Source organism: Coenobita brevimanus, chromosome 29 (assembly GCF_032717465.1).
Source record: "Coenobita brevimanus isolate Jiangsu-jjx chromosome 29, ASM3271746v2, whole genome shotgun sequence".
Taxonomy (NCBI): domain Eukaryota; kingdom Metazoa; phylum Arthropoda; class Malacostraca; order Decapoda; family Coenobitidae; genus Coenobita; species Coenobita brevimanus.
The window spans coordinates 13,101,832-13,173,920 of record NC_136982.1 but is presented as its reverse complement, the minus strand read 5'-3'; positions in this window follow the sequence as shown (position 1 = coordinate 13,173,920).

Genomic DNA, 72,089 nt, shown 5'->3' with positions numbered 1-72,089 from the left:
CTATATATATATATATATATATATATATATATATATATATATATATATATATATATATATATATATATATATATATATATATATATATATTATAGAACGACTGGTGCAAAACTGTGACCTGTAGAGAACAGGCAAACATACATAAAGACAGACAGACAAACATTCGGAACTGACCATAATGTTTGCCGAATCTTCCCATTCCGGCAAACAACAAACATAGGTGAATACATAACGCCCTCCATCTTCGTTGGCGGAGGTAATAATGAGTGTACAAGTTCATCTAAATTGGGCAATGTTCTTTGTTCCTTTCAACTCTCACCCCCAGAAACAAAATGGTCTGCCTGAAGCAGACAACTACAAATACCATGAAAATAATATGTCCGCTAAGCACACCTTCAGATCGCCAAGGAGTAACAGGAATATACTAAAAAGAACATCATTACATGAAAATGCATGAGAGACTCTATCCTACACCTTCCCGTTGTACTAGTTTGCTTAGTGCAGCATAACTATCCATGTATTGTCAACGCCCAGTGATCCCATGGCGCTACGCAAAAGGCGGTCAAACATCCGACCACATTTCACATTCACAGAAGACTTTCACTCATACAGTCACTGTCCATATTAACCTAGGCTGGACACCCATCCAACCACTATCCACATTCACAGATTCCTATCACTCGTCCAGGCACTCATGCGTAACGCATGCGTAACATCTGGGATCGAGGGGAAAGACGGAGGAAGAAGAGAACAAAAAGGAAACGATAAAGGAGATGGAGGGACAGGTAAATGGATGCAGCCGTAAATGGCGGAGAGTGGGAAAAGTGGGAGGGAGAAAGCAAGTACACATGAGAAAGTCGGTCATGGAAGATGGTGAGAAGTGGATGGAGGGATACGGAGAGGAAATGGAGGGAGAGGGAAATGAATCGAGGAACATTGAAAAGCAATGGAAGAAATGAGAAGTCGGTGGAGAGAAACTGATAATGGATTGATGCGGGGGAAATGGACTACTGGGAGGACTTGCAGAGAATGAATGGACAGGGAAAATTACAAATAATTCAAAGGGAAGCAAACACTTTCAGATGTTATGCTCTTTCGAAGACAATGACTAGGGTACATTTACTGAGTCCAAGATAAACATATTAGAGGAAGAAGGCTCCATCCCCTATCCTTTCATCCGACACCGGGCAGGAAAAAGTATGAAGAACAGGTTTACAGTAAATAATAACTGTTATGGAAATTTTATATGAATGGATGAATCCCAGGAAAGGAAGAGAAGGAATGATAAATACTGAAACGAAAAAAACGAGGATGAGATTGAATAGTGCTAACAAGGAAAGAAGGACAATGCTTTTAAAAATCTTAATGTTGCTTCATTTGTCTCAGGTGCCTTTTCATACACTGGCAGATTTTCCCCCATGGACTTGCTTTTCTCCTTGGAGCTGTTATCACGGATGGATCCATTTTCATCAAGAATCTCTTATTTCTACTGGTCTGCTTTCCTCACAGACTGACTTTTCCCATCAGTCTAATTTCCACATAGACATTTTCGCCACTTACTTATTTTTCCTTGGATCTCTTTCGCCAAAATCCTAATTTTCCAAATAAACCTTAATTCCACCACGGACCAATTTTCCCAATTGAAATATTGTCCTTCATGGACCTATGTTTCTCCTAGGATCAATATTCTCCACTGACCTACTTTCTCCCTTCGTTCTATGTTCTTGTTGGACCTGTTTCGCCCATGGATCTATTTTCCACCAAAGGGAAAACGGCAAAACCACGCTTGGACCTACTTTCCCAACGCTTGGACCTACTTTCCCAATGAACCTGTTTTACCCATTGGACCTATGTTCCAACTTCGGGCCATTCCTCATGTGACAAAATCCCAATGGACCTATTTTCCCACATGGACCTATTCTTACCTTCGACCTAAATGTGCCAAGGACCAAATCTCATGGACATATTTTTCCAATACCGACCCAACCATCACACTTACCCACACCACTCACCCACATGCCTACATACCTACCCACCCCTCCTGCCTACCTACACACCCTACTCCCTGCCCTGCCCATCCACTCACATCCACCCTACGTACCCACACACAGCCTACCTCACCTGCCTGCTCACCCACCCACACCCAACCGTCTCATCAACCCATCCACACAGCTTGCTTATCTCATCCAATCCACCCACCCACCCACCCATTCATCCATCCACCTACCTACCCACGCCACCCAGCCCACCAATTCACCCACTCCATCCCTCCCACTCACCCACTCACACCACTCCGCCCACTCACCCACACCATTCTGCCTACCCATCCCCTAACACCACCCCCACCACACATCCACCACCCTCGCTTTCCCTTCATCCTTCGTACCCCTTTCCCTCTCTTCTTTTTTCCCAGGTCCTCATCCCCCCCTCTCTTTCTTTCCATCACTTCTTTCTTTCTTTTCTCAAATTTTCCCTTCTTACCTTTTCCTTCTCCTCCTTTCTGTTTCCAGCATTTCCCTCCCTCCACCGACTTCTTTCTTACCGCTCCCTCACTCTCATTTTAGTCCTCTTCTCTTCTCCATCTATCTTCTCCCTCTCCTTCTTTCCATCATTCCTTCGTCCTTTATCCCTGTCTCTCCTTCCTTCTTTTTCCCTTCCCTTCCAGTTTCCTTACTACCTCTTTCCTCGTACCACCATAGCACATAACCCTATTTTCCCCTCTACTCCCACCTCATAACATATATTAATACCTTTCTCTCTCTCTCTCTCTCTCTCTCTCTCTCTCTCTCTCTCTCTCTCTCTCTCTCTCTCTCTCTCTCTCTCTCTCTCGTATCGCTGTATGCATTTTCCTCTAAACCTGTCATCCCCTCTCCTGCCCTCAACATTTCCGCTCAGCTTATGGCACCGATCTGAGTGGATGAAAGTGAGACGGTGAGGAGAGACTCGAAGGCCACGTCAAAATGGTTGAAGAAGTCGTAGGAGAGACCTTAAAACACGGTCATGCCGACAAAATCCCGGCATGTGGCACTGCGGTGGCGCAATTTTCAAACTGATTCTAATTACAGTTTTACTCATTTTTGGATAGACATCATGCAGTGAGAGAAATAATGAAGCCTGCGTCTAACTCCTGCTACTCGAGGAGTTTCACTATGGCGAAATATATATATATATATATATATATATATATATATATATATATATATATATATATATATATATATATATATATATATATATATATATATATATATATTGGCAGAAGCGATGATATACAAAATTCGTCAGAGGAGAAGGAGTTTAGATCCTCCTCCCTTGATTTCAACCGCCTTGAAGCACATGACGTTCTTTTTCATATATTCTTCTTTCATAATGTTCTGTTTAGTGCAGGAGAGTCCTCCGATTGTGAATGGGTTAAGAATGGGCTCATCTAACCCCTCCCCCCTCCATTAAAGCAAAACCTAACTAAAAAAAAAAGGGGGGGGGGTCTGTAGATAGCAAGAAGAGAATAAGAAACACAACGCCAAACTGAACGTATTAATCGTTAATCGTTAGGACGTAGGCTATACATTATTTTATTTTTGCAACCTCAGACGAATTAATTCAAGTTGGGGAGAAATCAGGACGTGAAGAGGTTAGAGAAGACTATCTCTAACCTCGTAACAATAGGAGATCTCTCCATGGCTTTACAAATTGCCTGAGAGTAGCAAAATTACTAAATATGGCGTCACTGGGCTGCAAAATATAAGTTCACAATCTAAGCAGGTTTTTATTAAAAATAGTCTAGGTATAACAAGGCGATCTAACTCTTCAGGGAGACATTTACTGAACTCAAGTATTAAACTTAGCCTAACAACCCGTGCACCACTCGTTTTTCTTGTTTAATATCGTATGGGAGCAGCCTTGTGAATATAGAGACGCCATCGTTGTGAAGGGGTTATTGAAACACTGACAATAAAATAAAACAAATTTCACCGTTGAAAAACAATTACACGTTTTTATCCTTGTATTGTTAAGACCAGGCAGTTTTTTTTTTTTATCTTATTGGAGACATCTCGTGACGAAAGAATAATAACCAGAACCTTTTCAAAATGATACCGCCTTGGTTTTTATATTGATCACCATAAAATTATCTGATTATGTATTGATTAGTTTATTTTTGCTAAATTCATGCAATTTTATGCAATATAAGATTGACATCCTATACGAAAGACATTGATGAAGGTCATTCATACCTCCTATAGATTTTAGGTCACTGCTATGCTGAATCTACTCTGTGTGTGTGTGTGTGTGTGTGTGTGTGTGTGTGTGTGTGTGTGTGTGTGTGTGTGTGTGTGTGTGTGTGTGTAGCCAAATGTGGAAAAAGGATGGCAGGATGTTTGGTATTCATGTAGGACAATTTCAAAATGATGATTGAAAATTCCTGAACGGGTGTTTTGGACCTTGATAATTGTCCCCATTAGTGTTAAAATAAGTAGACTTGTAATGGTAGACGAGGAATTTCCCTGGAATTTCATGGATCTGAGAGAGAGAGAGAGAGAGAGAGCACTTCGTCGACAGTGAGTGATGGGCACTCCCACACACCACAAAAGTAGTTGTAGTAGTAGTAGTTAGACTTTAGACAAAAGTTTTTGTGAACTTTATAACCTACTGCACTGATGTCTATGGTTTTTTACCTGAAAAAGATAAATATTACATTTTCTTTTCAGATAAAGGAAAACTCTGTCTCAAAGCCGATGAAATTTTAGTGTCTGAACATCACAAAAATCGTCTGTTCATAACAGATGCGTTAGTAATTTTGGATATATCTTCCTCAACACTCTAACTAGGATATTATAAATGGTACCACTGAAAAGCCCATAAAATTTTCTGTCAGGTGGTGTAACGATTTTGTGTGTGTATATATATATATATATATATATATATATATATATATATATATATATATATATATATATATATATATATATATATGATTATTATTATGACAGGAATTTGTGTAAATTTGGCAGGGTTGCTGAAAAAAATAGGTTCATATATATATATATATATATATAACCTAGGACTTTATAAATGGCACCACTGCAAAGTCTATAAAATTTTCTTTCAGAAAGTGGAAAGATTTATACATAAATATGCATATTAATGCTATTATTATAAAATGATAACAGGACTATGTGTAAATTTGGCATATTTTATCTCCATAATGTAACTATCGGACACCCAAACTTCCTGGACAATAAGGCAGGCATTGCCTTCGTCTGAGAAGAAACAGTATGTCACAAATTTCACACACACAAAAACATATATTCTGAACAGGTCTAAGTAATAGTAAAAGTTGTTGATGTTGTAACCCCAGGTTCATCTAAATGAGTACCCAGTAGAAAGAATGCTGAAACTGTCCCCATCTTGTGGCTCATCATCTGCCTTTCAGGGGACAGGAAGCGAGATGAGGGGCGTATGTATAACCAAGCAGCGGATTCAGCCCAGCTACGTCAGTGCTAACGCGAGACGGTACCACCACAAAAATAGTAATTGACAAACGATAAATGAAAGAAGACATAAGGAAATGAAAGGAAAACCTGCAAGAGAAATAAGAAGACATGGCTGAAAATGAGGGAAGGAAGATTAAGAAGAGACGAGACAGAATGAATGAAAGATAGAAGAGAGGGGGAAAAAATGGGAGGGAGAGAATGAATGAGAGAAGGAAGTAGGACACAGAATAAGTAGATAAAAGAAGCCAAAGACTAGGAAGAGAGAAAGAAAAGGAGAAAGAAAATACTAGAAAAAACAGAAAGAGAGGATACAGAAGACCGAGAGGATGGACAAGGCGGGGAAGTAATAAAGGGAGGGGTAAAGACTGGCGACGTAAGTAACACTAAAGAGGTTCATGGGGAAAACAAAGAAGTTAAAATTGTGTGGAGGAGAATGAAACTGGAAGAAGATAATGGATATGTATAAATATGAGAAGTGGGAAATGAAGATATATAAAATTAATAAAACAAAAGTGGCTAATTGAAAACATAAGTACCATAATGTGTAAATATGGGTAGTAGCAGGAATGTGGAAGGAGGAAAATATAAAGACTACTCATACTGAAGGGGTTAATGGACCCTTCAGTTCGGATGTTTTCTCCTAAGCTGAATTAAATTCTCTGGAGACAGCAAAATAAAAATTACTTCCCTGGGATAAAGGGATAACCGCCCCAAAGCAAAAGCTACAAAAATATAAAATAAAAGGTCTATACAATTCTCTCCCACCTGCAGTCCATTAACAAAGGAAAATTGGGTTACTGGTGGAAATTTAATGGAAAAGACGAAAACGGTTAAGAAACATAATGTAATCTGAACTCTTTGAGTTTACTCTTGCTAAGACCAGAAGGTTTTATATCTCTCAAGGAAAGCCTCTCGTTTTGATGACGTTAATAAAGGTAATATATAACCCAAGAAGTTCGAAATGCCCCTTACCACTTAAATATAATATTTGTCTGGTAACAGTAATATCAAAATATATATAGACGTCACTTCATCGAAAGCGTTAGAAGGATGTCCAGTTTGTAAGAGCAAATTAATCCAATGTGTATATCTCCACTGCATTTCAAACATCATCTAAGAGAGTGAAAAAAAAATAAAAAGTTTTACTTCACTACGCACTTTTCATAGCAGACCTGGGAAACTTCATGAGGGACACGTAGTTAGCAAGTACTGTAGGTGTACGCATTATGTCAATCACAATTTTTTTGCTTAATGTGAAGAAGTGCTTAGAGGAAATGAAGGATAAGGGGAGGGGGCTAGGCATGGGGAGATGGATAAAAGGGAGGAAGATGAAAGAGAATGGAGGGTGAAGGTTACTCGTAGGATGCAGATGGGAGAGAGAAGTGAGGCATAAGGGAGGTGAGGAGGAGGAGGAGGAGGAGGAGGCAGGAAGATGAGTGACAAGGAAGGAGGAAAAGCTGATAGGTGAAAGGTGAGTAGGGAGAAGAGAAAAGGGGGAAGGAGGGAGTGAGACAGAAGAGAGGAAAGGAGGGAGAGGGGCAGAGGAGAAAAATGAATGGAACCTGAAGACGGAGGATGGAAAGAGGTATACTCGAAGGACAGAGTGTGGACGAAAGGAAAGAGGAGATGAGGATGGGGCGGCGACAGGAGAGGATGGAAGGAAGACGAAAATGACCGTAGGAAGTGGAAACCAATGGGAACCCCAAAAAAGAAAACGGAAAAAAAAAACGGACACCGGCTGAAGGAAAGAAAAGAAGTGACGAGGGAGGGACTATGAGGACAGAGGTTGAAGGAAAGAAAAGAGCGACGAGGGAAACAAGGAAGATAGAGGAAGGAGGGAGGAGGGGGAGATAGCAGAAAGAAGAAGGGAGAGGATGGAGTGAAGAAAGGAAGAGGAGGGAGGGAGGAAGAGATTAGATGAGAAGGCACGAACATAAGAATTGAGATGTAAAGAAGGAGATACAACGAAAAAAAGAGGAAAGACGGAAGGTGTGAGTGCAGGGTGAGAGAAGGAGAGAGTAGGGACGGCAAGGAAAGACGGGAGATGAGAGAGGTAAGAAAGAGAGAGGAGGAAGGAACAAAGAGAATGAAGAAAGGAGGGGGGACGTGGAGAGAAGTGGAAGAGGAAAAGAGTGTGATGTGTGAGGAAGCCTCAAGGACAGGAGTAAAATAAGAGGAAAGTAGCGGAGAAGGGAAGAGAAGTAGATAGGAGAGGAGAGACATGTGAAGAATGAGATAGGTGCAAGAAAGAAAAATGTGTAAGAGACGTATGATACGGCGAGAAACGAGAGTAGAAAAAACGAGATTAATGTTTAGAAAGAAAATCACGGTATAGCAGAAAAATAAGGCAGAATGGACAAAGTATACGATGTAAGAACCTACAAGAGGAAGGCAATAGTGGAAGGAGAATAAGAGGACAGGAGAGAGAAAAAACGAAATAAACAGTAGTAAATCAGCAGCTTCTTTACATGTTGTGCATTTATCCTCAAATGATGACGCACTTTTGATTGCAATCGTACGACAGTTTCATTCGGTTTGTAAAGAGATCGTGTAATGAAGGGCTTCTCTCTACGTATCTATTGCCAGTCACCTTAATCCTGTAAGGAGTGGCTACAAATAAATCGCCTCCATGTCGCCCTGTCCGACGCCATTTCCCTGCTCTGCTCCCAGCTCATCCCCTGCCCACTATCATATACCTCTCCTCTCCATCCTTCCATCTCATCCTTGACCTCCCTCTCCCTCCCCCCCCCTCCACCTCACTCACACTCTCCTCGTCAGTCTCATGCCCTCCATCCTTTCCATGTGACTCCACATGATCCTCTCAAATAACTCATTTCCACTACTTTCACTCTTGACTTGTGCCTCTCCAACAAGGTCCAAGCTTCACTTCTTTACATTAGAATCAGTATCCCAATACTGTCATGCAGCAACTTTTTTGCTTCCATGCTCAATTCCTTGTTTCGTATCACTGCTTTCAAAGAACCAGCAACCTTTCCTCCTTTCTGTACCCTTCCAAGCACTTCACTCTCTAATCTTCCATCTTTACTCATCACACTACCCAAGTACTGAAATGCATTCACATTTTCCATTTCCTCTACATCCAACCTCACTGTATATTCACTGGCTCCATTTCTCTCGAAGATCATAACTTTAATCTTCCCTACATCATTCACCCACTTAGTGTAGTGATACTTTGTTTTAAGGTAGTCCTACACTGAGTGGAATGCCAAATTATTTCCTGTAAACAAGGAACAACACTGGGTGGTAACCTTATAACCAAACAACATGTGTTCTCTTCGTGACAAGTGGGTTGGCGGAGGGTTAGTGGCCCTCCCCGGAAAACAACTAACCTGTAATACGAACAATAAGTGAAGGGGTTACTGGAATTATATTTAACCCTTTTCGTTTGAAAAGTGCTTCCTAAACAAAGTAAGATCGTCTGCAAGGAACAAGTATAATACAGAACAAGATGCAGCACTCGGAAAATGAAACACTCGCACATTAAAAATATTTTAAGGCCGAATATTTCACTTTTCCCTGTAACCTTGTCCTTCGACCTCAAAACTGACTTACTTTATATGTGTCTGACCTTCATACCTTCTACTCTGATTTATCCATCTCGAAGAAGAAAATTGATTTTATGTTTCCCTTAGATCCTAACCTCTAAGCTGTAAATTTCAAAATCGAATGTTTTCATTCGTGACTAAGTCTCATTACCTCTACTAAGCTTGGGAAATATCTAATAAAGCTGTCTGAAATGCACGGCGCTACATTTGACCTTTATCCGGTGACTTGTTGTTCTAAAAAATTTATCCTTTTAGATGTGCTTTATTGTGAACCCTTCCACAAGTTTGGTTAATCCTGGATGAATGGAATGGAATGGAATATGAAGTTTAGGCCAAAGGCCAAGCGCTGGGACCTGATAGGTCATTCAGCGCTTTGATGAGTGAGATATGAAAGACGATAGTTTAAAAGAATGAGTATAAAAATTGAGAAAACTACTACACAATAATCATGCAACTAAAATCGTAGGTAAAATGAAAACAGATGTAGTCAGCAAGCCCTAAAACATAACTATGACAACACTAATCACAGCTTGCAGTATAGCCCTGTCTTCTTTAAAAATGCCATAAGGCTAGAAACATTTGTCCTATTACCTAAAACAACTGATGGGGATCCCCTGTTTGTTAAAAATTTCGCCCGAGAGCGGGCATAGGTCGGACAGTCCAATAAGATGTGCATGGAAGTTATTGTGACTTGACAGATGTTACACTGGGGTGGGACCCCTCAGTCCAAAAGGAACCCGTGAGTCAAACGCGTATGGCCAATTCGCAGCCTTGTCAACCTCGTCTCAAAACCCCGACAAGCCTGAGAAGAGGATGACCAGGGATAAACCGATGACCGAATCTCTTTATACTTCGAGTTATTGGCCAGGGAGGGGGAAGCCCATCTTGCCTGCTACTCAGACCAAACATAGTGACGGATAACGGTCTTCAGATCAGAATAGGGAACCTTATTATACCCAACAGAAGGAAGAGAACATGCTGATTTTGCCTCTTTATCAGCAAATTCGTTCCAATAGAGATTAACATGTGACGGTATCCAGCAGAACGAAACAAATTTATACTTTGTAGCCAGGCGCCAAAGCCAAGACTGAATCTTCCTTATTATAGGGTGGAATGTGTTAAACTGCTTAATGGCAGTCAAGCTTCCATAGGAGTCTGAATATATTGTAAATGTCTTTCCCAGCATTGAGTAAGCCTCTTCAAGAGCCTTCTCAATAGCAGTTAGTTCAGCAGTGAGAACAGACACATTATTAGAAAGCCGTCCAAGACGTACACCCCCTTCATGGACGACAGCACAGCCTACACCAAGGGGTGACTTTGAGCCATCAGTATACAACTTTACTGAGTCTCTGTGGAGAAGGTCATGGTGCAAAAACTTCGATTTAGTTTCTTCATTCGAACATATTTTTCTACATATGGTTTTGGGACACACATTAGGTTCCGGAATGAGCCAAGGAGGGAGACTGCTGTAGCTTACTGGTTCAATTTTTTGCTCCCTCAGTGATGCATCACCCACAGGAAGCATGCGAATCTGGAATGGTATAGAGGCTCTAGGACCACAGAACTTAGACGGGTCACACTGCAACAGAAAATCAACACAAGGATTGGTGTAATGATTGCTCTTAATTCGCGCAATGTAGCGAAGCCCTAACTCATGCCTGCGTAAGTCCAGAGGAAGCTGGTCTGTATCTACATATAAACTCTCCACAGGGGAAGTGCAGTAGGCACCTGAGCACAGTCGTAGTCCCGTATTGTGGAGCACATCAAGCTCATGAATTTTGGTCTTACATGCAGAGGAATGAATCTGGCATGTGTGGTCAATCTGTGACCGGCACAAAGAGTTACAGAGCCTGAGAAGGGAGTTCCTATCAGCACCCCAATCAAAACCAGAGACCACCCTAAGGATATTTAATGATTTCTTGACTTTAAGCTTCAGATAATCACTGTGCTGTGACCAGGAGAGACGTGAGTCAAAGATCATACCCAGAAACTTAACCTCCTTCTCAAAAGGGATGATGTCGTTGTTTAACTTTAAGTGTGGGACAACTTCCTGGCATGTGCTTCTAGTGAAGCGGACTGCAACAGTCTTGGAAGATGAAAAGCAAAAACCATTATCATCAGCCCAACGACAAATAGTATATATGGACTTCTGCAGGTGATGACTAATCTCATAGCCAGACACAAATTGCCAAATCATCAGCATACAGGGAGCCCAACACAGGGCGGGAAATCTGATCGAGAACTCCATTGATAGCCACAGCGAAACAGGTGACACTAAGAATGCTGCCTTGGGGAACACCCTCCTCTTGCCTATAAGGGCTGGATACAACATTTCCGATACGAACCTTAATGTAACGTTCCGACAAGAAGGAACGGATAAAGCGAAACATATTTCCCTCTATGCCATATCGAGACAGCTGAAGAAGGATACTAGTGTGCCTGGTTGTGTCATATGCCTTCTCGAGGTCAAAGAACACCCCAATAGTCTGACAATGGTTGGCAAAGCTTTGCTGGATTTTATTTGAGAAGATCAGGAGGGGGTCTAATGTCGAACGGTTCTTCCGAAACCCAAACTGGTAAGGAGAAAGCAGCTTTTCGGATTCTAAGTACCACACTAACCTTGCATTAACTAGCTTTTCCATCATCTTACAAACACAGCTGGTCAATGCGATAGGCCTATAGGTGGTGGCCAAAAGGGGATTTTTGTTTGGCTTGCTGATGGGAATGATGAGGGAAACTCTCCAACTGGCAGGAAAAATGCCCGTTTCCCAAATTATGTTAATGATCTTTAGGAGGAACTTCGTAGCCATAACAGGGAAATTTGTGAGCATTGAATAGAGGATGTTGTCCTCACCTGGAGATGTAGAGGTAGTCGATGACAGAACGTCTTCTAGTTCCCGGAGTGTGAACGGAGCATTATAGGCAGCATTGCAAGAAGATGGAGAAGGTGGAGGCATGTCAGGAATACCATTCCCTGATATTCGAGAGGGCTTGGAGACATCAGCAAAATGCTTCCCTAAGGTCTCCGCAACCTCAGCAGGATCAGTGATGAGGTTGTCACCTATTTCCAATGTCGGGTTGGGAGATGGGATAAATTTGCCTGAAAGCTTTCTAATTTTCCTCCATATAACCTTAGAGGGAGTCTTGGAATTAATGCCGTTGATGTAAGATATCCAGGAGTCCCGCTTGGCCTTTCGAAAGTAGCAACGCTGCTTTGCCATGGCACGTTGGTAAATTTGGCGCGAGGCAGCTGAGGCTCTGGTCTTGTAACGACGATAGCATTCCCTCGTAATTTTCCTTAGTATGGGACAGGTTTTGCTCCACCAAGGGACCGCAGGTCGACGCGGTTTACCTTTCGACATAGGGATGGCCACACGGGCACTGGCCATAATCACAGCAACAAAGTAATCATAGGCTTCCAAGTGACTACAGAAGGACTCGAAAGGCCTTGCCAGAAGTATACCGTTTTTGTCATTCAACCAATCAGCCTCCCGCTCCCTCCACCTAGGAGAGGAATGAGCAGGAACACTTTTCACACACTTTAGATGGATTGGGTAATGGTCGCTTCCATTCAGAAAGGGATTTACTGACCAACGAAAATCCATTAGGATGGAGGGAGAACACAAGCTCAGGTCAATAGTGGAGGAGGCTCCACTACAGACATTGTGGTAAGTCATAGAGCCATCATTGTAAAATGAGATATTATATGATTGGAGTATGTCATCTATAATCCTCCCACCAGCATCCAAAATTGTCCCACCCCATAGCAGATTATGGGCATTAAAGTCTCCAAGAAGGAGAAAGGGGACAGGAAGCTGACGGATTAAGTCTTCAATGTCATGTTCACTGAAACCACCACCTGGTGGAAGATACAAGGAGCACACTGTGAGCGAATATTCCAATACATCCGTAACAGCAACAGCTTGAAGAGTTGTCTGCAACTGAACAGAAGAGTGCTGCAAGGACCTGTGAACAATTATTCCTGTACCCCCATGTGCACGATTTCCTGGAGGGAGACCCGTGAAAGGCATAATTCAATCCAGGATTGTAAACCTCAGAGCCCAACATGGTCTCCTGGAGACAAACGATACCTGGATCAAATTCATGCATCAGAACTTTTAGTTGCTCAGACCTCGAGCAAAGACCCTTGCAATTCCACTGCAAGATGTCAGAATGGAAAATTACCCGCTAACATCGGAAGCCCCAACTTTTCCTTTACGCGGTTGGGAAGATGAAGGCACACATTTGGTATCAGTGTGCAATGGCAGACGACGGCTCCTCACGGACTTGTCAACAACGGATTTGGTGACTGGGATCTTAGAAGTTACGGACGAAACTTCCACTGGAGGAACTTGAAGATGACTATTTAGTGCGGGGTATTGGGGGAGTCCAAGAATTGTACTTCCCGGTGCCAACTTTACTTGGTACATCAACAGTTTTGCGGGAATGTGGGGACCCTGACAAGCCTCCAGAGAGGAGACCAGCACTCGTGCTGAAGTACCTGGTGCAGTAGCTGGGACTCGCACACGGGACTCCAAAGAAAAGGTAGGCCTAGCAGCGTTTAATTTATTCTCTCAATTAGGGGCACATTTCATATATGAATTGGGTGTCTTCTGCTGATGGCCATCTGATACTCCCAGAGGAATCTTGCTTGGTGGAACGTCCGTTGAGTCAAGAGACTCAGTAGACCCTCGGGGACGTTTCTGGTGTGACTGAGATGGAAAACTTGGAGATTGCTTAGTCGGAGAACGTATATGTGTGATTGTCTTTGTAGACTCTGAGGACTCAACAGAGGGGACAGCTGATGATTCAGCAGAGACAATTGACAGGCTAGGACGAATCCCTGTTGAGTCAAGTGTTTCACATGAACGTCCAAGGTGCCTCTGATGCGATTTAAATATTTTAGGTGTTCTTGTTGGAGAATTCATGGGGGCATGGACTTCTACGGCATGAATTTTTGTAGTTAATGTTTCCGGTCTTTTAGATGAGGATGCTGTGGAGGGCCTATCTGACACGGTTGACAAAACGGAAAACTTATTCCGGACAGGAATATAAGAAGCAATCGGAAGAGAGCGGGAAGAAACTTTTGTTGGTTGAGGAAGGTGAGAAGGTGCTGAAGCCGAACCAGATGTGGAGTTGGAAGAATTAGGGCAGAGGGAGGAGGCATGTGTTTTAGCCCCACCATCCTTCTCTTGTCTAAACGGAAGTTCCCATCTGGCACTACCCAGGCTAATGAACTGTGAGTTAGCCAACTAAAGAATATCCTGCTCAAGGCGGTACCTCCTACATTGTCGAGAACGTAGGGAATGAGCCTCCCTGCAGTAAAAACAATAGGGATCTGACTCACACTCAATAGTAGGGTGTGAGTCCAGGGCAGAGCAATGACCGCACCGGGAATGATTTGTACAGTTCTTCCTTCCGTGACCACACTCATAACATGAGTAACAGTGCAGGGGATGGTCAACAAAAGGTTTTACTTGAAGGGACAGAGGGCCAATTTTAACACGATCTGGGAGATAAAGACCATAAAAGGTGAAGACGATCATGTTACTATTTCCTCTGATCTTCGATACTCGCTGGACATTATCAGGGCACAAATCAAGAATGTCATCTTCTGAAGAAGCATAGAAATCCTGATTATAGACATGCCCTTTGCTGTGATTGAATGTTCGATGAGGTTTCATGGTCTCAAAGAGGCCATCAGAAGGGCAAGGTAGATAGAGAAGCATCATGGCCTGTGTCAGATACTTTGCTCGAACTAGTACTCCTTTTCCATACTTCTTGAGGTTACCCTCAGGAAGCACTCCAATTTCTTTCTCTAGATACCTAGCAGCGTGAATAAAGTTTCCTCTCCCTTCTCTATAATACGCCACAAACCAGTAAGGTGTGGGGGCGTGGCGCACCTTAGGAACTTGCTCTTCAGCATCATCAAAGATGTTGGGGCAATAGTCATTTTCACAATCCATTACGTTGTTTGATCGGATCAGCTCAACAGTACAGTTGGCCTCCCCTAGAGAAAGAGAATTCCTTGCCTCAAAAGAGGCTTTGGCAGCACTGCCAGAAGTAAAGGTCATGTAACACCGATTGGACCTACAGTCATCATCATATCTTAGATGGATACGAACAACTGTTCCAAACGGTTTGAAAAGAGAGTGAATGGCACGGTACGAAAGAGATGTAAACACATTAATCAGCTTAAGCATATCCAGATTGTAAGAACTCTCGGAAATCTTGACAGGTGACTCACGGGGTCTACCAGCATCATTAGTAGCAGCAGCAGGAGTGCGAGCTCCAGCCTGCACTTGCAAAGAACCACCATCACGACCAGAGGGTGACGTCTCGAGGGCCTGGTCGACCTCCTCTCGAGGACCAATGGTATTTTCAGTGTATATATCCATATAGAATGGGTTGATAATAAATGGTTCCAAGGGCCAGGAGCAACCGCCTACCAGGAATACGAGGGGACCGATCCCTGGCCACCACGAGCGGGGTACCTCGTCCCCATGGGGACTTCTCGGTTTAAGAAAAAGCCCCACATGATCCGAAAGTTTGCCCACGGAGGAGCCAAGACCCCCTTCCCCAGTGCATCCCAGCCCAGACACCCAACCATCCAACACAGGACAACCCCAGAAGGTGATCCCTCTGGTGGGCGGCACTGTTGACCCACACTGGCAGCCTGACTCCGGGAACCTTTTAGTCTGGTCTCTCACTGACGACCTTACAAGCATCGGTAACCCTCTCCCCCCAGGAGGGGTGGAGCAGGGGCCGAAGCCCCCTCTGGCCTCGCTCGCCAGGTCACAGGGACACGCAAGCCCCCCCACCACGACAAGGCGGTTCCCACCAGGGGGGTAATCCTGGATGAAAACTGTTTAAGTTGACACTGAGACCTTCACTTCTATTTTATTCTTAAAATCAAACCCCTACATTCTGTCCTAACCTTGAACCCAAGTGTGGTCTAAATCTTATAAAAGTTTGAAATGGGACCTTGACTTTTCACTTGTTCTGAAAAGTAATACATCCTCCCCATGTCTGACCTTTAAACATTTCACTAAGTTATGTCCAAGCCAGATCAGAACAGCTTAATCATTCACATATAGATGCATATGAGTCAAACTTTGACTTATGACTTATTTTTACTGTTGTCAAATAAATGTGTTTATTCTTTAATATCAGTGTTTCCCCCACGTGCGATTTAAATCGAATTAATAGTTTGCTAATTATCTACAGTAGTGTGACCCTGGACTTTGATCTACTGTCCGTATAACAATTTGTTAACCCCTTTGCCCACTCTCAAAACTCCCCTCGAGTGTAATTAAAACTGAGTGAATAACGAGTCCATTTTTTTCTCATTCATGCATATCAAAGATACATGTAAAGCAAACCATTATATACCAGAACGGGGCAACTCTGCAATCACTTTCACAATCCACAATTTTCGCAATAACAGACTGCACTATTTCAGTTGCGGAATTGTGATTGCGACAAACTCATCCGAAACCTGCGGCATTGCATTGTGGAAGTACTTCTACAACCACAATCCTGTCCACCATCTCCCATGTTGCGGTCGGTGTCGGTTAGTACAGGTAACAGAATGACTCATGAATATCAGGCTTGAACAGGATTCCTGGCCAGGAGTGGCGGCGGGCGAGGCTTCGCTGCATCAGTTCGAAGTAGGGATGGGCGATACCAGGAGAAATGATTTGATACGATACGATACTATATATTATATGCAAGCATGGCAGTAAATTTTGTGGCATGCATACCTAATCATTCACTGTTGTTCCACAATTTGACAAATGATCTTAAGGGATGATGTAATGGTGATCACTGAAAATACTTTTTTTTTTTTTTTAATGGTCTTACTGAGTTATTATCTTCATAAGTAAGCACATTTCTATAAGTTATCCATTTAAGTTCTGGGGACTCCATTCTGCTGCTGGTTAGGTTGATTTCCCCAAGTGGCACAAAGGCTATTTCTTTTCCTTGTAATATTATTTTTGTAATATTGGATATGACTACATTATTATAATATTCGTATTGTCAGAGACTGTCCTTCCAGGAGTCGGACGTCATGAAGGCCCAAAAGGGCAAGTCTGACATCGGAGAACTGCAAGCAATTGGAGTTCATGAAAGACAAGATGGACCTTCTCAAGATGGAGTTGTTCTCAGTCTTGGAGGACTCAGACTGACTGTGACATGTGGGTGTGAAGAAGTGTCAAGTGTCACAAGTGTGAACTTCTGAACTTGAACTTCTGCGTCATTGAGGACTCTGAGAAGTGATCCAAGTGTAGTTATGAACAGAGTCACTAGCGAGTAGCGAGGGTCACGATGACTCGATATCCCTGTGAGAAATCAATGTCATAAATAGATTGTAAGTACAATAATCCATTACATTACCAATCGATTTACCTCCTGTTTATGCACTTTGTATTGAAAATTATAAAACAGGATTATGGTTGTGGTACTGAGGTAAGGGAACTGCACATTCCAATTATATTATATAACTGCAGTAGCGGAAGCTTTTGGTCAGAGGTCGTGGCATTGCTATTGCGAAGTTGAATTTTTCATTGTGGTGCCCAGCTCTGTTATATACACACTGCACTACCCGTGTGTAATTGTAATAATATCTCATCATACTGAACATGTAAACTAAGATTTTTATTTGATGAGCAAGATATATGAATAATACAAGAAGACTCACTACTCCCATGGCCAATCAATCAAACCGAGAATAGCTTAGGAAAGCAAAAAGGATTATTACTGAATACAAAGATAGGAAAATTATACATGAGTGGATGAGAATGAAATACGAGTATACTCCACACTATCTACAGTAGGTCTGCAAAGAAAAGTAATATCCAAGAGAACATTGATTACCCAGTAGACTTAATCACGATGTTGCACTTTGGTTGCCTTCTACCATACATGACCTAGATTACAGAAAATCTATACAAGGTGAAAATATATTCTTGAGAAGTCAGAATGTTAAGCTTGGATTCAGAGGCCATTTGATATATATATATATATATATATATATATATATATATATATATATATATATATATATATATATATATATATATATATATATACCAATGGAAGATGGAACAAAACGACAGGAGCCTACAAATTGTTCGGTCCAAGAAAAAACTAAAACAAGAGCTGTTCATTTCGAGATGACTGGACGCACTGCGTTTGAAAGACTAAAGGACTAGGATTAAAAGTTAACACTTGCATTAGAGTTGGATAGAAAAGGGAAGACAGTTTAGTGCTAAACAGGTGCTATGCACCCGATGAAGTGGTGGAACAATACAAGTAGACAGTTTAGAGGAGCAGTGACCACTGAAGCAGCAGTACAAAAGAGATACAGATGCAACACCGCAGCAGAGACAGTAGTCGAAATGTGCCAGCAAGAGGAGGAGAGTTAATGAGATGACGAGCCTTTGACTCCACCTTGTTGAGAAGAGCTGTATGTGGGAAGCCTTCCCACACATGAGAGTTGTACTCTACACGGGGACAAACAAAATCTGTGTATAAAGTCAACAACTGCACCGGGGTAAAGAAGGCACAGAGTCAGCTTAGCACATCCAATCTCTTGGAGGCAGACTTTAAAAGAGAGGGAATATGTCCTATCCAAGATAAATCCCAAGAGAATGAAACCTCAAATATGTTTAACCTGTGGATTGTGCAATTACCTTTTTGTATCCCACCCTGTGGTGTGCCAAAAATAAAGAAAAAAGTTTTTCTTTAGTTTTTGTTTATTATAAACTTGAAAATAAACATCCAGGGCATCATCTGACAAAAAAAAAAAAGAACAATTGCACTCTCTCTGTCTTTGCGTAGGGCCATGCGTAAAGTTTCGTGTAGTGGTGAAAAAATGATAAAAAAACAAAACAAAACAAAAAAAGTGTTTTTGTTTATCATAAACTTGAAGTATGGATGGGGTATATGTGCAGGAGTAGGTGAGAATGAGAGGGCAAAGGAAGGAGTATGTATAGTCGTGAGTAAAAGATGGAAGAGGAGCATAAGACAGTATGGATCAGTTGGGTCAAGGATTGTGTGGGTAAAGTTGAAAGTTGAAATACAAATGTGGGCGATTGTGTGTGTGTATGCACCAATGCAAGATCGTGCTAGAAGAGTGAGAGAAGAGTTCTGGACAAATGTAGAAGTGTGCATGGAAAAGTCTGGAAGGAATGAGAGTGTTTTTGATTGGTGATATGAATGGTAAAGTTGGGAATGTGAAGGTGGATGGAATTGTTGGTGAGTGGGGTGTGCCTGCTGAGATAGATGAGAATGGGAGTGCGTTAGTGGACATTTGTGCTGGGAGGGGGTTGGTGATAGCCAATACCCTTTTCAGGCATAAAATGATCCACAGGTATACATGGCCAGTGATGAGAAGGGTGGGTGGTGAACTGAATGAAAGGAAGGCAATGATTGATTATGTGTGTGTGGATGAAAGGATGCAAAGATGTGTAAAGGATGCAAGAGTGTATAGAGGTTGGGGGAGTTGACTTTCTGACCACTACTTCGTGGTGGCCAGAATTAGAATGCAAGTAAATGGAGGAATAGAAGAAGGGAAAGACGAGAGGAAGGAGTAGTTGCAAGGAGAGTGGAAAGGTTACAAGAGGATGAGAAAAAGGCAGAGTATAAGAGAGAAGTGGAGGAACGATTGGGCAAATATGAATTGGAGCAGATGGGAGACGTGGAAGGTGTGTGTAAGATATTTACAGAAGAAATATGTGCAGCATGTGATGTGGTGTGTGGAAGGAAGAGAAGACGGAGAGGGGTGCAAGGAACAGCGTGGTGGACTGAAGAGGTGAAACAGGCTGTGGCACAAAAGAAGAAAGCATACAATGAATGGATGAGAAATAGGGGCGTGGAGGAAGTTGAGAGGCAGAAGAGAGAGTTATATGTGGAAAGAAAGAGAGAGGTGAAAAGATTAGTAAGAGAGAGTAAGAAGAGAGTGGATGAGGAATTTGGAAGGAATTTGAGTGTAAAGTGGAGGGACTGTAAGAAAATGTTCTGGAGAGAGGTGAAAAGAGTAAGACAGGGTGGAAGTGAAGTTAGCAGGGGAGTGAAAGATTAAAATGGTAGATTACTAGTGGAGAAGGGAGAAAAAGTGAGCAGATGGTGAGAACACTTTAAGGAATTGTTGAACATACAGGATGAAAGTAATGCGAGTATAAGTGGCTGGGGAATGGCTGGGAGAAGGAGGGAGGTGAGAAGACAGGAAGAAATCAGTAGGATAGAAGTTGTGGAAGCAATGAAGAAAGTTAAATCGGGGAAAGCCCCAGGAATTGATGGAGTGTGTGGTGAAATGCTGAAGCATGGGGGAGAGATAGTAGTAGAATGGATGTGGAAGATGTGCAGATTGGCCTGGGAGGAAGGTAGAGTCCCGGAGGATTGGAAGTCAGGTATAATTATTCCCTTGTACAAAGGAAAAGGGGGAAAAGAAGTGTGTGGTAATCATAGGGGCATTTGTCTTCTTAGTATAATTGGAAAAGTGTATGGTAGGATACTTATAGACAGAGTTAGAGAAAGAACAGAGAAATTAGTTGGAGAAGAACAGGGAGGCTTTAGGAAGGGAAGAGGTTGTGTAGATCAGATATTCATTCTTAGATCTTTAGTGGAAAAGTTTCTAGGGAAGGGAAAGAAGTTGTATGCGGCTTTCATGGATTTGGAGAAAGCATATGACAGGGTGGATAGACAAGGGTTGTGGAAAGTGTTAAGAATATATGGAGTAGATGGGAAGTTGCTGAATGCTGTGAAGAGTATGTAGATGGTGCGAAGGCTGCAGTGGGTGTGGATGGTGAACTAAGTTAATTTTTCTCTTTGAAAGTTGGGTTGAAACAGGGATGTATCATGTCTCCATGGTTGTTCAATCTGTTCATGGATGGGGTAATAAAAGAGGTACAAGGTAGGGTAGTGGATGTTGGACTGGCCCTGGTGAGAGAGAATAGTGTTTGGAAACTCCCTGTACTGTTGTTTGCAGATGATACTGTGGTGTTGAGTGAAGACGAAGGGGAGCTGCAAGGCTTGGTGGATGAGTTTGAGAGAGTGTGTAAGAAACGGAATCTAAAGGTGAATGTAGGGAAGAGTAAAGTGATGGTCTTTGAGAGAGGTGAAGTTAGTGAATGTACAGCGAGGTTGGATGGTGAGGAATTGGAAAATGTGGGTACGGTTAAGTACTTGGGTAGTATGATGAGTAAGGATGGAGGTTTGGAGGGTGAAGTGCTTGAAAGGGTACAGCAGAGAAGAAAGGTTGCTGGTTCTTTGAAAGCAGTGATAAGAAACAGGTAAGTGAGCATGGAAGTGAAAAAGTTACTACATGACAGTATTGTGATACCAACTTTAAGGTACGGAAGTGAAACTTGGACATTGTTGGAAGGACACAAGTCAAGAGTGAGAGCAGTGGAAATGAGTTATTTAAGAGGAGCCTGTGGAGTCACATGGAGAGACAGGCTGACGAATGAGGATATAAATGAGTGTTGTGGTGTTGATGTCGATGTGATAGGAAGCGTTATGAGGAACACACTGAGGTGGTTTGGCCATGTGGAGAGGATGGAGGGTGAAAGACTGACGAAGAGAGTGTATGTGAGTGAGGTGGAGGGGGGAAGAGGGAGGGGGAGGCCAAGGATGAGATGGAGGGATGGGGTGGAGAGGTATATGAGAGAGGGGTGTGTGAGTTGGGAGCAGGGCAGTGAAATGGCGGGGGACAGGACGACTTAGAGGCGATTTGATTGTGGCCACCCCAAACAGGATTGAGGCGTCTGGCAATAGATAGATAGATAGATAGATAAACTTGAAGATAAACATCCACGGTATCATCTGGTGAAAAGAAAAAAAATCTCTCTCTCTCTCTCTCTCTCTCTCTCTCTCTCTCTCTCTCTCTCTCTCTCTCTCTCTCTCTCTCTCTCTCTCTCTCTCTCTCTCTCTCTCTCTCTCTCTCTGTCTTCGTGTAGTGCCATGCATAAGTTTCAGTAGGGGTGGATGCATAGCCAGCATAGCCTGAGCTGTTGCTCGCAATCCATGAGTTAAAGATGATGCAGGATTGAGATGGATATTATTAAAAATTACAGGGTACTCGTGCGGAAGATTCTGTCAGGTTGATAGATGTATGAACTGAGTTTTTGATACATTAAAAGCAAGATTATTTTTACCCCAATTAGAGACAGAGGCAAAGTCAGATATATATGGTCAGCTTGAGGAAGTCAGAGGGAGGAAGTGACGGAGGAACATCATTGGAATCGTCTAAGGTGCAAGTGCAGAAGAAAATCTAAGCAAAGAGTTTTGTTTTATCAGTAGAAGAAATAGCTACAGAGCTGTCAGGGTGGATAAGAGGAAGGAAGGATGATGAGGTAAAGTTGTTAGAAAGGTTTTTTGCAAGGTGCCAAATGGAGAGCGAAGAATTCAAGTTTGAGAGTTCAGAATATTTAGGAACAATGAGATTATTTTTAGCAAAGTGAAAACAGACCGCATGATTCCTGGTGGAAACATAAAAGAGATGAAATTCAGGAGTAGATTGGCTCCAGTACCTTTTCTTGGTCTTGTCCTTGCAATGGACAGCATTAGAACAAATGTGACTTAGCCGATTTTTTTTTTTTTTTATTAGTGAAAGGATATGAGAAAATGTATGCTTCGATGCCCAAGAAAATAATCTCCCTAACGCACAAGGCACACTTACAGTACATGGCTCTCGGTCATGGAAGCAATAATCATTCAGGAAAAATCAAGGAAGTACTGCCTTAAGGCCTTCCAATCAGCAGCTCCAAAGTGCCATAACCAACTCTTCTTTGCAGGGTCCACAGGCCAGACCAGAATGATAGAACAGGTTAAGGTGATTAGGTTATGATTGGAGGAGGCCAATGGAAAGGAAAGATTAACAACATAAGGAGAATGGTTCATTGTAAGCAAGAGGTCAAGTATGTAGTATGGCAACTCTCTCCATGGCAGTCCGAGATACAGGTGGGGTGCTGTACAGGCTGCTGTAGGTCATTAACCTCAACCACTGGGTGTTGGTCAGAACTGGCAAGGAATCAGTGGCCAGACGGTGCCAGGTGTCGGTCGAAACCACACTTATATTCGCGTGACAGTTTGAAGTGGTTGCCATTTGATCTTGTCACCAAAAACTAGGGAGGGACTCCTGCCAGCCAAGTGAAGCATAACTCAGTTGTCTCTGTGACTTTGCCAGGTGTAAGACGATATTCTCCTATCCCTTCACGTCCGATTTCATTCCCCCCTCATGTGCATTTTTGCCTCATCCACCACTGCCAAGCCTCTTTCCAAGGATACTATGAAAGGACTCAGTGATAGTGCCATGGGGCGTGCCATGGACACCACTGTGTCTAGCTGATCTTGTAATGGAGAAGTTATCATACTGAGAATGAAGCCAAAATCGGGGCTCTACACTAACCCAAAAACAGCCTACCTCTTCAGCCAAAAAATACTCCTCTTCAATATGTCACTACTCATTGACGAGACGACCTACAGACCTGGGGATACTTTCTTTTGCAAGAAGAGTGGATGAGTAATATGGTCTTTAACCAGAGGCCTCCCAACAATGTGTGGATACGTTCCCACATTTTGTCACGGTGACACTCGATGATGTATCCATACGTTTTGCAATTGTGAGGTCTGTCATTTGCACAATTTTCAAATCTCGAGCGAGATTTTTGGTACGTAGGCGTGGGACACCGTCCATAATCCTCCACCAGGCGAGGACACTCCCCAACACCGTGTGACTCACGCGCTCCATTGTCTCGGCCACTCACCTGTTAGCAGTGACCCAGCATAGACATGGTGCACCGAGGTCTCTCTGAAGATGAAATTCAAGCCGCCCTTGACGACTTCACAGGCGATAGCGATTCCCCACTTGATGACGACGTGGCGGACAAATACTACGTGCTTCCCGAGGACAAGACAAGCAGCAGTGACAAGGAAGTACCGTCTCCAAGGAAACAGGGATACGTGACTTATCATGAGGCTAGAGAAGGCCAGTCTGGACCCCAACCACGTGCACGCACCTCTCTCCAGCCCCTAGAGGAAAGAGGGGGTGAAGGCGAGGACGAGGAAGAGGACGGAGCCGTGGGACGTGGCACTACTTCATGGCTCAGGAGAGAAAGAATTTCGCCACGGGGAGCTGAAGGGGCGGCAAGGAGGAGAATCAGGTAGGGACCTTGTGCTTTGTATGGGGAATGTGGGAGTGAGGTGGTGGGAGTGACTGGTGCAAGGGAAAGTGGTGTGGTGGGAGTGTGCTGTGAAAGTGAAAGTGGTGGTGGGAGGGAGGCAGCACGAGCACGTGGTATACGTGGGCTGCAGGCTCGTGAGGAAGAGCTGCTCCCTAGCACTTCTTTCCTGTGCTTCCTCCCCACAGCCCTGTAATGTGGGGAAAGGAAGGAAAGGGAAGGGAAAGGGAAAAGGAAAAAGGAGAGGGGAGAGGAGTGCGATTGGGGAGGGGTGCCGCTCTCCACCTCCCCCACCTCCCCCACCACTCTCTCCTCCCCATCCCGATGAAGGCAATGATGGGGACGAGGCTGGAGACAATAGTGTGTCGTGGGACTGGGAAGATGGGAGTAATTTTATTCCCATCATTCACCACTTCACTGAGTGGCGGTCTGGCTGCACGGCTCCTGGAATCCATGCCGGCTCCACCAGGGTGGATTTCTTCCAACTGTTATTTGATGAAGAGTCTGTGGAGCAGAATGTGGAACAAACTAACACATTCATAAGTAGCCAGCACTGTGAAAGTGAGCGTGAAGGTATGAGAAGCAGCCATTCCCTCCGGTATGATTACCCAGTTACCTCAGGTGAGATGTCCATCTTTCTAGCCCTGGTTCTTTTGATGGGTATTGTACAGAAAAGACAATTTCCGGCATACTGGTCTACGGAGCTACCAACACACCTTTCTCTGTTGTTCCACAATTTGACAGTTGATCTTAGGGGATGATGTAATGGTGATCACTGAAAATACTTTTTTTTTTTTTAATGGTCTTACTGAGTTATTATCTTCATAAGTAAGCACATTTCTATAAGTTATCCATTTAAGTTCTAGGGACTCCATTCTGCTGCTGGTTAGGTTGATTTCCCCAAGTGGCACAAAGGCTATTTCTTTTCCTTGTAATATTATTTTTGTAATATTGGATATGACTACATTATTATAATATTCATATTGTGAGAGACTGTTCTTCCCGGAGTCGGACGTCATGAAGGCCAAATGGGCAAGTCTGACATCGGAGAACTGCAAGCAATTGGAGTTCATGAAAGGCAAGATGGACCTTCTCAAGATGGAGTTGTTCTCAGTCTTGGAGGACTCAGACTGACTGTGACATGTGGGTGTGAAGAAGTGTCAAGTGTCACAAGTGTGAACTTCTGAACTTGAACTTCTGCGTCATTGAGGACTCTGAGAAGTGGTCCAAGTGTAGTTATGAACAGAGTCACTAGCGAGTAGCGAGGGTCACGATGACTGGATATCCCTGTGAGAAATCAATGTCATAAATAGATTGTAAGTACAATAATCCATTACATTACCAATCGATTTACCTCCTGTTTATGCACTTTGTATTGAAAATTATAAAACAGGATTGTGGTTGTGGTACTGAGGTAACGGAACTGCACATTCCAATTATATTACATAACTGCAGTAGCGGAAGCTTTTGGTCAGAGGTCGTGGCATTGCTATTGCGAAGTTGAATTTTTCATTGTGGTGCCCAGCTCTGTTATATACACACTGCACTACCCGTGTGTAATTGTAATAATATCTCATCATACTGAACATGTAAACTAAGATTTTTATTTGATGAGCAAGATATATGAATAATACAAGAAGACTCACTACTCCCATGGCCAATCAATCAAACCGAGAATAGCATAGGAAAGCAAAAAGGATTATTACTGAATACAAAGATAGGAAAATTATACATGAGTGGATGAGAATGAAATACGAGTATACTCCACACTATCTACAGTAGGTCTGCAAAGAAAAGTAATATCCAAAAGAACATTGATTACCCAGTAGACTTAATCACGATGTTGCACTTTGGTTGCCTTCTACCATACATGACCTAGGTTACAGAAAATCTATACAAGGTGAAAATATATTCTTGAGAAGTCAGAATGTTAAGCTTGGATTCAGAGGCCATTTGATATATATATATATATATATATATATATATATATATATATATATATATATATATATACCAATGGAAGATGGAACAAAACGACAGGAGCCTACAAATTGTTCCGTCCAAGAAAAAACTAAAACAAGACAACAGAAAGCCAAATTCAAGAGCTGTTCATTTCGAGATGACTGGACGCACTGCGTTTGAAAGACTGAAGGACTAGGATTAAAAGTTAACACTTGCATTAGAGTTGGATAGAAAAGGGATGATAGTTTACTGCTAAACAGGTGCTATGCACCCGATGAAGTGGTGGAACAATACAAGTAGACAGTTTAGAGGAGCAGTGACCACTGAAGCAGCAATACAAAAGAGATACAGATGCAACACCGCAGCAGAGACAGTAGTCGAAATGTGCCAGCAAGAGGAGGAGAGTTAATGAGATGACGAGCCTTTGACTCCATCTTGTTGAGAAGAGCTGTATGTGGGAAGCCTTCCCACACATGAGAGTTGTACTCTACACGGGGACAAACAAAATCTGTGTATAAAGTCAACAACTGCACCGGGGTAAAGAAGGCACAGAGTCAGCTTAGCACATCCAATCTCTTGGAGGCAGACTTTAAAAGAGAGGGAATATGTCCTATCCAAGATGAATCCCGAGAGAATGAAACCTCAAATATGTTTAACCTGTGGATTGTGCAATTACCTTTTTGTATCCCGCCCCATGGTGTGCCAAAAATGAAGAAAAAAGTTTTTTCTTTAGTTTTTGTTTATTATAAACTTGAAAATAAACATCGAGGGCATCATCTGATTAAAAAAAAATAAAAAAAATTGCACTCTCTCTGTCTTTGCGTAGGACCATGTGTAAATTTATGTGGAGGAGTGATGAAAAAATGATTAAAAAAACAAAAAAAATTGTTTTTGTTTATCATAAACTTGAAGATAAACATCCAGGGTATCATCTTGTGAAAAGAAAAAATATATATATACAGTATATATATATATCTCTCCGTCTTTGTGTAGTGCCATGCATAAGTTTCAGTAGGGGTGGATGCATAGCCAGCATAGCCTGAGCTGTTGCTCGCAATCCATGAGTTAAAGATGATGCAGGATTGAGATGGATATTATTAAAAATTACAGGGTACTCATGCGGAAGATTCTGTCAGGTTGATAGATGTAGGAACTGAGTTTTTGATACATTAAAAGCAAGATTATTTTTACCCCAATTAGAGACAGAGGCAAAGTCAGATATATATGGTCAGCTTGAGGAAGTCAGAGGGAGGAAGTGATGGAGGAACAGCATCGGAATCGTCTAAGGTGCAAGTGCAGAAGAAAATCTAAGCAAAGAGTTTTGTTTTATCAGTAGAAGAAATAGCTACAGAGCTGTCAGGGTGGATAAGAGGAAGGAAGGATGATGAGGTAAAGTTGTTAGAAAGGTTTTTCGCAAGGTGCCAAATGGAGAATGAAGAATTCAAGTTTAAAAGTTCAGAATATTTAGGAAGAATGAGATTATTTTTAGCAAATTGAAAACAGACTGCATGATTCCTGGTGGAAACATAAAAGAGATGAAATTCAGGAGTAGATTGGCTCCAGTACCTTTTGTTGGTCTTGTCCTTGCAATGGACAGCATTAGAACAAACGTGATTTAGCCGATTTTTTTTTTATTAGTGAAAGGATATGAGAAAATGTATGCTTCGATGCCCAAGAAAATAACCTCCCTAATGCACAAGGCACACTTACAGTACATGGCTCTCGGTCATGGAAGCAATAATCATTCAGGAAAAATCAAGGAAGTACTGCCTTAAGGCCTTCCAATCAGCAGCTCCAAAGTGCCATAACCAACTCTTCTTTGCAGGGTCCACAGGCCAGACCAGAATGATAGAACAGGTTAAGGTGATTAGGTTATGATTGGAGGAGGCCAATGGAAAGGAAAGATTAACAACATAAGGAGAATGGTTCATTGTAAGCAAGAGGTCAAGTATGTAGTATGGCAACTCTCTCCATGGCAGTCCGAGATACAGGTGGGGTGCTGTACAGGCTGCTGTAGGTCATTAACCTCAACCACTGGGTGTTGGTCAGAACTGGCAAGGAATCAGTGGCCGGGCGATGCCAGGTGTCGGTCGAAACCACACTTATTTTTGCGTGACAGTTTGAAGTGGTTGCCATTTGATCTTGTCACCAAAAATTAGGGGGGGACTCCTGCCAGCCAAGTGAAGCATAACTCAATTGTCTCTGTGACTTTGCCAGGTGTAAGACGATATTCTCTTATCCCTTCACGTCCGATTTCATTCCCCCCTCATGTGCGTTTTTGCCTCATCCACCACTACCAAGTCTCTTTTCAAGGATACTAAGAAAGGACTCAGTGATAGTGCCATGGGGCGTGCCATGGAAACCACTGTGTCTAGCTGATCTTGTAATGGAGAAGTTATCATACTGAGAATGAAGCCAAAATCGGGGCTGCGCACTAACACTTATACAGCCTACCTCTTCAGCCAAAAAATACTCCTCTATAATACGTCACTACTCATCGACTAGACGACCTACAGACCTGGGGATACTTTCATTTGCAAGAAGAGTGGATGAGTAATATGGTCTTTAACCCAAGGCATCCCAACAATGTATGGATACGTTCCCACATTTTGTCACGGTGACACCCGATCATGTATCCATACATTTTGCAATTGTGAGGTCTGTCATTTGCACAATTTTCAAATCTAGAGTGCGATTTTTGGTACGTAGGCGCGGGACACCTTCCTTAATTCGCCACCAGGCGAGGACACTCCCCAACCCCGCATGACTCACGTGCTTCATTGTCTCGGCCACTCACCTGTTAGCAGTGACCCAGCATAGACATGGTGCACCGAGGTCTCTCTGAAGCTGAAATTCAAGCCGCCCTTGACGCCTTCACAGGCGATAGTGATTCCCCACTTGATGATGACGTGGCAGACAAATACTACGTGCTTCCCGTGGACAAGACAAGCAGCAGTGACAAGGAAGTACCGTTTCCAAGGAAACAGGGATACGTGACTTATCATGAGGCTAGAGAAGGCCAGTCTGGACCCCAATCATGTGCACGCACCTCTCTCCAGCCCCTAGAGGAATGGGGTGGCGAAGGCGAGCACGAGGGCGAGGAAGAGGACGGAGCCGTGGGACGTGGTGCTTCCTCGTGGCTCAGGAGAGAAAGGATTTTGCCACGGGGAGCTGAAGGGGCGGCAAGGAGGAGAATCAGGTAGGGACCTTGTGCTTGGTATGGGGAATGTGGGAGTGAGGTGGTGGGAGTGACTGGTGTAAGGGAAAGTGGTGTGGTGGGAGTGTGCTGTGAAAGTGAAAGTGGTGGTGGGAGGGAGGCAGTGCGAGCACGTGGTATACGTGGGCTGCAGGCTCGTTAGGAAGAGCTGCTCCCTAGCACTTCTTTCCTGTGCTTCCTCCCCACAGCCCTGTCATGTGGGGAAAGGAAGGAAAGGGAAGGGAAAGGGAAAAGGAAAAAGGAGAGGGGAGAGGAGTGCGATTGGGGAGGGGTGCCGCTCTCCACCTCCCCCACCTCCCCCACCACCCTCTCCTCCCCACCCCGACGAAGGCGATGATGGGGACGAGGCTGGAGACAGTAGTGTGTCGCGGGACTGGGAAGATGGGAGTAATTTTATTCCCATCATCCACCACTTCACTGAGTGGTGGTCTGGCTGCACGGCTCCTGGAATCCACGCCGGCTCCACCAGGGTTGATTTCTTCCAACTGTTCTTTTGTGAGGAGTCTGGAGCAGAATGTGGAACAAACTAACACATTCATAAGTAACCAGCACCATGAAAGTGAGCGAGAAGATATGAGAAGCAGGTATTCCCTCCAGTATGATTACCCACTTACCTCAGGTGAGATGTTCATCTTTCTAACCCTGGTTCTTTTGATGGGTATTGTGCAGAAAAGACAAATTCCGGCATACTCCTCTACTGACACACCAACACACCTTTCTTTGAGAAAGTAATGGGCCAGAATATATTTCAGCAAAATCTGACCCGCCTCCACTTTTATGATGCTGACGATCCTGCTAATGAAAATCACATGGATAGAATGAGGAGTATAAGGCTGGTAGTTGATCACCTGCGGGAAAAGTTCCGCTCATCCTTCTATCCTTATCGAGACCTTGTCATAGACGAGGGTCTCATGTTGCAGAAAGGCAAAATTTCTTTTCAGCAGTACATACCCAGCAAGTGACACTGTTTTGGGTTCAAGATCATTGTTATGTGTAACTGTAAGACTGGTTACGTGCAAGACATAGTCTTGTACACCGGCGCAAGACAGACATAATAGAAGATCGAAGTGGTGGTGTCTCAGTGGCCATGGTAAAGACAGTGATAGAGAAGTACCTTCATCATGGTCACTTGCTGTACCTGGACAACTGGTACACTAGCCCTCTCTTGCACGGTACTTACACTTGCATGACACTGGAGTCTGTGGCACCATAAAGAAAAACCGTTGGCCTATGGTCAAGGTTGGAAGAAAACTTGACAAGAATGAGGTGGTTTTTTTCAAGTCAAATAACATCCTCATGATCGTATGGAACCACAACAGGGAAGTTTGCCTCCTGTCGACAGTACACCACCCCCTGATGCACCACACAGACTCCGTGGATTACTGCAGCGAGAGGAGGCACCATGTCTGGAAAAACCGGAGTCAGTACTGGACTACAATGTCAACATGAAGCAAGTACACCAGCCTGACTCCATGGTTTCCAGTGTGGAGTGTGCCAGGATCACAATGAAGTGGTACAAAAAGCTCTTCTTCCACTTGCTCGATATCACAGTCCTGAACTTCCACTACCTCCACGCCATGACTACGGGAACCTCAGAGACCTTCGAGGGGTTTGCGAGGGAGCTGTCTTGCGAAATCCTTGCGAAATATGCAGAGGACAGGCCCCACCACCGCCCCTGCCCCGCCACTGCCGCACAGACTCCCCTACGCCTCACTGCATGCCACTTCCCCAGCACCGTCCCTCCTCAACCGAACCACCCTAGACCCCAGCGGTGGTGTCACGTCTGCAGTAACTCGAAAGTGAGACAAACCAATCAGAGAAAAGACACGAGGTACGAGTGTGTAGATTGTAACACTGGCTTGTGTGTTGATCCTTGTTTCAAAGAATACCATACCTTAGTGCATTACTGATACTGTGTGTGCTTACGATATGATGCTCTAAATGTTGTAAATATGCGATAATCTGACGCTTACTAAAATAATAAGGTCTATAAGTATATGATAACAGTACTATAAGGTGGAAACTGCTATAGTGTAAGTGGAAAAGTATAATGCAAGTGGAAAAATAGAATGTAAGTTGAAACAGTAGTCATAGAGAGTTCACTCACTATGTAAATATGCAATAATCTGATGCTCAGAATAATAGTAAGGCCTGTAAATATAACAGTTATATAGTATGGAAACGGGTGTAATGTTAGTGGAAAAGTATAATGTAAGTGAAAAAATAGAATGTAAGTTGAAACAACAGTCACAGTGGGTGCGTGCACTGTGTATATATGCGCTAACATTATGCAAAATATAATTGTAATGGATAATGAGCGACTGGTGAAAAAGATAACTAGATCTGATGTGAGAGGTGTAAGGGTGAGAGGAAGACCACGAATAGGATGGATGGACAGTGTGAAGAGAGCGCTGGATGCGAGAGGGATGTCTGTTGAGCAAGGAAGAGTGGCTGTGCGTGACAGAAATAAATGGAGAGAAATTGTGAATGAATAAGTGATGACGCAGCCCTGAGGGTATATTCTCCCGCATTTGGTCTGATCAGCTAGTCAGGTCAGGTGCGGGTAAGGGGATGGGTCTATTATGATGTGGCAGGGGTAAACCAGTTCTGCTGTCGGGCCCTGCTGCGGATGTCACTGATTGCATTGCGCAGTTGACCCTTGTGCGGTGTGGTGCAGTGAGGATCTGTCCGTTCTCCCCTTTGGGGCTAAGATGCGAATGAATGTGTTTGAATGGATGAGTAAATGGAGAGTGAGTCGTCCTGTCTCGGCTACCTCCCTTTCCTTGGGGGAAGCAGCCTAGGTATATAGATAGATAGATAGATAGATAATTGTAATGCCTGTAAACATGTGATAACAGCTATATGAAGTGGAAATGGGTATAATGTTAGTGGAAAAGTATTATGGGTTGAAATAATAAAATGTATATTGAAACAAAAATCATAGCGAGTTGTAAATATACGCTAACATTATGATAAAGATAATCGTAAAGCCTGTAAATATGATAATGGTTATATAAAGTGGAAATGGGTATAATATTAATGGAAAAATATTATGTAAGTTGAGAAAATGAAATGTTTACTGAAGCAACAATCATAGCAAATCATATGTGAACGATTTCGGTGATTTCGCTATGCTCGCTCAATAGAACAATGCTTATTTTGCCTTTGATTTTCTATGAAAACCAATATAATCGTGTACTACTTGTTTTTTCATTCAGAATGAATAAATACCTAGCTGTTGTGAGTGGTTTCCCATACTAAGCCCTACCATAGCCGCAGCACACCTTCCCCGAATACAGTACCAGGTGTATGGAGGATTACCTGTTTAGGCCATTTTTAGACCCAGGTGACCTCTTTCTTTGTGATTTTCAATTGCTTCTCACCAAAAGTGGAGGTTTGAGCCCCCCAAAGAAAATTTCCAAAATCTGCTGGGATTGGCGGGGAGAGAGTGGTGGAAAATCTGCCGAGACACGGCGGGTTAATGTCTTTCCCTAGCTGCTATAATTTCCAAGCTATTATGGTTTGAAAACAGGCTATTTTCAGAAACATTCCTGAAGTGAGAGAACAACGGCACTATAAAAAGCCCGGCATTAAGGGGTTAGATATAGAGCAGAATGTAGGCTTGTTTACTAGGTGGATCAGCGAAAGAAGAGGAGAGCCAAAGGTGGTGGTAACACTGAAATCCCCCCCTAGAATGGACGTTTCAGAGAAAGGGGAAATGGGTAGAATGTGATCCATCATAGAATTGAGATAGTCAAAGAATATTCCATAGTCAGTAGAATTAGGAGAGAAGTAAACAGCACAGATATATTTAATCAGAGAATGGCAGGAAAGCCGAAGACAGCGTGTAGCTAATTCAGATGGTTCAAGCTGAGGAACATGAGAGCAAGATTAGTCATTGCGTACATATGCACAACAGGCAACTTTGGCTTTGAAATGAGTATAGAGAAAGTGCGAAGATACAGAGAAGGGTTTGTTATCAGTCACCTCAGACAGCTGAATCTCGGCTGGGAAGAGATGATGAAGTTTAGAGGAGTAGAGGCGGTGGTCAACAAAGTTGAAGGAAAGGCTGCAAATGTTTTAGAAATGAAAAAGCAGTGAGTCAGACAGTGGTTCCAGGCATCTCACTTGGCCATCACTGGAAGAGGGGAGGATAGTGGAGGCTTTGATGATCCCCCCCCCCTTCCCATTTGGGACTCCAATGCTAGGTAGTACAATGGCATTAGTTTTGGGAAAGTTTGAATAGGAAGTGAAGTGTGTACTAATGTGAATGTAGTTTGGTGTTGACAGTTAAAGGAACTTGTATTGGTGAGCATGCTGGCCTACTCTCTGTGTTACTGAAACACTGAAAAAGTTCAGCAAAGAGGGATCGTCAGGAGCTAGTCCCGAGGGCTGATGAAATGGAAGCTTCATCTCTCTCTCTCATCAGTTTTCCTTCCTCCTTGCGAGTACCGCCCTGATCGATTGGTGCTAAGTCTACTCCCTCTCTCTCTCTCTCTCTCTCTCTCTCCCTCTGTGTGTGTGTGTGTATACTGTATATATATATATATATATATATATATATATTTTTATATATATATATATATATATATATATATATAAAATTATCACTGTGCTGTATCACAGTTTTCCTCTCCTATCAGCTTTCCCATCTTGCCTGGTGCCTCAGTGCCTCCCGGCTATGTCTAGTCTAATATTTATTGATTGGAAATTAAGATATATATATATATATATATATATATATATATATATATATATATATATATATAAGGATATTCCCAACATTATCGTTTCTATTGCTCTTTGGGAATATCTTTGAGGGACAGAAAAACATAATCTTTGGTGATTTGATCGTCATTCCCGAGCTAGGCAACTATTGCCATATAGCCCCACTAAGTTACAGGAGCGCGCTACCACTCCCGCCAACGGTCACCCATGAGAGGCTCGAACTTGCAACCTCGCGATTGCGAGTCGGATGCTCTACCTCTGAGCCACCCCGCTCTCTTCATCTTTGGTCAGAGAGCAGACTAAATTAGTAAAAGACATTATAGAAGTTATAAAAGAACAGTAATGGAGGTGGGCAGGTCATGCTGCTGCTGCTGCTGTTGGTGATGATGATGATGATATATTATATATATCATCATCAGCCTTTTAGTGTCCTGAACAAAGGCCTCACCAGACCTTCTCCATGAATTTCGTATTTGAGAGAGACAGACAGACTGACTGAAGTGGTTGTGGATAATTCGTTATCTAAAATGATCATCTCTTAAGCGATATAAATGAGGGTACAGCAGATATTCATGATATTCAAAGTAATACTTTTCATGTGCTTATTAAACATTTTCTTTATTATTATTATTATTATTATTATTATTTACAAATGCGAAATAATACTAGATCATCGACGTAAACAACACGCCTCAAACACAGTGTTGCCATGTTCGTACAATCTAGCCAAACTTTCTCGCTAGATATATAGGAATTGACTTTGATCATGTATAAATATTTACTCTTTACACCTAATGACATTCTATGTTATAATTATTTGAGCCATTTTAAATGATATTCTAATATCTGTGGCATTATTCTAAATATTTTGCCATTCCATCTTGCTACCTATAGCGAAGTTTGAGTATTTTCAATATTAACCTTGCACAAACATTCAAATCCTGCCTTTTCCATACATACAAAGGCACAAGCTTTGAGGGAAGGTAAGATTTTTGAAGTATTCTATCAATTTTCAAAATCAAAAGTTAATCATATATAAGCTTTAGGTATATAGACTAGTGTGTTGAAGAAATTTGCCTTAAAAAAAACTATTAAACCACACAGGCTCAGTCTAAATAGCCTAGCCTACCCACATGATGTATAGGGCCTAGGCTAGCCTATAGGCTAGGTTAAGTCTGTCAGGTGCCTGTATAGTGCTAATTTAGGTAGTATTACATTTCGTTTAGTCACACCCTAGGGGAATTCCAGCCTTTCCAATGATATTGACTCCTCAGCTTAGAGGGGGTTTCGTATATGACATTTTTCTCGCAAATATGTCCTTTAGGTGTTTTTGTTCGTGCAGTAACAACTCACTGTATAGTCATGGCTTGGGGAGGGCGACGTTAGCCCCTCCCTGCCCTCAAATTTATGAGCTTTCACAGTTAATGTAGGTTAGGTTGAGGATTAAATTTGGTTGGATTAGGTCTGACCTGGTAGGTTAGGTTAGATTAAAAAGCACTTTCTTCCATTTTAATTCCTTTTTTTTTTTTTTTTTTGTATATGTCTTCAACCACATACAGGGATTAGGCCAGGTTAGGTTAGGTAAGATGCATTTGCAGTTAATGTAGGTTAGGTTGGGGGTTAAATTTTGTTGGATTAGGTCTGATTTGTAGGTTAGGTTAGTTTAATTAACCCGATAGCTGCTACGTACATCATATGAAGAATAGCATGCGACTGCTGCGTACATCATATGCTCAAGGTCTTTTTTAAAAAATGCACGCTACATTTTTCACCCAAATGTCCGCAAATAGCATACCACAGCCAAACTAAGGTAAATAATGAACTCATATTTGGTTTCCTATTCTTTTCCATGCACTCTTTCATTTATAAGAGCAAAAATGATTTTTGAAAAAAAAAGAATCCCATTTTTTTCTGCATGGGGAGATTGACCATGAAACCTAATGCCACAGTTAATGGGTTAAAAAGCACTTCATTCAGTTTTATTTCCCTTTTTTTTAATTTCATATATGACTTCAACCACACACAGGGATTAGGCCAGGTTAGGTTAGGTTAGATTAGATTAGGTTAGGTTAATACTAACAGGTAAATCATTTGTTTAATTTTACAGTTTTCAACTCGTATTTGACTTCAACCCCTTAATGGGAGTTAGGACAGGTTTGGGTAATTATGTGATCTTATGTGGTTGAAAGTACTGTCAATTAAAATCAAAATATGGGTAAATCTTCTCTCCAGAGAAAAAATTAAATTTGTGTATATGTTCATATATATATATATAGTACCTGTTTAAGGATATTATTTCGAATTTGACTTCACCCAATTACAAATCTTAGGATTTGTTTCCGATGGAAATTGTTCCCTAAATCATGCAAAAAAGGGTTACTCCTTACCATTACTGAAAAAAATAAAAATAAACTACAGTACATAAGACAATATCTCCAATAAGGGCAAAATTATTATAGAGCTAAATTTGCTGGACTATATAACTGAATTAAAGTTCTACTGTACCTAATCACTATCATGGTCTGAGTCTGGGTCATCAGGCAATTTGAAAATTTTCTTTAGCAGGGTGTTTCTCTCTGCCTGAGACTTCTTATAAATGTCAATCATTGTCTTCTGATTCTCTAAGATTTGGTTATTTTGCCTTTTTATTTCAGAAAGAAGTTCACTATGTAGTTTTTCAATCCTCTCAGCATGAGATGGTGGCCGGACCCTACGTGTTTTTGGTTGAGCATGTGTAGGACGAGGAGGCTGGTATACGGGCTCACTATCAGCTTCTTCAGCTTGTGACCCCTCTTGTTGGTCCTGCTGAGATTCTGTGTCCTCACGATCAGGGATTGGGTTGAGACCACAAGACACTGTTTGTGGCTTGTCTGCTGGTCGTTCTCCAAATATTTCAAAAAGAATGTCATAGTGAGGAGGTTCCTTGATATGGGCATTCCCTGTTTTGGTGATGGCCTCCTTGTATGCCAGGAACAGCTGCCTGAGGTTCTTCAGCTTGTTCTTGAGCTGCTCCTCCGTAACATCAGCCATCTTGAAAAAAAAAAAAAAAAAAACTAACTTACCCAAGTTTTTATATATAATATGTATAATTGGCACGATTCGAAACCATCTGAATGACCATTCATCACTCTTCTGGTCATTATGAAATAAAATTCCTAATTGTTGCTGCATCATAGAAGATAGTATAATACTAAAGTATGACATATAAATTCAATGTAACAATTTCTAGTAAGATGCAATATGCATCAGGGGATGCACATTATATGTCCACCAACATGAATCCCAAACATTTGCACAGGCCAGTAGACTATTAAAGTATTACAGTTTAAGACAACAGTAATGAAAAAGAAAAAGCAGTGAGCATCCGTGAATCCCCATTCTATATACATGAACATGCTTGCCAAGCATTGGCACTGTAGAGCACAGTAAAGACTGCATGCAGGCAACCAAGAAGCAGGCACTGCTAGTAATAATGACTTACTTCTTTGTTGAATTCCTGCAGCTGTACAAAGAAAAGAACAATCATAAATAATCAGATAATATTTAGTTCCTCATACAAACTTAGTGTAATTTTTTCATCTAAGGGGAACAATACTTCTAAATGATGTAGTTTGGGATTAAAGGAAAAACTAACATTTGCAACAAGACGGTATCACAAGGCTTACAGTTTTACTACCAAATACTGAACGATCATAACATAAAAAAAATATATATACAGTAATCACTCTAATATCCGGACGCCCAATAACCGAACATCCCCACTACCCGGACCTTATCGTCCTGGGATCAAACATTCCCAAAATGGTCCGAAAATCCAAAAAAATTGGAAAAAAAAATCGATTTTTTGCCGTCCGTAATTTGAACTTGCCGCGCGCGCCGCGTGAGAGCATTGTTTTGGTTCGTCATTCCTCCGACGTCCGATAGAGCGCCGCTGCATCCTCCCCACTTCCCGTCTGTCTCTCACCGCGACGAGACCTACGCTCTTCGCCATGGCTGCCCACGTGCTCGCTTTTGTGGTGGTGCTGTACTTGCTGCAAGGCCTCCTGCTGCTCTCTGCCCTACTCTTAGTGTGTGTGATGATGGCCCCGCCTCCTGAGAAAAGGAAGAGAGTGGTGTTGACTCTGGAGAAGAAACGGGAGATATTGGAGAAGGTTGATGCGGGTTGGTCTTCCTCTCGCATTCTCCGCGAGTTCAACCTGGCCCGGTCGACTTTGTTTGATATCAAGCGTTCCCGAGACAAGCTCATGCAGTACACGGCTGACTTCTCGTCGAGAAGCAAACGCAACGTGGAGAGGAAGGTTATGTTTACCCCAAGTATGCAGAGATCGACCGCTCCACGTTGATTTGGTATCGACAGCAACGTGCAGCTGGTGTGATGGTACGTGGAACGGAGCTGAAGGCTGCTGCTGAGAAGTTTGCAAGGCTTCACGACGCCCTAGACTTCAAGGCATCCGAGGGTTGGCTCTTCGCGTTCAAGTTGCGACATGGCCTTACTAACCGTAAAGCACATGGCGAAGCATTGGACGCTAACGAGGATGGAGTGGACGAGTTTCGGCACAAGGTGAAAGGCTTGATCGACAGGGAGGGCCTCACTCTCGGTCAAGTCTATAACGCTGACGAAACTGGCCTATTCTATCGCTCGGTGCCAACGAACACTCTCGCCGATGAGACGGAGAAGCGTGTACCTGGCCGCAAGCTTTCTAAGGAACGGATATCTGCTTTGTGTTGTGCCAATGCTAACGGCATGCACCGGCTTAAGCCCGTTATTGTTGGCCGTGCAAAGCAGCCTCGGTGCCTTCGTGGGGTGATGGATGTCCTTCCTGTCGTATGGTACCATTCTTTGAAAGCATGGTTCACAGCTGTGATTTTCAAAGACTGGTTTCACCATCACTTCGTCAAGGAAGTCATACATTACCAGACGAAGACACTGGGAATTCCTCGCGACCAGGTAAAGGCTCTCCTTCTCCTCGACAATGCACCTGCCCACCCGTGCGACAAGGACTTGGTTGCTGAGAATGGCCGTATTAGGTGCATGTTTCTGCCACCTAATACGACTGCTCTCATTCAACCAATGGACCAAGGAGTGATCGTGGCAACAAAGCACCTGTACCGTCGGAAGTTCCTGGACGAGGTGATGGAGGTTCTCGAGGACGAGGACGAGCGCAGGGAAGGACGTGACACTCGAGGCAAGCGGACTTTGGAAAACCTTCGCTGCTACAACATCAAGTCTGCGCTGTACAACTGGGCTAGTGCATGGAAGGAAGTCCCTGTGAAAACTCTTGAAAATGGTTGGTCTCGTCTGCTTCTCGGAACAGATGTGCAGTACGATTTCCTAGGGTTTGACGTGGATGACTTCCATGCACGGCTACGTACGCACGGCGACGATGTTGATGTGGACGATGTTCGTGAGTGGTTGGACGACGACGAGGGCGATCCTGGGTATCAGACGTTGTCTGATATCGAGATCGCGTCTTCGGTTGCTGGTGTCAGTCCCGAACTTGAAGATTCCGACGACGAAGGCGATGATGATGCAGACTCCGCCCAGCAGGACACTACTCCAGCCATCCCCAAGCTGAGCGCACTCCGGGAACATCTAGAGTTCGTCCTAGACTACCTGGAACACCCGGACTGCAACAGGGAGATGGGGCCCTTGGGACTCGTGGAGGAAGTGCGTGCTTTCCGGCAGCGCATCATCAATCGCCAGAATCGTCGGTCCTTGCGTCAGTCAACGATTGACAGTTTTTTCAGGCCCGTGACCCCCGCTGTGCCAAGCCCTGGTTCCACTCCGTTGCCTCCCCAAGACAGGCCCTCATGCTCCGAGCCACAGCCCAGCACATCAGCTACAGTGGAGTCACCGCTCGACGTGAGTTTGCGGCTGTCTTCAGAGTCTTCTGTAGTCGGTACGCCATCACCACTACCCACCGATGCACCCCTTGGACGCCTGCCAGTGATACTCTCGGGCTCTGACAGTGAATAAACAGCAAGAACTTCTCCACTAGACCACACGGGAATTTTGAGTGTTGTGCAGTGAAAAAAACGGTGTGTTGTGTTAAGGTTTTCAAGTTGGGAGAAAAGACTAAGTAGAAAAGAAATTTAACGTAACTAACCTTCTTTGTTTTGGCTTTGGAAACTTAAAAAACTTGGGAAAAGTTTATGTGCAACACTTAAATTTAATGGAACATTATTTGGACTAAAGTGAACACTGTGAAAAGAACGGACTTCTGTGTGTTAGTGACTAAGTTCAGTGCAAGACTTCAGGAAGAGTGTAGTGCAAGTGCTTCAGGAAATCGTTCTTACTGTCAGAGTCCGAGAGGAGGCGGTTATTCATCGAGGTGGCCAGGGACTTGCTGTAAGTAGCCAAAATGTTTCATGTTGTACTATTTTCCATACTATATTTACCAGAATGTTTCATATTGTATTTTTTCCCATACTATACTTACCAGAAAGTGTCATACTGTACTTCTTTCCATACTAAACTTACCTCATGCATGTGCAGTAGGAATGTGTTTTTCAGAGTTCGGTTAGGTTCGGTTAGGTTAGGTTCGGTTAGAGTCCATAAGTACCAGAATGTTTATTAATGTATGAACATACTTCTAAACCCACATTTTATGTGTCTATTGCATTTATTTCAGTCATTTATGTGCCTTATTGGTGTGATTTGGGTGTTAAATAGGTGCTATGCATGTCCGGAGGGAGTTGTATAGGTGTTTCTCTGTGTTAGGGTCCGTAAGTACAAGTCCATAAGCTGGGGCCCAATATCCGGACAAAACCAATATCCGAACCTACCTATGGCTCTATTACGTCGGATATTGGAGTGATTACTGTATATATATAAGACAGAGAGAGAGAGAGAGGCTTTTCCTTACCACTGGCAGCATTTTGCGGTGAATCTCGTGCCAAACTTTGGCACGTGTTTGTACTTTCCCCGAGAGGGCGGGAAAATTTTCTTTTATAATTTGTAAAAAGTGGTCTGTCAATGATGGTGTCCACAGGTCAACATTCCGGAAACCACCATGCCTCCTCCTCTTTGGTGCAGGGCCAGCCACATCTGCAAAATTTGGGGCACTCATCAAACATTCCACCACCATCCATCTGCGCTCTCCCCAGATCACAACCTCCTCCCTTATACACTGTACCTCTCCGATCCATCTCACCACCTCAAGCTTGGTCTGTTGGTACCCCTATCGCCATCCACCTCATTCATCTAATTGTAAATCATATCCGCATGTGTGAATCACATTTAAGTACAGTATTCTTTTTAACATTATCATTCACTCACATGTACATAATCACAAGTTTCTTTCACCTTCCATGTTATCAGTCTGTCTTTTCATAACCACAGGCTTGTGAAAGATAAATCATTTCTACTGCTCTCAACCTACCAGTGGGTAAGAAGGGACCCCATTTGCTAGCATGTACATTGGCCTTAAGAATGACATATTTGAAAGTTTGTGTTCTGACTCACTTTCTTCTCTGGACACAGAAGGTACAGGCTCTATATCCTGTGATGATTCGTCCCGTGCCTCAGGTTCAATTTGTTGACTGATGGCATGTGACCTCATGCACCGACATGCATCCTCCGCATAATCAAATTGCCGGTCACAGTAAACACACAAAGTTCTGAAATAAAGTATTCTCATTTTACTTCCAGGAACAGGAGACACCAACAAGTAAAAACAATAATTACATGAAAAGCAGGTTATCTGTGCATGGAAAACATGATATTATTGTACCACAATCACTTCTTAACCCGTCACGTCCCGAGGTTTTCCGCACCTCCGACATCCCCCAATCCCTAGGTATTTTCGAAAAATTTTTTTTTGGCTAAAACCTCCGCTTTTGGTGAGAAACATCGAAAATTCATAGAGAAATCGCTCACCTTAGGTTTAAAATAATCATTCCAGGTAGGAGTTCCTCCTTGCCTGACTGGGTCTTCTAACATGCTGGCACCAAAGAAAACGAGTTCTTTGGGAAGGTAACTATTTCACACAACTCATAAACGTTATTTATTTATTTACTTGGTACGAATTCATATGTAGTATGAGAGTATATTGGTTTTCGAGCAGTAATATAGGCATTATAAGCACTGTTTCACTCAAAAACTCATCACCATTCATGACCTTTTTTTGCCACAATATCTGATCATTATTTCTGATATGTAAACTTTGTCCTCCACATTGTCATCGATTGGGGAATCACTCTGGCCATGAATATCTTTACTGGCTAGGACACTGGTAAGAGGTGAATTGCCGAGACAATGGCGTGAGGGGGGGAGGGGGGAGGTTATGCGGTGTAAGGCATTGTCCCTGCTTGGCATCTTGTATAGGAATAGAGGAAGGTGTCCCGTGTATACGTACGAAAAATCACGCACGAAAATTGAAAATTGTGCAAATTAGGGACCTTGCAATTGCACAACGTCCCAGTACGTCGCCAGGACTGGCAAATGCAAAAAGTTGCAACGTACCCATACGTCGACAGGACGGGGCGGGTTAACATGAACTGGTCCTTTTCCATAGAGCACAGGACAAGTTTTTTACCACCATAAATGTGCATTTAGACCAAAAAACCTATGATGAAAACCCCACTCACTTAAAAACTTATAAAAGAGTGGGAAAAAAAGGACACAACTGTGTTGAACGTAACAATTACCTGTTGCTTGACTATTTTTTTTTCCCTTTAAGCATGGATCTTCAACACATGACAAGTATTTTACCACCATAAATGGGAATGTTTACTTTCAACCAGCCGGCCTTCTAGGTTTTTCCACGCTACTGTTTGGCCTAAGCTACCCAAATTGGGGGTGGTGGGAGTTCTCTATAACATTTATGTTGCCAATTTTTTTAATGAACTCCAGGTTTGGTTAAGATTGGTTGGTTGTTTTCAAGAGTAAAATAAAAATAATTTGCAACGGAAATGCCAGAGAAGAAAAGTGCCTTAGAATGGTCGGAAATAGAGGAAAATGATATTTAAAACTATAAATTTACCCATAAATGTGCATTTGCAACCAAACAGTGTTAAGATGAAAACCCGCCTCACTGAAAAATTTCAAAAGAAAGAAAAACATACACAACTGTTTTGAACTGAACAATTACCTGATGCTTTACCAATTTTTTTATCTTTCACCATGTTAATAATTGAAGTGAATTCCCCAGGGGAGTGAAAGATAAAAATGGTAGATTACTGGTGGAGAAGGGAGAAAAAGTGAGCAGATGGAGAGAACACTTTAAGGAATTGTTGAACATAGAGGATGGAAGTAATGAGAGTATAAGTGGCTGGGAGAAGGAGGGAGGTGAGAAGACAGGAAGAAATCAGTAGGATAGACGTTGTTGAAGCAATGAAGAAAGTTAAATCGTGGAAAGCCCCAGGAATTGATGGAGTGTGTGGTGAAATGCTGAAGCATGGGGGAGAGATAGTAGTAGAATGGATGTGGAAGATGTGCAGATTGGCCTGGGAGGAAGGTAGAGTCCCGGAGGATTGGAAGTCAGGTATAATTATTCCCTTGTACAAAGGAAAAGGGGAAAAAGAAGTGTGTGGTAATCATAGGGGCATTTGTCTTCTTAGTATAACAGGAAAAGTGTACGGTAAGATACTTATTGACAGAGTTAGAGAAAGAACAGGGAAATTAGTTAGAGAAGAACAGGGAGGCTTTAGGAAGGGAAAAGGTTGTGTAGATCAGATATTCATTATTAGATCTTTAGTGGAAAAGTTTCTAGAGAAGGGAAGGAAGTTGTATGCAGCTTTCATGGATTTGGAGAAAGCATATGACATGGTGGATAGACAAGGATTGTGGAAAGTGTTAAGAATATATGGAGTAGATGGGAAGTTGTTGAATGCTGTGAAGAGTATGTACGATGGTGCGAAGGCTGCAGTGCGTGTGGATGGTGAACTAAGTGAATTTTTCTCTTTGAAAGTTTGGTTGAAACAGGGATGTGTCATGTCTCCATGGTTGTTCAATCTGCACATGGATGGGGTAATAAAAGAGGTACAAGGTAGGGTAGTGGATATTGGAGTGGCCCTGGTGAGAGAGGATAGTGTTTGGAAACTCCCTGTACTGTTGTTTGCAGATGATACTGTGTTGTTGAGTGAAGACGAAGGGGAGCTGCAAGGCTTGGTGGATGAGTTTGGGAGATTGTGTAAGAAACGGAATCTAAAGGTGAATGTAGGGAAGAGTAAAGTGATGGTGTTTGAGAGAGGTGAAGTCAGTGAATGTACAGCGAGGTTGGATGGTGTGGAATTGGAAAATGTGAGTATGTTTAAGTACTTGGGTAGTGTGATAAGTAAGGATGGAGGTTTGGAGGGTGAAGTGCTTGAAAGGGTACAGCAGGGAAGAAACGTTGCTGGTTATTTGAAAGCAGCGATAAGAAACAGGGAAGTGAGCATGGAATTGAAAAAGTTACTACATGACAGTATTGTCATACCAACTCTAACGTATGGAATTGAAGCTTGGACGTTGTTGGAAGGACACAAGTCAAGAGTGAGAGCAGTGGAAATGAGTTATTTAAGAGGAGCCTGTGGAGTCACATGGAGAGACAGGCTGACAAATGATGATATAAAGGAGCATTGTGGTGTGGATGTGGATGTGATAGGAAGCGTTATGAGGAACACACTGAGGTGGCTTGGCCATGTGGAGAGGATGAAGGGTGAAAGACTGAAGAGAGTTTATGTGAGTGAGGTGGAGGGGGGAAGAGGTAGGGGGAGGCCGAGGATGAGATGAAGGGATGGGGTGGAAAGTATATGAGAGAGGGGGGTGTGAGTTGGGAGCAGGGGAGTGAAATGGCAGGGGACAGGGCGACTTGGAGGCGATTTGTTTGTGGCCACCCCAAACGGGATTGAGGCGTCTGGCAATAGATAGATAGATAGAATTCCTCTTCCTGTCCTTTTTTATATCTACCCAACTTTTGGTGTTTTCATTAGACGTCAACCCAGCCATAATGTTTCGCCTATTCTTACCTGTACTTTCATTCTAGAGATTACAGCAGACCTGCATTAGGCAAGACCATCACAGAGAGTTTCTACAAATCAAAATTGTTTTTCATTCCCCTGCAAGAGTGGAAATATCTCGAGAATTCACCTGCTTGATGTGATATTAATTCACAATTCACAGTCTGCCCTTATAATTATATCAACTGAACCTCTATATGATTATGTCGTTGGTATTTCTCACCAGCAACCAGATGTAAGTATGGATAATTTCATGATATATTTACTTACTTGTCATGGCTGGCCATTGTGAATTGCTGAACCAGAGTCTTCTCCTTCTTGTTTGTCCACCAAGACTGCTCCCAATCACGCTTCGGTGAGATACGAAGACGCGCTTGGTTTGTATGGCCTTGGATTGGGCCGAGCTTCGTATCCTTTGGTCCGCCAAAACAGGGTAGCTTGGTTTAACCGTAGACCAGCTTCGAATCCGATCCGCCACTTGGTCCGCCAAAATACAGCACTAGTTTTATAACCTATATCTTTTTACATATAATAACAGTGCGTCTTAACCTTGCCTGTTTTTGTTCATTCAAGCATATATATTTCTGTAAAACATTTTTATACTGGGACAGCAAATGTTCTTTACTTTTACAATAATCTAGCATCACATTTCAGTATTCAGCCAGAACATATGGCCAGCATTTTTGTACTGGGACAGCATAGTGACCTTTACTTTTACGATAATTCAGCACCACACTGTTAGAATAGTACCCGTTAAAACTACGGAACTTTTACTGGCAGCAGAGGCTGCCAACCTTTCTCTGTAAAATTTACAGCTCTTCGTAAAATGATTTACATGAAATTTTCCATAAAAGTACGGATAACTGTAATATTAAGGACAATTACTGTGATTATTTCCATGATCAGTACTGTACTTTACTTTTTTTTTTTTCTTACTAGAAAAATAATAACAAATAGTCCTCAATATTCCATAATTTTAATTAATTTATACTGGTAATAAGCCACATTAATATTTAACTGGAATTGTAAGGTAGTAAACATTTACTATGACCCCAGTACCACCCATATCAGTACCATATCATATCAGTAACTAAGTGAGAGTTAAATGAAAATATCAAAGGACAATTTTAACTTTTTCAATGAAACAAATCTGTAATATATAAAATAATAAAACTCATATACCGGTAACCCATCATCAAATAATATCATATGTGTTGGCTTCACTGAAAGCAGTGATGAGAAATAGGGAGGTGAGTATGGAAGTTAAGAAGTCACTGCATGATGGTATTGTGATCCCTACCCTGACGTATGGAAGCGAGGCGTGGACATTGCAAGAGGGGAACAAGTCAAGAGTGAGAGCAGTGGAAATGAGTTACTTGAGAGGAGCATGTGGAGTGACGTGGAGGGACAGGTTGACGAATGAAGAAGTGAAGGAACGTTGTGGGGTAGATGTGGATGTGGTTGAAAAGATTAGGAGAAATACTCTGAGGTGGTTTGGACATGTGGAGAGAATGGAGAATGAAAGACTGACTAAGAGGGTGTATGTAGGTGAGGTGGAGGGAGGGAGAGGGAGGGGTAGACCGAGGATGAGGTGGAGGGATGGAGTTGAGAGGTATATGAGGGAGGGAGGGGTGAGTTGGGGGGAGGGGAGTCAAATGGTGGGTGACAGAGTGACTTGGAGGCGTTTTGTCTGCGGCCACCCTTTGCGGGATGAGGGCGTCGGGCTATAGATAGATAGATAGTTGGCTTCACATCACAGATAATTCTAATATGGCTTTTAATGCACAATACTCAATACATCTTCCTCACTGGCAGGAGCCAATGGGGGAACCGGTTTAGTCACCAGCGACCCGACCATGCGGCTGGTTGTACTGGGTTACATGGTACCAGTAGCAGGGAGCACCCCTGACCAGACATAATGCACAATATATATTGATAGTAAACCAAAAAATAATGCATAGTATCATTAAAAAAAAAAAACGTTAGTATGAAATACCATAATGTACGTACATTCACTAAACTAAACTGGATCCTCCATATTCACAGGAAATTCATTAAGTGTATATATATATATATATATATATATATATATATATATATATATACTTAACCAATAATACAAAAAAAATAGCATAAAAATAACTTTACTAATAAACTAATGTGGCAGTATGTTTTTTTGTATTACCTGTACCACCTTGGTGTTAAAGCACCTGAAATCTCACTGCACAGTCGTGGTCATAAATAATCATCCATCTATTCAACTACATTTAATGGATGGATGAATGATTATATCAACAACTGTACACATTACTAAACTAACGTGGACCCTCTATATTACAAGAAATTCATTAGTGTATAAAAACATCCTTAACCATTAACAAAAAATTATTTCACTAATAAATTAATGAGTCAGTACTTTTTCTTTTACTCTCTCCACTGAAGGTCTGCAAAAGTACTGATTATTGATAATACTTTTGGATGAACAGGTGTGTGATGGCCACGATTTTTTTTTCTTTTCTGACTTGTTTCCTCTGGGTTGATGCCAACTAAACATCTGTAATATAAACACTTGGTTTTACACACATTCAATTTTTTTTTTTTCACACATACAAAAAACATCCACTCATACTCACACCTTTCGGCATCTCATGGTGAGCTGGCACTCTACTGTATTATCAGACATTTGGCTTTGGCAACAGTAAACCATCTCTGTTGTATTTCTCTCACCCTCCCATGAGTTCATTCCAACTTGCTTTAAACATACAGTAATCCCTCCAATATCTGACGTAATAGAGCCATAGGCAGGTCCAGATACTGGTCCTGTCCGGATATTGGGCCCCAGCTTATGGACTTGTACTTATGGACCCTAACTCAGAGAAACACCTATACAACTCCCTCTGGACATGCATAGCACATATTTAAGACCCAAAGCACACCAATAAAGCACATAAATGACTGAAATAAATGCAAAAGAAGCATAAAATGAGGGTTTAGAAGTAGGTTCATACAATATTAAACATTCTGGTTACTGGCTCCTGGACTGGTACTTATGGACCCTAACCTAGCCTAACTCAGCAAAACACCTTCCTACTGCACATGCATAGCTCCTAACACCCTATTCACACCAATAAAGGACATTAAAGAGTGAAATGAGGTGTTTGAGGTAAGTATAGTATGGAAAAAAGTACAGTATGAAACATTCTGCCTACTTACAGCAAGTCCATGTCCACCTCGATGAATAACGGCCTCCTCTCGGACTCTGACAGTAAGAAGGATTTCCTGGAGCACTTCCAGAACACTGTTCATGAAGTCTTGCACTGAACTTAGTCAATCGCACTCAGAAGTCGTTCTCTTCACAGTGCGCACTCTTGTCTAACTAATGCTCCATTGTAACTTACTAAGTGTTGCACTCTGCACTTTAACTTTTCCCATTCTTCTAATAATTTTCTAAAGCAAAAACAAACAAGTCTATTTACGTTAAATTTTGTTCCAAATTGGTCTTTTCACTCACAACTGTAAATCCTTAACACAACACACTGTTTCTTTTCACTGCACAACAGTGTAAATTCCTGTGTGGTCTAGTGGAGAAGTTCTTGCTGTTTATTCACTGTCAGAGTCCGAGAGTATCACTGGCAGGTGACCTAGGGGTGCGTCGCTGGGTTGTGGTGATGGTGTACCCACTGCAGACGACTGTGAAGACAGACGCAAACTCACGTCGAGCAGTGACTCCACCGTGGCTGATGTGCTGGGCTGTGGCTCGGAGCATGAGGGCCTGTCTTGGGGAGGCAATGGAGTGGAGCCAGGGCTGGGCACAGCGGGGGTCACGGGCCTGAAAAAACTGTCAATGGTTGATTGGCGCAATAACCGATGATTCTGACGATTGATGATGCGCTGCCTAAAAGCACGCACTTCCTCCCCAAGTCCCAAGGGCCCCATCTCCCTGTCGCAGTACGGGTGTTCCAGGTAGTCTAGGACAAACTCTAGGTGTTCCCGGAGTGAGCTCAGCTTGGGGATGGCTGGAGTAGTGTCCTGCTGAGAGGAGTCCGCATCATCGTCGCCTTCCTCGTCGGAATCTTCAAGCTCGGTACTGACACCTGCAACTGAAGACGCAATCTCGATATCAGACAATGTCTGATACCCAGGATCGCCCTCGTCGTCATCCAACCACTCACGAACATCGTCCACATCAACATCGTCGCCGTGCGTACGTAGCCGTGCATGGAAGTCATCCACGTCAAACCCTAGAAAATCGTACTCCACATCCGTTCCGAGAAGCAGACGAGACCAACCATTTTCCAGAGTCTTCACAGAGACTTCCTTCCATGCACTAGCCCAGTTGTACAGTGCAGACTTGATGTAGCGGTGAAGGTTTTCCAAAGTCGGCTGGCCTCGTGTGTCCTGTCCCTCCCTGCACTCGTCCTCGTCCTTGAGAACAACCATCACCTCGTCCAGGAACTTCCGTCGGTATAGGTGCTTTGTTGCCACGATCACTCCTTGGTCCATTGGTTGGATGAGAGCAGTCGTATTAGGTGGCAGAAACATGCACCTAATCCGGCCATTCTCAGCCACCAAGTCCTTGTCGCATGGGTGGGCAGGTGCACTGTCGAGGAGAAGGAGGGCCTTTACCTGGTCGCGTGGGATTCCCAGTGTCTCCGTTTGGTAATTGATGACCTCCTTGACGAAGTGGCGGTGGAACCAGTCTTTGAAGATCACAGCTATAAACCATGCCTTCAAAGAATGGTACCAGACGACAGGAAGGACATCCATCATCCCACGAAGACACCGAGGCTGCTTTGCACAGCCAACAACAACGGGCTTAAGCTGGTGCATGCCGTTAGCATTGGCACAACACAAAGCAGATATCCGTTCCTTGGAGAGCCTGCGGCCAGGTACACACTTCTCTGTCTCCTCAGCTAGAGTGTTTGTTGGCAAAGAGCGATAGAATAGACCAGTTTCGTCAGCATTGTAGACTTGACCGAGAGTGAGGCCCTTCCTGACGATCAAGCCCTTCACCTTGTGCCGAAACTCGTCAACTCCATCCTCTTTAGCGTCCAAAGCTTCGCCATGAGCTTTACGGTTGGTAAGGCCATGCCGTAACTTGAACGCAAAGAGCCAACCCTCGGATGCCTTGAAGCCTAGGGTGTCGTGAAGCCTGGCGAACTTCTCAGCAGCAGCCTTCAGCTCCGTTCCACGTACCAACACACCAGCAGCACGTTGCTGTCGATACCAAATCAACGTGGAGCGGTCAATTTCAGCAAACTTGGGAGTAAACATCACCTTCCTCTCCACATTGCGTTTGCTTCTCGACGAGAAGTCAGCCGTGCACTGCATGAGTTTGTCTCGGGATCTCTTAATATCGAACAAAGTAGATCGGGCCAGGTTGAACTCGCAGAGGATGCGGGAAGAAGACCACCCCGCATCTAATTTTTCCAATATCTCCCGTTTCTTCTCCAGAGTCAACACCATTCTCTTCCTTTTCTCAGGTGGCAGGGCCATCATCACACACACTAAGAGGAGGCCCGAGAGCAGCAGGAGTGCCTGTAGCAGGTAAGGCACCACCACAAAAGCGAGTACGTGGGCAGCCATAACGACAAGCGTGCACTCGCGGCGAGAGACAGGCCTGCAGTCCTGAGGGACCCGGGTTCAAATCCCGCTGAGGCAGGGAACAGTGTAAGGACTTGAATTTCATAAAAATCAGACTTTACTGATCTACCAGAATGCCCGCCGACATGTCGTAAAAATACCCCCGCTAACATCAATACACGAGTCCTGTATGAGACAGCCCTAGCATGTATTCAGTATGGACAGTGGGTGTTAGTGCCGAAGTGGTGACATGTAGAGGTGTGCGGTACGTAGGAGGACTACTGGGCCTTGAAAGCAGGCTGTGAAGCCTATGCCCAGAGTCGGTCACATAAAAAAAAAAAAAAAAAAAAAAAAAAAAAGTGGGGAGGATGCAGCGGCGTTCTATCAGACGTCGGAGGAATGACGCGCCACAACAATGCGCACGCGGCAAGTTCAAATTACGGGTGGGAAATTTTTTTTTTTTTTTTTTTTTTTTTTCCGGACCATTTTGGGAATGTTGGATCCTGGGACGATTATGTCCGGTTAGTGGGGATGTTCGGATATTGGGCGTTCGGATATTAGAGGGATTACTGTATATGATTGACTAGCAAAAGTACCCGGCTTCGCTCGGGTGATACATAGGACTCTCTGTCTCTCTCAGGTGATACATAGGACTCTTTCTCGCGGGTGATACATAGGACTCTCTCTCGTGGGTGATACATAGGACTCTCTCTCTCTCTATCTCTCTCTCTCTCTCTCTCTAACACACAAAGTGCCTAAACAATGTGTTCGTGCCTACACTGAAAGATACGCTTGAAAGTTGGCACGTGACTGCATAGAAAAGTTTGATACGCTGAAAGATAATTTTGTTCTCACGGGACATTGATTGTTTTCAGTCACCTCGCTGTTTTGAAAAAAGAAATCAATTTTAAAACCTGGTAAAAACCTCAGCAGGAACCTGCTGATTCAAAATCTGCCCTTAGTTTTGCTCTGGGATCAACCATTCAGAACTGATGCCCGGACACACACATGCACACACACACAGACAACTCTACTTTATATATACAGTATACATATATTGCTATATACATATATATTGCTAAATATGACCAAGACTGAAAAGCAACAAAGGCATAGTATTAACTTAGTAGTCTACTTGTAACTTCAGCAATTAGACGTTTCACCATAGCCTGTTTCCGAAATCTGCCGCTAGGTTCGCCTATGTCGGCAAGCTCTGATGCGGGTTTGGCTGTAAAAAAGTAGCCAGTGCATAATTTGTGCCTAATTTTGACAAAAGGTAAAACACTCTAAAATATATTTTACCAATCAAATTACTCAGTTGGCATGATATGCATTCATTCATTCATTGCCAGAAGCCATGTATCCCAAACAGGGTGGCCAAGGGTTTAGAGTTGTTGTTTTTACAGGGAGGGGCACTAATCCTCCACCAACCCCACTTGACACGTAGGGATGCCAACAGCATCTGGTGTTCCCAGGCGGTCACCCATCCAAGTACTAACCAGACCCAACGTTGCTTTGCTACAAAGAAATTACAATGTGAGAGCATTTGGCTTCTATATTAATATGATATGAGTATAATTTTGTAAACCCAGCTTTCGTCAGTTTACTCACATCTGTAAGTATGACATAGAGACAAAACCTAAGCAACTGTACTAGACCCATCCATAAAGCAAGGTAACTGGGATTAAAATATGTTTCATTCATTAGTATCCACAAAAAGAAAATAGATATGAAACTTCAGATGCGGCAGCACCTACCCATATGCTGCCCTGCCTGACGCATAACTTGTCAGTACCATACCTAGCTCAACCTGTTGGATGTCGGACCATCTACGAAACATGACAGAAGTTAGTGTGTACTCCATCACACAGTTTAGGTATGTTTACACTTCAACTCCTCCTCGTGCTTTGCTGTGTTTTTAGTGTCGTACAGCGGTGCCGTTTGTTTTGATACATATGGCTGATGCACTAACAAAGAAATCGTTAAGTACACTATTTTCAGTGGAACAGCTTACATCTTTAAAGCATGCTAAAAAACACATATCAGAACTCCTAATAGTAATCCCCTTTTATTAATTGTACACGATTTATTAAAATGTATGTAAATAAACAGCACACTATTTTAGTCCCCAAGCTAAGATAGACTAAGATTCTCTGAAAGCCTGGTTATTCTCTCTTTACAGGTATGTATTTGCAGTTGATTGAAGAGAAAAAATAGATTCCTATGAGGAGCAACATCATTTTTAACTTTGTATTAGGTACTATATTGCATGTCTTTAACAAAGTCCGCAAAAATAGTTAATTGAGGCTGGGCGACGCTAGACCACCTGGTGGCGTACCTCTGAACCAGGCCTGTCGAAGCATCTAATTGAAAAGGCATACTGGAAATGTTCTACCTACAATATATACTATCACTTAAACACATAACTCTGAATAAACTCAAGCGTGGCATCAGCTTCAGTAGGGTAGCGAATATTGAAAACGTAATATGAAGCATAAAGCATCGCCAACTGTAAAGTTTGTAATATGGTTGTTGACAATGATGCCATCAATACCGAGCATTAAAGTTTCTGCCATCAGCAAGGAATCACCTAAAATAAACAACTAGGATTAGAGCAGTCTATTTGAGCATGGATGCTTAACCCCTTCAATTTGGGGAGATACACTATTTGTCTTTTTTATCTGTCTTCTTAGTATTTTACTCTTGATTATCATATTAGTTTTAGGGAGAGCTCTGTTCCTGAAGTGAAGGAGTTTAAAATTTCTGTTACTTGCTTTAGAAGTTTAGAATTTCAAGGCAGTAGGGTATGCATAAATTTAAATTAGTATGTATAGTTGTAGCTGTGTGTTTGTGTTTGTGTGTATGTTGTGGGCAGCTGAAACATTTTTCTTTTTGGTGGGGAAAAAAAAAAAAGTACAGGCAAACATAGTTGATACCATATCAATCTATTGGTTTCAGGGGGTCTTTGGATGAACATCTGGAGGAAGGGTTATGTATGTCCAGGTGATTGCAACCCACATTTGACCCATGGATCCAAAGGGTTCACTACACTATCACTGTTATCTGCATACAGTATTCAAAGAGAGAACACTCACCCACAGTCACAAAGAGAGAACACTCACTCACATCATACCTATAATGGTCCTCAGTAATGATGCTTTGGCAACACCATTTGGGCCCTGCCACATCACATGTACAACTGTGCATTGCCCCATCATATACAGACACTGAAAAAAATATTAATTACTTACCAACAGCTATCAAGCATGGAGTCTTCTGAAGTTGACCCTCCAACTTTGACTCCATGAATGTTGCCTGTAAATAAGAAATACAAAAAAAATGTAAGTTTGTGCACCATGAATATACTATTCTATATATTTTATTGAACATGATGTGCAGTATTTTTGCATCTACCTACAGATGACAAATACATAAAAGTTAAATCGACAGTAAACAAATACACTACTGGATAACTCACAGGGACAAACAGACACAGAGACATGGACAGCAATACAACAGTTATCCTGTAATGAGTAACATTATATACTTAGTAATATTTTCAAATTCTGTTGATTATGAATGTTATTTTTCACATTAAGCATAGCCTAGTGTCTATGTTTATCATGACTTTATAGGCATACAGTAATGAAAGTCAGAATCAAAACATACCTTCACTACTTGATACACAGAGTTTTCATTGTCTTTGAAGTGAGTGATCAAGGAGGAGATGATGGCTGGAACTTCTGGGGTCCTGTTTCCTAATGTGATTTTTGCCTCAAGCATCTCGTCATTTATCTTCCTTATCTTTTGGTTTTGCTCTCCTTTCATCCATTTTAAAATGTGCTCACTGTTTTTCATCAGATTTTCTTCAGTTTTCTTTTGGATCTTAATGCCTGTGAGCACTTCAAAATGGGTGAACATACCACATGATTCAAAAAGAAATGGCCACTCACTTTGTAAATCAGTCATACTTTGATCAGTTTCTAGAATGTCCTTCCTCTGCAATATGAATGTTTCTGTCATTAACTGCCCAACGTCTTCTGATACATTATATAGATATTTTTCTTTTAAAAGATTCTTCTTTTCTTGAAGACTTTCTGCAGATTCTCCAGCTGGGTAGGTGGTGGGCAGGTAGTTTAAACACCCATAGTCATCTTTTCGTTTCTTTGTTACCACACCACTTTCATCTGAATCCTCTCTTTTACGCTTAACAGACATAGGTACTTCACTGGATTTTCTGTTAACATTTTCAAAACGCAGAATAAGCTGTTTCAGCAGACTATCATAACCTGTTCCCACTATGTTACCCTCAATTTCATCTTGAAAACTATTAGGGTATATTTTAATGATTTTTTGGGCAACACATGACAGAGCTTTTTTACCTGGTTTCAGTGTAATGTTGGATAAATCTGAAACAATAACTCTAATCATTTCTCTCCTGGCCTTTGGTGGAGGTGGCAAACCCTTTTGCTAAAATGACAGCATATCCTTCTGTGGAAGTTTAGTCCAAGGAACTTCATACTCTTCAGCCCAAGTAGGGCTCATATTTGATGGTGATGGTGTGTATGTGTGGACTGCTTGCTCATCTTGAATATTATTTGTTAACTTTCCAGAATCTTGTTTTTCTGGGAAAATATATATATATATATATATATATATATATATATATATATATATATATATATATATATATATATATATATATATATATATATATATATATATATCTATGTTCTATAAGTGAAGGGGGGCTGTGACAAAGTACCAGTTCCCACAAGTTGTTTTCTCAGAAATGTTGCATGTTGTTAGCCAAGCCCGAAGTATGTCTGAACACTGAGTGGCATCCCGGGGTAAACATTTTAAGTGGGGATTTAGGGGGGCAATACTGTACGTATATATGAGGAATTGAAGTGAGTGAAATTGTAGGGAGAGGTCCAGAGAGTAATGATTAATGCACACACACACACACACACACACACACACACACACACACACACACACACACACACACACACACACACACACACACACACACACTTGTATCCGTGTATCTGTTACGGTCATTTTGAGGAACTAAGTCATTCTGCAAAATGCCCGGTCATTTGAAAAGTTACCAACACAGTGGTCCGTTCTAACCTAACCCTACCTGACCATAACTGTGCTCCTTTTGCAAAATGCCCAATATTTAGTCATTTTGCAAACAGTTATGGTCAGGTTAAGTTAGAACTGACCACTGTTTTGGTCACTTCTAAAAGTGATCGGGCAGTTTGCAAAATGACTAGTTCCTCAAAATGACCATACGATATGTATGTACCTATGTACCCCTTGTATGACATTCCAATATACATTCTTGTACCTAAATATAGCCCAATGTATAACATTCCAATAGAACCTTCTGGACTACAGTAACCATTTTAACACAGACTGTTACCATAGTGGTGTGGTAACAGAGATACTGGTATATTGGTGGAGATGCAACATAAGAAAGTTTGCTGGTGTGGGCTGGAGTAGACTGACTACAAACAGAGTGAATTGGAGTGTTGGGAAAGGCCTTCGTCCTAGATTAGTAATGGGTGGGGATGTTTAATAATGGCAAAATTTAACATCAATTGTAGGACTATTAGGGATAGTCTTATATTTATGTTCTTGTACTGTGAAGCAGTATACAATACATTAATAAAATTTTTATGATTCATTGCAGTCATACTTCAAATACAGTATATAAAATGAACTTACCCTTCTTTAAAGCATCAAGGAGTCTTCTCCTCTGAACAGGCTTCAGCATAGGAAGGTCGTCATACTCAATATATTTGAAATCCTCAGGAGAATTTACCCCAGCTTCATTCAGCAGATGTTCCACCACTTGAGATTGCAAAGGTTGTGGAAGAGTTGGTAGAATCTGCTGAATGATCTCCTGTAGTTCATCCATTGCTGGAATTCAAGGAATGAAAATGAAGTAGCTCTCTGACCTAGTTCAAAGCATACTGTACTTTGGACATTCTTAATTCAACAGATGTAATCCTATTCAGCCTTATATTCAAGCAAGTGACTAGTATTAAGCTGGAGAAAAACAAACACAGAACTGAATTACTGTACAGAATTTAAAAAATTAAACAAGTAACACATGCAAAGAAATTCAGTGCCAGGAAAAATGTTTGTGCTAAAGATAAGTGGCATTGCAGATAAGCTGTAGTCAAGGGTTATGTATTTAATACAATAAACTTTCAGCTAATATTTATATCAGTACACTGTAACAGCCACTATCACTGCAATTCTTTTTTATCACAGCCATTTATGTACAGTACCACTATTGGAAAACTCTCACAGGATAGTGAGGCATCAGTGATTGTTTGAATTATGTTTAATTTTAATAAATCTTCCAAAATAATCATTTAAGGCCCCACGCACATGAGCCACTTTCCAGTGGACGGTGGCTGCCACATTTTCGTGGTGAGAAATAAAACGCACGTGTTTCTATGGAAGCCTGCACACGAGCCAATTTTTAGTGTCAGCCACAAAAAGATGGTGGCCAGGTCCATTTTACCCGCCATGCCACAGTGGCTCACCACTGGTGACCGTTGATGGATGCCATAAATTCAGTGGCGCCGTGGAAAAGTAGCCGTGTGCAGGGTGTCTATTCAGTGGCGCCACGAAAAAGTGGCAGCCACCATCCACTGAAAAGTGGCCCGTATGCGCGTGGCCTAAGGCCCCCCGCACACGGGCGCCACTGAATGGTCACCCCACACACGGCCACTTTTCCATGGCGCTACTGAATTTACAACATCCATCAACGGTCACCAGTGGCAAGCCACCGTGGCATGGCGGGTAAAATGGACCTGGCCACCAATTTTTTGTGGCTGACACTGAAAATTGGCTTGTGTGCGGGCTTCCATAGAAACACGTGCGTTTTATTTCTCGCCACGAAAATGTGCCAGCCATCATCCACTGAAAAGTGGCCCGTGTGTGCGGGGCCTTAGACTCCAGTACTGTATATGTACAGGTATGTAGGCTATGAAACCAACCTGTGTTGTAGTTTTATGGGATTTTGATTTGAAACCAAGATAACTGTGTCACCACTACTGTCACTGGCATACAGTTCTTCTTCTCTCCAGCCAATTTGTGGTACAGGTACCTCAATTTCCTTAACAGAGAGAAGTTTGTATGGAACTTTTGTGACCAATTTTCTATTAATTTTAACTATTTTTCCTCTTCTAAAATTCATGGCTTCATCTGCAGAAAAAAATGATTTACTATAATAATTTAAGTACAAGTACTGCTACAGTAATTAAATCATGAGGTAGAAGAGTAGGTGAGGGAGAGAAACATGAGTGGAAGGGGTGGGCTGGATCAGGTGATGAGGGAGTGTTGGAACAGGAAGATCTGGAGACTTCTGCTGTGGCCACCCCTTGGGAAAGAGTTCTCGAAGGGAGTGAAGCATCAGAGCTAACGGTATAGATAAATAAAAATGAGCTACCTGAAGGGAGCACATAGGCTGACAAAGTGGGAATGAAAGAGTAATGAGAGTGTATATGACAGGTATGGTATGGGTGTAAGAACAAGGGCATTAAGTGTGTAGTTGAGTAAGTGAATGTGGAGTTGTTGAGTGAGTAAAATGTAATACTCTACATATAATGAGGTGCTTTGGGTGCATAGAGAGAATGCAGATGGGGGACACTGTTCAGATATATACTGTACCTTTATGACACTGAATGTTTTAGTGGAATCATTAGAGATTTCCCTATTTCGTAAGCATTTAAGGGATAATAATCACTTAACATGGTTAATTCTACACATTTATATGCACTAGTAACTGATGCCGATAATGCAGGTATTATATATACATGAAACTTCTCTGACAGTGTAGCTTCTTGTTCCTGAACCAAGAAGTAAACCTTGTTAAGTTGAGAAATGATTATGAATTCAATTTCCCCAAGTAAGAGGCCATGTTCACTTTTTCCAAACACCACAAAGTTACCTTTTCTATAAAGGGTACCCATACAGCTCATTTCCATACAAACATCTGAATCTTCTAAAACCTGAATTGATTGGATAGCAGATTGGATTGCCTGACTGTAGGTATTCAGTGCAATTGGCAAACTTTGACACAGATATCATCCTGGAAAAATGAAACTGCCTGTTTATATGCCTGCATAAGCTGATGCTTCTCAGCTAGAGTCTTGCAGACATTTATGAAATTTTGAGAATGCTTAATACATTGCTTAAAGTAAGAATGTTTGCTTTCAAATTGCAAAGTCCACACACGGATCAAAGGCCCATATTCTAGAATTAGCCTCGGATAATGTTTCAAGAAATTATGTTTTGGTTTCAGCTTTTCATTTGGAAAATTAGTTTTACGGTCATGAAGGTACACATCAATTAGTACTGATAAATAAGCTATATCTGACTCTTTAATTTGGGGGCACAAATTAATTCAATGACATCTCGTAGCAGCAAAAACATCTGCCAGTATGGATCACTTGCATTATTAATCCTATCATGCATGATAACAGGTAGTAAGCGAATGAAATTCCAGTTTTGTATGGCCTGGTCCCCTAGTTATTCCCCATTTACATTAATTTGACAAGGTTTGGAGCTAGCATCTGTCCCAATATAATGAAATGTAATTAATCTATGATTTAATTCTTCATAACTAAACCAATGATTCACAGTAATCAAATGCTTAAGAATAATTGCAGCATCACATGTTCCTATGCCTTCAAAAATATCATGAGCTAAACATGGGGGTAAACCTCCATCTGCAACATGAAAATATTTCAAAGAATTGAACATGGAATTAAATTTTTATCCCACAGACACTATTTAATGAATCATTTCTTGAAAGAATTGCAAGGGCTTCATTGTAATTATGGGAACTTCGTTTTGAGCTTACTCTCAAAGGATCACTATGAAAATCTTTTGAATTAATTGTACAGTACCGGCAAAAGTACTCAACTGTACTGAAGTTTTCAGTAAAGCCACCAACTCCATGTGAACCCAAGTTATCACCAGTAATAAAACAGACTGAAGCCTTTATGATTTCACTGTGTACCATAATGCCATTAACCTCCAAGTCTTTCAGATCTTCAACTAATTTACCAAAAATTTTATCATGTCCAAATTGTTTTAAATCTACTTCTTTGCAGAGCATTACTAACAATGTGTTGTCCACAACTGAGCGCTGATGAGGCCTAAAATTAGCAAGAGTAAAGTACACACCTAAAACTTTGTGTTTTTTCTTTCCAGACCCAAGGGGATTGCATACCTCAAAGGCATCCTGGTATAATATTATTCTTAAAGCATTAGGATTTTCATTAAAAAGTTTATTATTCTTAAATGCAGATCCATCTGTAATGTCACTGAAATAATGCATTTTAGATTCAGTACCAGTATTAGTGGTTTGGTTTCCTGACACCTCTGTATTTTTTACTTCTCTCCAAACTGAATCATCACTAAGAAGAGATATTAGTGTCTCTTTGATAGGTATGTACAGGTACATTCCTTGTTTTCCTTATTCATCCCTAAGATAACTGACTGAGGTTGAACATGCCTGAAATGTTCCTTGAAATATTTAATACGGCAATGTTCTGACCGTAATAACCTTGTGTTGCACTCTAGAAATAAGTCTGAGTTTTGTATGCAGTTGATTATTTCTTTTATTTTCTCATCCTGAATATTTAATTCTATCAAGGAATGAAAACAGGGAAAGCTGCAGGTATGGATGGGTGTGCTGTGGAATGCCTGAAGGGTGGTGGAGTGACTATTGTTGACTGGTTAGTAAGATTGTTGAATGTGTTCTTTAAGAAAGGTATGGTGCCAATTGACTGGGCAAGTGCTTGTGTGGTCCCGTTGTATAAAGGCAAGGGTGATAAGTATGAATGTACTAGCTTTAGGGGTATAAGTCTGTTGAGTGATGTAGGGAAGGTGTACGGTAGAGTATTAATTATGAGAGTTAGAGAGGGTACAGAGGGAGTGATTGGTGATGAGCAGTGTGGCTTTAGGAGAGGGAGGGGATGCGTTGATCAGGTGTTTGCTGTGAGACAAGTGTGTGAAAAGTATTTGGCGAAAGGCAAGGATGTGTTTTGGGCATTTATGGATTTAGAGAAAGCGTATGATAGAATTGATAGGGAGGCTTTGTGGACTCTTTTAAGATTGTATGGACTTGATGGTAGGTTACTAAAAGAGGTGAAAAGTTTTTATGTAAATAGTAGAGCGTGTGTAAGAGTGGGAAATGCTGTGAGTGATTGGTTTCCCGTGAGAGTGGGGCTGCGACAGGGATGTGTAATGTCGCCTTGGTTGTTTAATATTTACATGGATGGTGTTGTAAGGGAGGTGAATGCAAGAGTTTTAGATGGAGGTCTGAGTCTGGTGAATGTTGATGGTGAAGAGTGGAATCTGAAGCAGCTGCTGTTTGCAGATGATACTGCACTGGTGACTGATTCAGAGGAGAGATTGAGACAGTTGGTAGAGGAGTTTGGAAGGGTGTGTGAAAGGAGGAAATTGAAAGTAAATGAGAATAAGAGTAAAGTGATGAAGTGTACGAGGTTGATAGATGGTAGGGGGATGAATATAGTTTTGAATGGCGAGTTGCTTGAGGAGGTAGATTGTTTTAAATATCTAGGGTCACATGTTGCTGTGGATGGAAGAATAGATGCAGAAGTGAAGTTTAGAATAAAAGAAGTAGGAAAGGTGCTGGGAGGAATGAAAAAAGTGTTTAAATGTCGTTCGCTTAGAATGGATGTAAAGAGAAGGCTGTATGAGGGTGTTGTGGTACCGACTGCGTTATATGGGGCTGAAACATGGAATACGGGTGTAGCAGAGAGGAAAAGTTTGAATGTAATGGAGATGAGGTGTCTGAGGAGTATGTGTGGAGTGACGCGTATGGATCGGGTGCGAAATGATGAAGTGCGAAGAACTGGAGTTGTTCAGGAGATGGCTGGTACTGTAGAGTTGAGCAGAGGGTGTTGCGATGGTTTGGGCATATGGAGAGAATGGATAATGAGCGATTGGTGAAAAAGATAACTAGATCTGATGTGAGAGGTGTAAGGCTGAGAGGAAGACCACGAATAGGATGGATGGACAGTGTGAAGAGAGCGCTGGATGCGAGAGGGATGTCTGTTGGGCAAGGAAGAGTGGCTGTGCGTGACAGAAATAAATGGAGAGAAATTGTGAATGAATAAGTGATGATGCAGCCCTGAGGTGATATTCTCCCGCATTTGGTCTGATCAGCTAGTCAGGTCAGGTGCAGGTAAGGGGATGGGTCTGTTATGATGTGGCAGGGGTAAACCAGTTCTGCTGTTGGGCCCTGCTGCGGATGTCACTGATTGCATTGCGCAGTTGACCCTTGTGCAGAGTGGTGCGGTGAGGATCTGTCCGTTCTCCCCTTTGGGGCTAAGATGCTAATGAATGTGTTTGAATGGATGAGTAAATGGGGAGTGTGTCGTCCTGTCTCGGCTACCTCCCTTTCTTTGGGGAAAGCAGCCTGGGTATATAGATAGAGATAGATAGATCAAGGAACTGTTTAGTTTTCCCATAGAATATGATAATGACATGGAATGAATATTTTGAATTTCTTCTGAAATACTTTGAACAACTGAAGCTGGTAATAAATGTTTTGATTGCAGTTTCAGATAGAAAAGAGCCACATTTTTCTCAAACAATTTCTTTTCTTCGGCAGTCATATTTTCCTGACTGCCATTTTCATTTAAGTCACTATCAGGAATTTCATTTTGTAGTGCATTGGTATCATCAGAATGTTGTGTTTGAGAACTACATGGTCTACACTCCGCAGCCTCTGATGTTTCAGTACTACCAGTACTGGTACCAGTATCTAAATTATGATCCCTATGATATCTACTAATGTGAGAGGAAAAAGAGGACTTTACATTAAATGATTTTGAACACTGCTCAAATGGGCATTTTACAGCTACTTCATCTTTAATATGCTGCTTTAAATGTTTAATAAATTCTTGATATCCCTTGCATATTTGCTGACATAATGGTATTTCACATTTCCACCTTTTATTATCTGAAATTATTAATTAATGAATATCATGACCTTTACACTGATGATTTCTGTACATTTGTGCCTTTAAGCCTGTGTAGGAGTAAAATTTTCTCAGACATTTTCGGACTGGGCACTTAAAAGCCACCTTGTACTCACTAGAATGTAACATACAATGATTGGCATAATGTTTCACTGATCTTGAGACGTGACTGCATAAGGGGCAAGAAAATTCAGAATCCATTTTCATTTAAATGTTAATATTTAAGATCAATTCATCCTACAAATGTGGTAGTTGGTGTTGGGAAGGCCTAAGCCAAATATCTCTTCAACTATTCACTTCTACTGGCCTTTTCAAGCATCAGTCACTGCCTACATATTACTCATTGCATATTAAATAGGCACAATTAACCTTAATGCTACAAAATAGGGACAATGATAAAGCCGTGAGTGTTGGGAAAGCAGGTGAAAGTCTTCTTCTTCTTCTTCTTGTGGGTTTAAGGGCCACGGCCAGTACAATGGCCCAATGCCCTGCCAATGCAAACTGCTTAGGGCCTCACATTATATGCGGGAGAGCTGTCTAGATTTTTGGATAAAGTCAGACATGCACCTCATAACCCATTCTCGTAACCGAGGGTCCCTGATACCGCCTCCCAGGAGTGTGTGGAGAGACAAACTGAGAACTCCCAGAGATGCCAAACGTTCCCGCAAAAGGGTGCGAAGCGAGTGGAACCTAGGACACCGTAACATGAAATGTTCTATGGTTTCTTCAACCTGAGGACACCACTGGCACCATGGATGCTCTATCATACCCAAATGGTACAGGTGGCTTGCAAGGCCTGTGTGGCCCAACCGTAACCTGGTGATGGCTACATCAATGTCTCTGCAGGGATGGCGTACCCAAGGGTGTTCAAAGGAGTCAGAGCAAAAACGCCCCAAGTGGGAGGCAGGTAGGGTGGTTGCTAGGTGCGCATTCCAGTGTGATATGCAGGCGCTGCGTGCAAGTTTAGGGAATGTGGCACTATCTGGCATCACATGGACCAGTGTACTGTATGGCAGTGCTCGCTTTGCTGCTACATCTACTATTTCGTTGCCACGGATGCCCACATATGAGGGAATCCACCGAAGGTGGAGGTACCAGGGAGGAGTAACGAGGAAAAGGAGGTGTTCCATAATAGCATGGACAGTCTTGACATGAGTCACTGGGCGATCCGAGAGAAGGAGGGTAAGTGCAGACTGTGAGTCGGTGTATAAGACTACCGATTGAGGCTGGAAGAAAGTCCGGATAAATTCAAGGGCCTGGAGGATGGCTATGAGTTCTGCGGTTAGGACATCGTACCGCCCGTGAACGACCAAGTTTGGCATATGGAAAGATCTTCAAAATAAGCCGCTGAGGCGAAAGAAGATGGAGGGGAGTGAGACCCATCCGTGTAAATTCTCAGGAAGTCCTTATAAACTGAGGACTCCAAGCTGTAAAAGATCTGCTGTGCCAAGACTGCATCTGTCGACTTCGAGAATGGTACTGGGAAGTAGGAGGAGACATATGGAGACAAATCCTTCCAAGGGGGCACTGGGGAGAGAGGGGCCACTGGGGCAGGCCTGGGCAGATCGAGAGACAGGGTGTGGCAGGCTCGGATGCTGCGGATAATGTACGTTACCTCACTCGCGGCCAAGTTGGGAGCTGACGAAGGACTGTGGAGAGGTGATAAAGGGAGGAGACCGGATGGCTGGAGGGAAGGGCCGAAATACGGTGAAGCAGCCGACAGTCCAGTTCCATGCGGTAGACGGAAAGGGGCATCACCCCTGACTCTGCATGAAGCGAAATAATTGGGGTGGACTTGAAGGCACCTAGGGCAATGCGAAGTGCCGTGTTCTGGACAACATCCAACTTCTTTAGGTGGGTCCGGGCAGCTGATCCATAAAGGGTGGTGCCGTAAGTGATCTTACTGCGGATGAAGGCCAGATATAGTCTGAGAAGAGTGTTTCGATCAGCACCCCAGCGAGGTCCTGTGACACACTTCATGATGTCCAGGCGCCTAAGGCATGCCGATTGAAGATGGTCAATATGGGGGGCCCAGGTGAGACGGGGACTGTCCAAATGGAGGCCCAGAAACTTGTGCCGAGTCCGGAGGGTGAGAGGTTCTCCAGCTAGCTGAATCGACGGCATGGAGGGGAGCCTCCTTTGGCCAAAGTACATAAGAGCACTCTTGGGTGCATTGACTGTTAGCCCCCAATCTGCGGCCCAAGTGGCAAAGGCATCCACAGCCTGTTGGAGGCGATGTTGGGCCTCCCATAGGGAGGCAGCACTGCAGAGGATTGAGACATCATTTGCATAGACTAAGGTGGATACTCCAGGAGGATGAGGGAGGTCATACATCAGGACATTGAAAAGTAAGGGACTGAGGCATGATCCCCGTGGCACTCCTTGCCTGACTGGGGTAGGGGAAGAGTATGTACCCCCAAGGGAAACACGAAAGGATCGCTCCTCCAAAAAACCTTGCGCCCAGGCCAGTGCAGAGCCTGTGATGCCAAGACGGCACAACTTGTACAGTATCCCATCATGGGAGGCAGAATCAAAAGCCCCCTGGAGATCCACGAAGGCAGCCAGGAGTATCTTCTTATGACAGGATGCCTGGTGGACATGATGGTCAAACTGGAGGAAGATGTCAGATGTCCCTCTCCCTGGGCGGAATCCACATTGTACATCAGACATGCGGCTATTGTGCTCCAGCCACCAGGAGAACCGACGGCACACCATCCTCTCAAGCACCTTCCCGATATTGGAGAGCAATACAATTGGTCTGTAAGAAGCCGGAGAAGAGGGGTCCCTCCCCGACTTGGGGAAGGGCAGGAGGTGGGAGGTTTTCCAGTGAGATGGGAATATCCCTGATGCCCAGCTGTTATTAAAGATGTCTAAGAGTGCCATTTGAAGGCGGACAGGGAGATGAATCAGAAATTCATCAGGTACTAAATCTGGCCCACGTGCCTTCTTTGGTAGTAGGGTCCGCAGAGCAGAGGAGAGCTCTGCCTGGGTAAAAGGAGAGGCTAAGCCTGCTGGGGGGGAGGAGGAGATGCCTGCCTGAGTGACCCTGAGTAGGTGTTGAAGATTTGGAAGTGGAGCTGGGGAGCCAAGTCTAGCTCCAAAGAAGGCAGCCAGTAAGGTAGCCTTGTCTTGGAGGCCTACCAGAAGATTACCCTCCTTTACCAGAGGATACGAAAGGGTGGTAGGGTGACACTTCATTGCCCGAATAAAGGACCAGGTCCGGGATGGTGAGCTTGAGAATGACAGGGTTGAGCAGAAAGCAGACCAGGCAGCACAGCGAGCTCGAGTGAGAGTCCGCTTGCATTTTGCATCCCTACGGCGGTGAGTGTCTCGGTGGCTAGGGCAGGGACATCTCCGCCAGACGTTCCAGGAAGACCTCCTAGCCCGGACAACCCTGGTGCAGTCCTCTGTCCACCAAGGAACCGTGGCAGTGCCTCGGGGATGTGTTGAGGACCTGCGGAAGGTTGCCTTACCTGCTGCGATCACAGAGGACGTAAAGTCCATCACGCGATCATGTGTAGGTCCTCCAGGCAGAGGCCCAGTGTTATCAAGGGTCGCCATAAAGGAGGACCAGGACCCTCGTGTGAGGATCCAATGTGGATGAGGTGGAGCAGAGCAGGGTGGGGAGAGATTGGGGACATCTAGGATAACTGGAAGGTGGTCAGACCCCAAATATGGGCCAGCCCAGATGGTTGAGCCTCCAAAAACAGGATCCCCCAAATATAGATCAAGTGTGGAGGGTAGGCTGTAGCCCTAGTGGGGTGAGCAGGGTGAAGCGATCACTTTCTAGCAGAAACTGGAAGAGGGAAGTTCCTGACCTATTTCCAGAACCTCGGGTCAGGAAAGGATCCCAATGGGGGTGTCTGGCGTTAAAATCACCCAAGAGGAGGCAGGGTGAAGGGAGCTGGTCTTGATAGGCCTGGAGTTCTTCCAGGCCTATGTCCTTGCATGGGCTGTAGCAAACCGCCACAGTGATCCATCCCTGCACAAGGGATAGGCGGACCACAAGAACGTCCAACACCCCTCGAGGGGGGCGGGTCAATGGCAGAACCGAGCTAGGCACATCCTCCCTGACTGCGACAGCTAGACCTCCTCCGACACCCTGACGAATAGCTCGGTATACAGTAAAACCCCTGAGCGATAGATGGAGATGTGGAGCTAACCAAGTCTCACATAGACCAATAACATCTGGAACGAGGTCTGCTACTGTGTGTTTGAAATTGGATGTTTTCCGAGGGAGCGATCTGGCATTCCAGAGGAAGAATCTACGTAGAGGTAAAGGAGCCATCACTGAGGGGAGAGTAGAGAGAGAAACTGGGGCAGGAGGCTGACACATATGTCTATAAAGGACTGTCCATTTTTGTACATGGACAGGGCTGTAAGCAGAAGGTCCACAAAGGACCCTGTAGAAAGGGCACCTGTGGGGTTGGCATAAGGGGAAGCGTGGGAGGTTGCCCTTGGTACAGGCTGACGTGGAGGGGCAGAAGATTCACCAGGTGTGGAGCCCGTCTCAGGAGATCTGGGGGAGGTGGCGTAAGATATGTTTGGATCTGAGGCGGGAGTTGTGGCCATTAAAGGGGTGGAACTGGCTGACATTACACCAGGCTGGGTGGAAGGAGCTACTGATTCTTGTGCAGCATGTGGGAAAGAGGTCCGATTTGGGTGGGGACGCTGTTGACGGGGCTTGGGTGGAGGGAGAGGGTGGAGCAGCACTGCTGACTGGGAGGTTGGGTGGGAGGACACGGCAACTGTTCGTTCCACTACACTTGATTCAGTTGGAGAGTCACCACCAGATGTTTCAGGAAGATCTTCCAATGCTGAAAAGCGGTTGCTAACCACTGTTGCGTATGTTAGACCCTCCTGAACAGGCTGGGAAATCCGACTGGGAGCAATATATGTTGTCGAGGGGTTGGAGCTGGGAGGAATACGGCCAGATGGATTAAGGGCACGCAAACGGATGTTGACATCCGACAGGGCTGACAGGTCAGTCCTAGCAGTGTCATGGATGGCAAGTGCCTGCTGGTAGGCTGGGCACATGCGGGAGACAACTTGGTGTGCGCCACCGCAGAAGAAGCAGTAGGGGTCATTAGTGCATTGACCACCCGATGGGGATTTGCATGGATGGAACCTGCTGCAACGAGAGCAACGAACTTTATTTTTACATGATATTGTGCCGTGTCCAAACCGATGGCATGTATAGCACCTCAGGATGGGAAAAGTGTAAGTCCCTACAGAGTAACATAAGTGGCCAAATATGACCTGCTCCGGCAGGGGGCCCCTGAATTTAAGCCGTACCACCCTGGCTGCCACTGCTGCCTCACCACCAGGAGGGCGGACCATAAGGCGGGTGACTTCCTCTAGCTGGGAGGAAGAGTTGCCAATGCAGCGAAGATTACTAGCAAGGTCCTCCTCCATGACATCAGGAGCAACAGGCCCTATTTTCCCATATGAGAACTCGCCACTGGAAGGTGAGTGAGCCAACCAACACCTTACTGGCCAGTCCCCCAGCTGGGTGAGGGCCTCTGGTGGTACAGTCATTTTGGCCACATCATCTGCAAAAACACAGAACCTAATAGCTGCTCCTTTACCTAAAACTCTAAGTGATCCCTCTATACAGTACTTACCCCATGAAGATTTGTTGATGGCATCCGACAACCTGCGGAGATTCAAAAATACAGGGGTACTGTATTGTCAGCCGACCTTGCTATGTAAACGAAGCTCCTTGGTTCACTGGAGACATCACCAACTGGGGCGGAAGGCCGTATCCACTTTTCCGGGGCACCTCCCTCGTCACTAGTGGCGGAGGCCATCCTCACCCTCTTACCAGGGGCAACGACTTCTGCAGCGGCAGGAGCGAGGTCCATATGGACGTCCTGTGTGGGGAAGCCGGTCATGGAAGACTCCATGCCTGGCCATTACACTCACTGTTATAACACTGGAACACTGTGGTGTTACTGCGATATACCCAAAATAAGCTGGATGTGACTGTACAGCTGAGATGGGTTAACACCCGAGAGTAAGATGGTCGACAACACGGCCGGGAGGAACACTTCCAACAACGACCGGGTCTAGGCAGCGTCCCAGCAGGTGAAAGTTTTTTTTTTTTTTTTTTTTCCGGCCTATCAACCATTGGGGCCGAAGCCCCTGGTTATTAAGGCCATGTATATATATATATATATATATATTGTTACATAGCCTATGATTTCATCATCCTTTGTGTAATTTTAACGCACAGTTGCTGCATGTTTGATCACGAGCGTGTTCTGCCTCAGTCCCCCCCTTCTACCGTTATAGTAGAGTAAGTCGTTCTCTCTGTTATTCAGAGCGGGATTTTCAGCTTTTTGTCCCCATGGCTTCATTTGCGCATCCTTCTTACAAGTTGTATCAAGCTCTCCTGGCCCCTATATAATGAGCTCAGTCTCTGCATCATTGCCACTTAGATCTGCTCCTCATTTTGTTCACATCTCTGTCCTCCCCTGTACAGATATTATTATTGTGAGTGCTCAAGAAATCTCCAAACATCTAGCAGCTGTGTGTAATTTGAGTATAACTGTTGTTGCATTTTTTCTTGTACTGTGTAGCATAAGGTTAATTCTTAGGCCTAGTGAAGTGTTTGTGATTAATGTGGGGTTTTATGTCAGTCATTTTTGATAATAGTCTGTATCTGTAATAATTTATCTTGCATTAACTGAGCATTACCTGGTGTATTTTCATTTTATCAGGGCTGACTTAGATAAATTTACTCTTGCTAATTTTGTGTTAATAGAGGCTATTGCAGTTAACCATATATTTAACCTGTTTTTTGCCTGCCGAGATAGATGAGAATGGGAGTGCGTTAGTGGACATTTGTGCTGGGAGGGGGTTGGTGATAGCCAATACCCTCCTCAGGCATAAAATGATCCACAGGTATACATGGCGAGTGATGAGAAGGGTGGGTGGTGAACTGAATGAAAGGAAGGCAATGATTGATTATGTGTGTGTGGATGAAAGGATGCGAAGATGTGTAAAGGATGCAAGAGTGTATAGAGGTTGGGGGAGTGGACTTTCTGACCACTACTTGGTGGTGGCCAGAATTAGGATGCAAGTGAGATGGAGGAATAGAAGAAGGGAAAGACGAGAGGAAGGAGTAGTTGCAAGGAGAGTGGAAAGGTTACAAGAGGATGAGAAAAAGGCAGAGTATAAGAGAGAAGTGGAGGAACGATTGGGCAAATATGAATTGGAGCAGATGGGAGACGTGGAAGGTGTGTGTAAGATATTTACAGAAGAAATATGTGCAGCATGTGATGTGGTGTGTGGAAGGAAGAGAAGGCGGAGGGGGGTACAAGGAACAGCGTGGTGGACTGAAGAGGTGAAACAGGCTGTGGCACAAAAGAAGAAAGCATACAATGAATGGGTGAGAAATAGGGGCGTGGAAGAAGTTGAGAGGCGGAAGAGAGAGTTATATGTGGAAAGGAAGAGAGAAGTGAAAAGATTAGTAAGAGAGAGTAAGAAGAGAGTGGATGAGGAATTTGGAAGGAATTTGAGTGTAAAGTGGAGGGACTGTAAGAAAATGTTCTGGAGAGAAGTGAAAAGAGTAAGACAGGGTGGGAGTGAAGTTAGCAGGGGAGTGAAAGATAAAAATGGTAGATTACTAGTGGAGAAGGGAGAAAAAGTGAGCAGATGGAGAGAACACTTTAAGGAATTGTTGAACGTAGAGGATGGAAGTAATGCAAGTATAAGTGGCTGGGGAATGGCTGGGAGAAGGAGGGAGGTGAGAAGACAGGAAGAAATCAGTAGGATAGAAGTTGTGGAAGCAATGAAGAAAGTTAAATCGGGGAAAGCCCCAGGAATTGATGGAGTGTGTGGTGAAATGCTGAAGCATGGGGGAGAGATAGTAGTAGAATGGATGTGGAAGATGTGCAGATTGGCCTGGGAGGAAGGTAGAGTCCCGGAGGATTGGAAGTCAGGTATAATTATTCCCTTGTACAAAGGAAAAGGGGAAAAAGAAGTGTGTGGTAATCATAGGGGCATTTGTCTTCTTAGTATAATAGGAAAAGGGTATGGTAGGATACTTATAGACAGAGTTAGAGAAAGAACAGAGAAATTAGTTGGAGAAGAACAGGGAGGCTTTAGGAAGGGAAGAGGTTGTGTAGATCAGATATTCATTCTTAGATCTTTAGTGGAAAAGTTTCTAGAGAAGGGAAAGAAATTGTATGCGGCTTTCATGGATTTGGAGAAAGCATATGACAGGGTGGATAGACAAGGATTGTGGAAAGTGTTAAGAATATATGGAGTAGATGGGAAGTTGTTGAATGCTGTGAAGAGTATGTACGATGGTGCGAAGGCTGCAGTGCGTGTGGATGGTGAACTAAGTGAATTTTTCTCTTTGAAAGTTGGTTTGAAACAAGGATGTGTCATGTCTCCATGGTTGTTCAATCTGTACATGGATGGGGTAATAAAAGAGGTACAAGGTAGGGTAGTGGATGTTGGAGTGGCCCTGGTGAGAGAGGATAGTGTTTGGAAACTCCCTGTACTGTTGTTTGCAGATGATACTGTGTTGTTGAGTGAAGACGAAGGGGAGCTGCAAGGCTTGGTGGATGAGTTTGAGAGAGTGTGTAAGAAACGGAACCTAAAGGTGAATGTAGGGAAGAGTAAAGTGATGGTCTTTGAGAGAGGTGAAGTTAGTGAATGTACAGCAAGGTTAGATGGTGAGGAATTGGAAAATGTGAGTACGTTTAAGTATTTGGGTAGTGTGATGAGTAAGGATGGAGGTTTGGAGTGTGAAGTGCTTGAAAGGGTACAGCAGGGAAGAAAGGTTGCTGGTTCCTTGAAAGCAGTGATAAGAAACAGGGAAGTGAGCATGGAAGTGAAAAAGTTACTACATGACAGTATTGTGATACCAACTCTAACGTACGGAAGTGAAGCTTGGACATTGTTGGAAGGACACAAGTCAAGAGTGAGAGCAGTGGAAATGAGTTATTTAAGAGGAGCCTGTGGAGTCACGTGGAGAGACAGGCTGACGAATGAGGATATAAAGGAGCGTTGTGGTGTGGATGTGGATGTGATAGGAAGCGTTATGAGGAACACACTGAGGTGGTTTGGCCATGTGGAGAGGATGGAGGGCGAAAGACTGACGAAGAGAGTGTATGTGAGTGAGGTGGAGGGGGGAAGAGGGAGGGGGAGGCCGAGGATGAGATGGAGGGATGGGGTGGAGAGGTATATGAGAGAGGGGGGTGTGAGTTGGGAGCAGGGCAGTGAAATGGCGGGGGACAGGGTGACTTGGAGGCGATTTGTTTGTGGCCACCCCAAACGGGATTGAGGCGTCTGGCAATAGATAGATAGATAGATTATCTTTATGAGTCCTGAATGTTTTGTTGTTAGTTTGAGCATTA